Source organism: Arachis ipaensis, chromosome B1, assembly GCF_059453495.1.
Source record: "Arachis ipaensis isolate K30076 ecotype BB chromosome B1, ASM5945349v1, whole genome shotgun sequence".
NCBI lineage: Eukaryota > Viridiplantae > Streptophyta > Magnoliopsida > Fabales > Fabaceae > Arachis > Arachis ipaensis.
This window is the reverse complement of record NC_142436.1, coordinates 139,380,312-139,452,400: the sequence shown is the minus strand read 5'-3', so window position 1 is coordinate 139,452,400 and position 72,089 is coordinate 139,380,312. Positions and strand designations below refer to the sequence as shown.

Sequence of the window (72,089 nt, the reverse complement as noted above, 5' to 3'; positions counted from 1 at the left end):
ACAAAAAGCTTTAACACTCTCAAGCAAGGTAATCTGAATACTTGTGAAGTTAAATGAGAATTGAATTGATGTGTAAGTAAATTCATGAAATAAAGTAAAACATTGAACTTGCACACCAATTAACAAACAATTTTAAATTTAGTAACATCGTCTATTTAATACAAAATGTAGAAACATGGGTGCTATATAATTTAGCAAGAAAAAGACATGAGTTGAAATCAAATACATATCAAGCATAGTTCCGTATAATTTTAAAATGGAAATGAAAAAGTCTAGGGGCCAGCAATTTTATTAAATTTTGGCCAGCATGTAACCAATGTAACCAACAGAAAAAAGTGAGTCATTAGATGAAATCTCACACCAATCTTACACCATTAAATCATCATTGATAGCTATTTGATAGCTACCAATCACAAAAGTTGATGGCCCCTAACATTACTCATTTTAAAATTTTCAAAAAGAATGTTAAATAGACAAAAGTAAAATTCAACTTCACAATTTCAATACAAAATGTCAAATAAATTACTTAAATTATGTAAAATTCAAACATTCAATCATTTAGATTCTAGTATGTCAACAAATCATAGTGTATCACTTGGTAATCAAAATAAAAAACAACATGAATAAACTTCACCAAACAACAATATATATCATTTTTAATCAATTGCATAAACAAAGATAATTATTTACGCACATGATAACTACAACATGTAATTTATAAAATCAAAAAACACTTATAAAACAATTTCACAAACAGTTGGCATTCACAAATATCATACTTCCAAAATCAAATCAACCAAGTAATAATTAACAACTCAAATTTAAGTTAAGGCTACTCAAAACAAACGACATAATCCAACAATTTCAGTGCAATTTTTTTCAATAAAATCAACGTTAACTGAATAGTCTCAGCATTCATCAGAATAAAAAATTCCAAACATTTTCAGTCACTCGGATTTTAATACTAATTATCTTAACAATCCTCATTTAACAACTTAAAAGTTAAAGTTAACTAAGTTAGACTATCTAACTAAAATCAACATAAAATTAATACCAACTGAATACAAAAAAAAATGTGATTAATAACTTAAAATAATGAATACTGACAGAATATAAGAGGGAAAGGATTGGAGTGGCACTATTTTGTTGCCAAAGCCAAAATCGGCAAAGAGTAGTAGTTGGAGTGGCGAAGCTCGTCGAAATTGAAAACAATAAAGGCTGCTTCGCTATTCAGTTCGCAAGAAATGAAGTTGGAGGAAAGAGCTGAGTTAGGGCCACAGAAAAACAAAAAAAAAAAAAGAAGAGAAGAAGGAGAAGAAGACAGCCGCGGCGGCTGAAGGTGGCGGGCGGCAAAGATGGAAGTGGGAGAGAGGGAGAGAGATAGGGCTTCGGAGCTCTATTCGGTGAGGGTGTGGTTCGAAGGAGATGGTTGTGCGACTAGGGTGAGGCCGAACGGAGAAGAAGAGGAAGAAGAAAAGGTTGGTGGCCGCGGCTTGGACGGCGGCGGTGGGAGGCTCAACGGAGAGGTGGCGCTCGATTGAGAGAGAGGGACAACGAGAAAGGGGAAAGGGAAGGTAGGCTCGAAGGGAGGAGTGGAAAGAAAAAAAAGGAGAAGAAGGGGTTGGTCGGTGGTGGTTCTTTGAAGGCCGGAGGTTGGGTTGATAGTGATGGAGGGACGACGAGCTTGCTGGTTGAGAGAAAAGGCGGGCTGCGCAAAGAAGAAGAGAGAAAAAAGAGGCTGCGCTTTAGGTTAGGGTTTACTTCAGATTTTGGGCCGGAGCTCGAGCACGCGAGAGGCGGTGTCTATGTGTATTTATGTTTTAGTATCTGTATTTCAATTGCATTATAATTACAAAAGATTTGGATCTTCTAAAGTTTAAATTTCACTTTAGAGAGTAAAGTATGATCTTTTATCTTTGAATAGTTTCTCTTTCATATTTATTATTGGTCCTACCTATAAAATTAATGGTGAGAGATTACACTTTACTCTCTAAAGTAAAATTCAAACTTTAGAGGATCCAAATCCAATTACAAAACATATATAAGAGCTTCTCATAATTAACTATTCCTTCTTGAGTCTGCCAGTTGATAAATTTGAGGATAGATTTGGAGTTACAGAGGATCATCTCAAACAGACTGTATAGTCTGATCTTGTTATTTTATGGAATTTGAAATCAATGTTTAGTATATCTAAATGCATATTTTTAAATTTAGAATTAATCTTCACATACAAGCTTTTTTATTATTAAGTTATACAAGTAATGAAAATTCTTAATCTCTAAAATGCGTCTCTTATATCACGTATGTTTCACGCGCCTCCTTAACAGATTTTTCAATCAATCAACGCGCGAATATATGACTTCCTTTTTCGAAAGGATTTTATTTTCTTTTTTGAATTCCTTCTGCATTTTCTTCCTTCTCTCTTCGATTTTTTTCGTGCGTTTTTCTCTCCCTTCTTCTTCGCTGTTTACGTAAGTTTCTTTCTCTGTTCTCTTTCTTCGTTTTTCTCGTTTTTCCACCGTTTCTGAAAATCAAGCTCTGAAATCGTTTTGAAGATAATGGATGATTCAACTTTAGATTATCAGCTGAACCAGAGCAAAGTGGATTTTGAATTTGAATTCAATGAAGTTCCTGAGGTGTGGGTTAATTCCAGTTAATAATTAAATCCGAATTTGAATCCAGTTAGTAGTTTATGATTGTGTAGCTGAATAATGCGTAAACCTTGTCTGTGAAATTTGCTATTCATTGTTCCTTGTTTGAATTGAATCTAATGTACTAGTTCTGATGAATTTTCTGCATTTTATATCAGGAGTGTAAATCAAGAATATTTTGGTGTATTTCAGAAAAATTTGAGTGTATTTACTGTTTGACTTTTCATCTCACTAAGGGTGAATTGTCTTATTATTTTAGTTGAATTGTTTTAGTTTCTGTTTATTGATAATTCATGAATCTAATTTTTGTTTTTTTTATGATGGTTTTATAGTTGTATTTGCATTCTATAGTTTATGCTTGTTTTAATATGGTGTATTTTGGGTGTATTTTGCAGCAAATCTATGGTGTTGATGAGCAGTTTGTATCCAAGATTGGGATGACCTTTAACACCCTTGAAAATGCTGCAAAATTCTACAAGGATTATGCAAAGGCTGCAGGTTTTCTACAAGAGTTCAGAGTACAAATAAAAAAGGAAACGAAATTAAGAATCAATTGATTACATGTAGCATAGAGGAAAAATAGAAATTGAAAATATCTTCGATCGAGAAGACATATCCCTCAGCTGGATTGGAAGTAGGAAAATCGAAAAAAAATTTATTGTTTTGAATCCAATCAAGTGGTTGAGGTGTGGTTCAATTCAAAAAAAAAGTAGCATTAGAGGAAATATTTTTCTGTATTTGTAGCAAATTTGGGAGTAACACGAAGATATTTAAGTGTAAGACGAAGATATTTGGGTGTATTTGTAAGAATTTTGGGTGTATTTTTATTCTGATAAGTTCTGCATAACTTAAAACTCTTCCTCTTCTTCTTCCTCAACTTCTGTTTCTTCTTTTTTTCATCATCATCACTATCTTCTTCTTTTTTCTTTTATTCATCTTTTCCTTTTTGTTTTCCCTTCTCAAGTTTCTTCTTGTTTTACTCTCTTAACAAGAATAAAAATAAAAAAATCAAACAAAGAAAAAGAAGAAATACATAATGCTGTAAAATTACTTGGAAGAGGATGAACTTACATTCATTTAACTAAAAGAAAGAAAAAAAATATAAAAAAAAAGAAGACAAAAAATGCAGCATTAGAGAAAATATTTTTCTGTACAAAAATGCTATTTGTACAATAAAATCAGCAACCAATGTATTTGTGTATAAATACATGTGTGCTTTAATTTATTTTCAATGTATATTTGTATTCCAGTATGTATTTTATACTGGTAGCTGACTTTGGTGGATGATTTTAGTGTGCACGTAGCATAACTCATTTCTATATTTGCAATAAATTTGGGTGTAAAACGAAAATATTTGGGTATAATACGAAGATATTTGGGTGTAAAACGAATATATTTGGGTGTATTTTTACTCTGATAAGTTCTGCATAATTCAGAACTCTTCCTCTTCATCCTCCTCATCTTCTGCAGCTGCTTTTTTTTTTCATCATCATCACCATCTTCTTCTTCTTTTCTTATTCATCTTTTTCTTTTTATTTTACTTTCTCAAGTTTCTTCTTGTTTTACTATCTTAATAAGAATAAAAACAAAAAAAAAAACAAACAAAGAAGAAGAAGAAACACATAATGCTGCAAAATTACTTGGAAGAATATGAACTTACATTCATTTAACTAAAAAAAAGAAAGAAATAAGGAAAAAAAGAAGAAGAAAAAAAATGCAACATTAGAGGAAATATTTTTCTGTACAAAAATACTATTTGTACACTAAAATCAGCCACTAATGTATTTGTGTATAAATACATGTGTGCTTTAATTTATTTTCAATGTATATTTGTATTCCAGTATACGTTGGTGGCTGATTTTAGTGTACACATAGCATAACTCATTTCTGTATTTGCAGCAAATTTAGGTGTAAAACGAAGATATTTGGGTGTATTTTTATTTTGATAAGTTCTGCATAATTCAGAACTCTTCACCTTTCTCCTCCTCATGTTCTGCTGTTTCTTCTTTTTCATCTTCTTATTTCATATTTTCATAATTCTTTTTGGGAGGAAAAAAATTAAACAAAGAAGAAAAAAATATATAATGTTGCAAAACTAAAAAAAAAGGAGGAGAAACACGATGATAAAAATGAAACACGCGAAGGAAAAGGAAGAGAAACACAAAGAAGAAGGAGAAGAAGAAGTAAGAAGAGGAGGAGGAGAAGAAACGCAAAGAAAAATGACAGTTGTGGTTTTCATCGAAAAAGAAGAAGAAGAGTCATTCATAATGGTGAATGAGCGCTTTGGAAACGTGATGCGCGTGTTAACACACTTTGTAGATGAGCGTATCTTCTATTGGATTTGGCCCAATTTGTAAGACTTATAAATAAAAAAGACTTGTATGAACATAACTGTTAAATCTATTGCCCTACATAATCTAAAAATAAAAAAACTGACAGATGAAAAGAAATGTGCATTGGCTGCACAATATGCGGCAGAAACAACTCTTACAAAGATATATGCAAATCAAAAGGATGATGATTCTCTTCCAATTGATAGTATCATTGCTTCATTTGATGCCGAGATTAAAATATACAAGAATGAGGTATAAATAATGTAACTTCCATTTGTAAAATAATTAATTTAAGACAAAGTCTATGGTGTAAATATCATAAATTATCTACATGATTACATGTATAGAAGTAACGTGTTATAATTTTCTTAGTAACACCTAGTTCTATTTTTTCTTTTTTTTCTTTTTTATGGCAGCAGTCATATCAATGACACATTACAATTTTAGAATTTTATCCCCTTAAAAATATATAATTAGCAGTATTATTAAATTAGTAATCAAAGAGTTTTTGACCAAATATACTAGGCCAACTTTTCAATTATATCTCATACAATTAAGCCTTGTTATGATCTATTTTTTTTTATTTTTTTAAATAATGCAACATATTTTTATAAGTTACGCAGCATTTTTTTTTGTGCACCGTTTATTTTTTTTTTCTTTTAGAAATTAGAACATTGTTTCTTTCTTCTTTAACATGATAAATAAATTACAAAAAATTCTTAGGTGATAGATCTTAACATAATTAATATTCGTGATTTAAATCATATAAGTAATTTCATCAAAATAATATTTTAAACATACACATTTAGTATTTATTCATAGCCAATGAATAATAACTCAAATGACATAGTCTCCCCATATTTAATTAAGAGGTTGCGGGTTCGAGTCTCATATCTTTGGTAAAAAAAAATTTAGTATTTATTCATAAATATATATATATATTTTTTTATATTATATCTTAATAATAGTATATTCAAATAATATTTTAGTATTTATTCACAATTATATATTTTTTCTCTTTTGTTTATACTATGTGTATAATAATATATTCAAATAATATTTAATAATATAAATAATTTGCAATTTGAGAAGAATCAATTTTTTTTCAAGCCTTATATACTTAGGTGTTTTTAGATCTAAATAAATATAAAAAAAATCAAATTTTATTATTTAATTTACTATTATAAAATTCTTATTTTGATTTAAAATGATTCATTCAATTAATATAACTAAAATTAACTATAAATTATTTTATATAACACATGCAGATTCAATAATTTACATAACACATATAGCAATATTTAATTAAATTTGTATGTGTTATATAAAATAATTTATAATTAATTTTAATTATATTAATTTAATGAATCATTTTAAATCAAAATAAGAATTCTATAATAGTAAATTAAATAATAAAGTTTGATTTCTTTTATATTTATTTGGATCTAAAAACACGTGAATATATAAGATTTGAAAAAAAATTGATTTTTCTCCTATAAAATTGTAAATTGTTTATATTATTAAATATTATTTGAACACATTATTATACACATCGTATAAGCAAAAGAAAAAAAAAGAAAAACATATAATTGTGAATAAATATTAATATTATTTAAACATACTATTATTAAGATATAATATAAATGAAAAAATATATATTTATGAATAAATACTAAATGTGTATGTTTAAAATATTATTTTGGTGAAATTATTTATATGATTTAGATTACGAATATTAATTATTTTTTTATAAAAGTTTAATTTATAAATAAATTATTTAAAAATATCTGTAGACTATACCCAATAAAAAATTTGAAGATAAAAAAGTTACGAATATTAATTATATTAAGATCTACAACATAAGAACCTTTTGAAATTTATTCACCATAATTAAAAGTGTTAAAGAAGAAAGAAATAATGTTCTAAAAGAAAAAAAAAAATAAACGGTGCAAAAAAAAATCATGTTGTGTAACTTATAAAAATATATTGCATTATTTATAAAAAAGAAATTAGATCATAACAACGGGTTTGACTATATGAGATTTAATTGAAAAGTTGGTCCAGTATATTTGGTCAAAAATTCTTTGATTGCTAATTTAATAGTACTGCTAATTATATATTTTTAAGGAGATAAAAATCTAAAATTGCAGTATATCATTGATATGGCTGCTATCATAAAAAAGAAAAAAAAAAAAAAAAAACTAGGTGTCACTAAAAAAATTATAGCACGTTGCTTTATATATGTAAATAATGTATGATATTTATTAGAATTTGGTTGAATTAGTCTCACATTACTCAGGATAGCAAATGGAGTGGGTGGTCTAGACTATAAATATGAGGCTAAGTTCTCCATTTGTTTTTGCACCAGTCAGAAACACTTTAAGCTTGTATCTGATTTTTCTTTTTCTCTGTACTCTTTATTAGAGAGTGTTGTGAGGTGTAGTTAGATATTTGCTTTGAGAGAGTGTGGATGTATTGGGGTGTCGGTGATAGAAAGAAGTCTATGTGTTGTAACAATTTTCACATAGTGATATTCTCTGGTTGTCAAGACAACGGCCGTGATTTTTTCTCCGGTAATTGGAGTTTCCACGTTAAATTCTTGTGTTGTGATTGTGTCTATTTTATTTCTCTGTCAAAGGTGTTTTCTCAAGGGGGAATGGTGTATTATTCCCAACAAGTGGTATCAAGAGCTTCGGTTCGATAGGATTTATTCTTAGTATGCTCTGTGGTTGCAGCTTAGTCTGACCTTCCACATCAGAAAAGAATTTTGTCCTGTGGCTTGAGGTTGATCTTTGGTTGCTGTTGTTGTTGCTGGAAGGCAGTGTGACACTGTGAGAGTGTTGTTTGGAAAGGTTCTGGCTAAGGAAAGACTTGGTATTTAAGTGTGTCCATTGTGACCCACCTCTCTTTCCTGGGGACCCTTCCTAGTGCACGGTTGAGTTATACTATTCCAGTATACGGTTGCAACAATGTCAGGATATTCAAGTGCTGTGAAGCTTGAAATAGAGAAATTTGATGGAAGAATCAATTTTGGCTTGTGGCAAATACAAGTCAAGGATGTGTTGATACAATCAGGTTTGCACAAGGCGTTGAAGGAGAAGATCTCTGGTTGCTCTCTCTATGAGAGAAGATGATGTTCTCTAGAAGACAAGAAGTATCCTCATGGTATTACCGCACTGCCATGGATAAGGATAAGTTGTGGCAATCGGGTCCACAATTGCACACGGGCATTGGTTGGCGTTGAAATGCAAGATGTGTGGCGGAGTTAGGTCGATGGCTGAAGAACTTCCAGGAAAAGCCAATTTGGAAGTTGCACCATGAATTTTCAGCAAGGTTTCGATCTGTACCAAGGTGAAATGCTTGGAGTGGTCTAATTCCAAGTGAGTATACTTTCATGGTGGAGTATGATAGTTCTCTGAACTATGATTGTCGGTATAGACAATGGCAGCAAAGAATTGTCGGTGTTGACAATGGAAGCTGAAGATGTGTGACTATTTCAATCAAGGTGGAGATTGTTAGGATTTGGTTGAATTAGTCCCACATTGCTCAGGATAGCAAATGGAGTGGGTGGCATAGGCTATAAATATGAGGCTAAGTTCTCCATTTATTTTTGCACCAGTCAGAAACACTTTAAGCTTGTATCTGATTTTTCTTTTTCTCTGTACTCTTTATTAGAGAGTGTTGTGAGGTGTAGTTAGATATTTGCTTTGAGAGAGTGTGGGTGTACTGGGGTGCCGGTGAGAGAAAGAAGTCTATGTGTTGTAACAATTTTCACATAGTGATATTCTCTGGTTGTCATTTGACAACGGCCGTGGTTTTTTCTCCGGTAATTGGAGTTTCCACGTTAAATTCTTGTGTTGTGATTGTGTCTATTTTATTTCTCTGTCAAAGGTGTTTTCTCAAGGGGGAATGGTGTATTATTCCCAACAATATCTACACCATAGACTTTGTCTTAATTTAATGTATGAACTTTACTTACTCATAATAATAATAATAATAGTAGTAATAATGTAACATGCTTTTGATTTCATAGATTACAGCACTACAAGAAGATAAGAAAGCTTTGGAACGACTCACAAAGTCGAAAGAGTCAGCACTGCTAAAAGTAGAGAGAATTTTACGAAGTGCACTAGAGAGGGCTCTAATTGTTGAGGAAGTTCAAAATCAGAACATGGATTTAAAGAGACAGATTGAGATTTGTCAAGCAAGAATCTCTATCCTTTCTCACATTTTTTCTTTTTGATGTGAACTGTAATGCAGCTAACTAACAGCTGCCATAAACAGGAGGAAAACAAAATCCTAGAGAAAACACACTGCCAAAAGATTTTGGAAGTTGAAAAGCTTAGCCAAACCATTCAAGAACTCGAGGAAACCATCTTAGCAAGCTGAGACGCTGCTAATGCCATTCATGATTAACAACGACTGATTTCTGAGCTGCTAGTAGGCATATTTTGAACTCTGATAGAGAGAAGACCAAGTCAATAATCAAGATTGACCAAGATTCCAATTTAGCCGCTAAATCAACTAGCAAAAGAGCAGGCAGTTACATAAGCTAGCCTAGTAGTATAGTTTTTCCACTTGTATAAATACTGATTGAGCTTATTTTGCAAAGGAATTTTTCCATGATCATTCATTCAATACAAACACATACACAGATTTATGATTCATCAGGAATAGAACTTCAAATCTTCCTTTACTTTTTCTCATGGTATCTAGAGCTCATTAAGATCTATAGGAGAAATAGTTCCAATTTCCACCACTTTACCCAATGCGAAAAATTTTCTTTCTCAACCAATCCTTGATAAACTTGATAAATCTACCTTCAAAACATGGGAGCAACTTGCTCTTCACACGATTGGTTCCAACAGTCTCGAGGATCATCTAATAAAAAAAAAAGATTCCTCCAAAATTCTCTATTGATGCAGAAAAAACAACAGGAACAGAATCTGAACAGAATCTTCACAGTACAAAGAATGGAAGGCTCATGACCACTACCTCATGACTTGGCTTCTCACGTCTATGGATCTTTCTTTTAAAAATAAAATGCTAGATTGTGTCTTTGCATATCAGGTATGGGAAAAGATTCATGGTCATTTTGCAAAAACCTCACAGATTCAAATCACTCAGGTTCGAGCACAATTGCTATCAATCAAGAAAGGAGGAATGACAGCTTCAGAATATCTAAAAAGAATACATCAAACTGTAGATTCTCTTGCTTCTCTTGGATTTAGTGTTTCTTCTGATGATCACATTGCTGCAATTACACAAGGACTAAATGAAGATTATACCTTGTTTTTATCTTCTGTTATAACTAAGGCTGATTCCATTACTCTTCCAGAAGTGGAATCTTTACTTTTGGGACATGAGGATATGATTGAAAGGTTTAGAAAGAACGAAAATACTCTTATCCAATCTAATTTCACTCAAACTAGTTTTGGTTATTCTAGAGGCAATGGTAGAGGTTTTTTTGGCAAAAGAGGCCGTGGACAAGGACGTGGATTTGGTAGAGGTGGCAGATTTCAATCTTCATACTCTTCAAGAGTTCAATGTCAAGTCTGTGGTAGAATGGGACATTCTGCCTTGACCTGTTTCCATCGTTACAATCAAAATTATCAAGCATCTTCACCTTCTTCGAGTTCAACCTCAGGCCCAACAATTCCTCCACCCGCATCATACCACAATCCAAGAGCTTATCTTTCTACTGCTGCAAATTTTTCAAACAATTCCTGGTTTTCAGATACTGGTGCATCTCACTATATCACCCCCGATCAATCAAATCTCTTAACAACATCTGAATTTAATGGTTCTGACCAAATTTTGTTAGGTAATGGAATAGGTACTCACATTGCACACACTGGCCACACTTATCTCATTTCTTTAGATACAAATCGACAATTTTTTTCTAAGAAATATCATTCATGCCCCTAATATGTCGCAGAACTTAATTATTGTTCAGAAATTTTCAGAAGATAACCAGTGTTTCTTTGAATTTCATCTCACTTTTTGTTGTGTTAAATCACAAGAAACTTGGGAGATACTCCTCCGGGGCATACCTAAGCATGGCATATATGAATTTCAAAGAATTGCTATTACTTCATCTATTTCTAATGAATCTGTCTCAAACCAGCAAGTTCATTTTCCTAGAGATAATCAATGTAGTTCTCAATTTGTTCCTAGAAGTTTCAGTGCTAATTGTCCCTCATTTTCTCTTTGGTATGATAGATTAGGTCATGCTTCATCTAATGTAATCAAGAATGTCATTTCTAAATGTAATCTTCCTGTTTCTAATAATACAACGAACAATAAGGTTTGTGAATACTGTTGCATGGCAAAGATGCATGCTCTTCCATTTCAATTTGATTCTTTTCAATTTCATGAACCTTTAGAGATGATTTATACTGATGTTTGGGGTCCAGCACCCATATTATCTTATCATGGTTTTCGATATTATGTTTCTTTTGTGGATGCATTTACTAGATTTACTTCAATCTTTCTACTTCAAACAAAATTCCAAGTTTTACAGGCATTCATGCAATTTAAAAATCAAATGGAGAACCACACAGGTTTTAAGATTAAGTCCCTGCAATCTGATCATGGCAGAGAGTATTTGTCATCTTTATTTTCTTCTTTTTTAACTATGCATGATATTGTTCCTAGATTCTCATGCCCTCACACCCATCAATAAAATGGGAGGATTGAGAGAAAACATAGGCACATTATAGAGATTGGTGGCTATGTTAGCAAGAGCTTCTATCCCTCTTCTTCGTTAGGATGATGCTTTTTTGTCATCTGTTTATCTAATAAATAAGTGTAACACCCTCACTATCAGTAGTCACGCTTCCGGCTGCGCCACTCTGATAGCAAGAAATATTACGACTACTTTACATACTAAATACTAAAATAGGAGCCTGTGACTCGACACTGTATCGCTGATTTCTTTGAAAACTAGAAATAAATATTTTATCTTAAGAACAATACAAGCAGGCATAGATTCATATACAAAACTCCTTACATAATAACTCAATATATTACATATTTAAAACATACAATTCCTATCCCTCTTACAAACTTGTAATAACAAAGACGAGGGGAGAAAATAATCTAATGAATACAACAACATATAAGCCAAACGCAGTGTAACTCTTCATAACGCTTCTTCCGGTTCCTGAAAAGGTAAAGTTGTAGGGGGGGTGAGAACCTAACCACACGGTCTCACCACGCAGTTTCAAAGTTGTCATAAGAAGATATTTAATAAGAAAACTGTTTTCAAACTCAGTGATTATCATCGCCTTATGAATCTTTTAAAAACCAGTAGGTAATCGTTCAAGACTTTTTCAAAGAAACAATGTTTAATCTAATTGAAATCCGAAACCTTTCTTTTCTTATAAGAAAATCTCAATCAGAAACCAACCACGCAATCAAACAACACAATCATTAATGCAACACCAAAGTTCATTCTCAAATGTAGCATGCCAGGACAAACACAGGCAAGACAGACAAGGAAAGCACAAGTAGGTAGCAATTACAGCAAATAGTTCAAGTAGCAGTTAAGAACAGTTTAGCAATTAGGCAAACCAAAACAAGTTCAAACCCAAGCAAAGCATACAAATGCATATGATGCATGCCTGTCCTATGGCTGATGAGGCTCATCTGTCGGTTATCCAGCCAACCCGACAAGTCTGAATTGTCCTTAGACTGTCCCCCGACGTGCATCCCCAAGAGTCTATGCATAACTTTTTCTCAAATAATCAATATTGCTCAATGGGGGTAACATTCCCGGGAATTTATATAGTGCCCGGTCACACTTACGTCGTAGGGTCAACAGAGTATCGAGTTCTCAACCTGGTACACGTGGTGGCAAGCCACGGCACTTAATCCAGGGAACCTCGTATCTCAGATATTTCAAATTCATAAGCCAAATGAACAATTCAAAGATCGTATCTCAACATTCTCAACTTCATAATCATTCATAATCCAAATCTCATTTCCAAATTCATTCAAAAGCCATATTTCAAAGAAATCCTCATCATCTTTCTTTTCATTCCGTTCACTAACAATTCTCAATCCAAAACATGACTTTTCCTTTGATAAATGAAGTAATCTTAAATTATATAATGCTTAAAATTAAACCTTTTAAAATAACTACTTCAAATGAAACTTCTAATTTTATAAAATTTTGGCAGCATCTCCTCTAAAACTCGGATTCTGCCACCCTTTTCGGGTCCCATCTAAACATTTCTCAAACCTTTTCTCATCCATTTCCAAATCTCTTTCATTTTTCCAGAGTTGAACCAGCTCCAATATCAATTTATTTTCAAATCAAACCAATTCCAACAATAAAACTCTTTTTAAAATCAAATCAGCTCAAATATTAAATCATTTATAAAATCAGACCAATCCAAAATCAAACCTCTCCCAAAATCAATTTATTTTCATATATCAAATTATTTCCTAAAATCGATTCATTTATAAGTAAACTTTAAAACCAAGAAGATCCACCTCTCATAATAATCGAGTAAATAACATTTCAAACCGGTTTTTACCAACAACCATAAGCCACTTACGCAATCAAGCACCAAATAATCCAATCCAACAGATCATCACATTCACAAGACAAATGTAACCACAGAAGTTTATCCTTTTGCGTCAATATCTATTTATCACAACTCTGTAATGTAAAATAGATTTTAAGAAAAACCCCTACCTCGTTCGCGATTCAACTACGCGACAAACCGCATTTCTATTCTTATCCCACAGCAACAACATTAATACTGACCGTCTCCGCAGCAGCCACAGCCTCTAAACACAATCTTAGCCCAATCCTAAAATATTAATGTCGCGTAAAACTCAATAATCTATAACATAACAGCAACTAAAAAAGTTTGGAACAAGGAACGACTTACTGGACTTACAAATAATCAAGAAAACGGAGCAACAGCAGCTCCAGTGATGACGCAGCACCTTGATGCTGTATGCAGCAGCCATAGAACTCAGCAATCAAGACCCATAACTCGATCCTATGACACCAAAACCTCAGATCCTCAAACAACTTAAAACAGAAATACCAATTTAAAGGTTTTGGAACGCATGGCTTACCTAAACAAGGATGAACGGCTGAACTGAAATAACGATAACTCCGATGGTGGTTCCGGTGATCACCCACGCCACACCCGGTGACCAGAACGGCGGCAACGACGGTGCAGCAGTTCAGAACAACAAGCAGCGGGGGTGGGTGACTGAAATAAGCATGCAGTGACGATAAAGGTTCCCGGAATCCAAAAGAACATAAACCAAACTTTAAAACCCTTACCGACAGTGGGTTCTCCGGCGGCGGCAGCAGGATTTCGAGCGGCAGAAGCGGCGATGGCTGGCGCGGGTCTCTCTTTTCTCTCCTCTGCTCCCGAGCTCGCTCTCTCTGGCTCCTCCATAAGTGGCGGCAACCGACTCCGGGACGAGGACGACGACGACGCGGGTACAGTAGCGGCGGCGACGGCTTCACGGTGTGGGCGACGCTGGCGACGCGAAAAGGGTTCTGACACGGTGGTTGGACCTCAGCTTGGCTTGAGATCCCGCTCTCTCTCCCTCGCGCGTCTCTCCTCCCCGCGTGGTCTCCTCAGCGCTTGCGCCAACGGCGACGCGACGGCGATCCTGAGCTGCGCGGCGGCTTCCTCGCGGTACTCTTCTTCTCTCTTAGATCTCCTCTCTCTTCTGTCAGCAGCGGCGGCGACGGTGGCAGTGACACCCACCGCGCCGCCTCCCTCTTCTTCCTCCCCTTTCCTTCTTTCTTTTCTTCGTTCTTCTGCTTTTGCTTTTCTTTCTTTCTTTCTTTCTTTCTTTTGATATGTTTACTCAAGGAAAGAAAACAGGTGTGGCGGCTAGGGTTAATTTAGGGGGGTTAGGGTTAATTTGGTTAAAGTTAGGGTTTGGATTTAATTTAGCAAAATTTGTCTTTAATAATTTTTAATCAAATTAGGATTTGTTTTATTAATTTCAAATCTAATTTAATTGTCAAAACTTGATTTAATTACTTCTAACAAAATAATTTCTAAAATAAAATCTTTAATGAATAAATAAATTGAAATTAACTCATAATAATATTTTTTTAGAAAATTATGGGTCTTACACCCTACCAACCTTATAAAAATTTTCGTCCTCGAAAATTGATACAAAATAAAAGAGATTTTCATATTACTTCACTCTTGAACTTATTTAAAGAAAAGGCAAAAAGTTCTTAGTATATATATATTCATATAGTTTCAAATACCAGAATTTTCATATGGTATAAAAATATAAAGGGTATAAGTATGATGTGAAACAAAGTTACAAGATAGACTTGATGCACAAAATAATATGTTTCAAACGTGTGATAGTAAAGCAAGGCGACAAAAAAGGTATAAAACAAGCTGGGGTCAAAATGATGTGCTCAACGTCCGGATACTAATCTCATACCAACTGCAAAGTCTCAACTATTCGAACTTCAATATAACTTATCTCCACCATTCTTAACTGTACTTCATTGAGCTCTCATCCGAAGGTTTTCAACCTCGTCATCACTTCGTAAATCTTAATGGTCACAAACCCAACATCAACAAAATTCTTTCACATGAAATAAGGTTCCACAACTCCCTGCAACATCGTATATTTACAAATTTTCACCTTTTGAATTCACCAAACGTGTCCTAAAGAACTAATGTGTTGTTTACTAAGCGTACGGTCGCACAAGACATCAAAACTAATCTCGAGTATACTCAGAAGGATCATAAACCATAGAAAAGAAAGAACAGTGACAAAGACCGTGTTCGCGAGAATTTGAAAGAATTGTGGAAATCACAAGTAGACAAGGATGAACAAGTAATAAAAAGTGCTGGAAAGAGAATCAACTGATAACTTTAAAGGTAACTCTTGAATCGAAGAAATTTAATAAGACCAATAAGATGAAAAACAATGTAGTATTTTGAAACGAATTCAAGCTGAGTCAAATAAATATGAGGTTTACAAAGAAGAATATCTAAAACCAAAGACAAAATTCATAGAACCCAAGAGTATGATTTAAAGATACTCTCGAATGCATTGCTCATAGGGAATGAAAAACTTAAAGAAAAATCATTTTATGTTCTAAAAGAGAAAATGAGTAACAAACATCCTTCAAAAGATTAATAAAAATGTAAATGTGGCATTATTTCAATATAAATTCAAGAGGAAATAGATTACACAATTTGTAAATGGAAAGATTAATTTGGCTAAGAGCAAAATTGTATTTTCTCTTCTTTTTTAAGCATGTATAAAAACTATAATCTTGTTGGAAGAAAATCTGAGATAAAGTTTTACTCATAAAAGAAAAGATGATGCATTACAATCAAACAGGTTTAAATCACATAGAAATTTTCAGAGTATAAGGTAAAGGAGTGTAAGCTAAATTGAAAGCGATTTTATTAAAATTTCAATAGATGTATCGCCCCAAAACAAGTTCAAATCACACCAAAGAGAGGCATTGCTCAAGTAAAACAATTCTAGTCAGGGACAATTTTGCATAAAAATAAATCGAAACTTGTTTAAAAAGGTTTAAATTAAAACAAAACTTCAATAATATACTTGAAGTCACAACTTTATAAGGATGTTCAATAATATTATTATGTGCTAAAAAGGAAACTAACTCAGTTTAAGAAAGAAACTTAAATTAAAGGATTTCAATTAGGATTCATAAAGCATGTCACTCATAGAAACAAAAAGCTTAAAAAGGAACTTAACAACTTAAAAAAAATTGATTCAAAACTTAAATTCCTTCAAAAGAATTCAAAACCTTTTCAAAAATGGTTCAAAACAAAATTCTGAAAGTATATTTGAAATAACCACCTCGCAAGTATCATTTAAGAAGATTACGATGTGCTTAAAATGAAATCAACCCATGGAAGATAGGACCTTTAAATTAAGGGAATTCAAACAAGAACTCATTGGGTATGGATTATCAAATGAGTTTCCAATTGGTCTAAAGGAATACAAAACGCGCCAGCAAGACAACTCAATCAATAGAAAATTCTCAAGAAAGAACCTTTGACTAAAGAAAGACAAATAAAAGGACAAATGGTGCATTAGATGGAAACGAATTAAAGTTGACTCGGATGAGAATGAGATTCACAAGAAATGAAAAACTAAGACTAATAGTGACGTTAAAAAAAATAAAAGAGTAGTTAAAAACAGAATTAAATATGACATCCATAGAAATAAAAGTTTAAGAAAGAAATTGATCCATTCATGATAATAAAGACATGAGTCCAACATTTTTTTTGTAAGAACAACAATTGCATAAATAATATAGTATGCTAAACCAAATTCGAATAAAAATAAATTAGGTGAAGCTTACCAAACAAAACCAACTAGAAAGAGACAAAAACCTTTTTTTGAAAAATATCTAAATATATAGTCAAATCAGGATATTCGTAAAAATTGTAATAAAATTGTTAAAAAATCAAATTGTATTTAAAGTATATATACATTTCCATAAATCAGTGAAGAAACAGGCGAGGTATTAGAAACAACTAGTTTTAAACTGTATAAGAAACTTTCAACGTTTATATAAAGAAGTACATATCAAATTAAAAGCGGTTGTATATTTCCAATCAAAAACGGTTTTGTTAAGATTTAAAGAATGGCTGTAATTGTTATCAAATAAGAGGAAAACTAAATTACAATTTATTTACAAAAGACTCGAAAAATGAACTTAAAAAGGTGTCCTGCATCAAAACAGATTCGAATGTATATATAAAAAAAATACATGATTCAAAAAGAAGTGCCTAAATAAAGAAGGTAAATACACCAAGGGTTTTAAACAGGCATATGCAGTTAGGATCAAACAAAAGCGTACGTAAACAAGAGAGTAGGATTGAAAGATAATCTGTTCACTTTCCAAGAAAAGTATCGCAGACAAGAACCTTAGAGCATACCAAGCAGGAATAAGATACGTGATATTTGCAGAGTTCAAGACACCTAACCGAGTAACCTCAAGAATTAACTCCTAACGTTTCCAAAACCCGCGATTCGCATTACCTATGACTCACAAATTGTCTATGATAATCCATTAGTGCTTACATAAACATAATTCACTAGTGTTAAGCTGGCCAAACTTAATACCAGGGATTATGCAATGCAAGACTAATGGCATTAATCAATAGACCGTCATGTGCATAAGCTCTAATTCTCGTTATTCAAATAAGACTTACTACATGACAGACTCTTAGAGTATGCAATTGAAGCATAACCGGTCCATTCCTCAGGCTCTACAGGAAAGACTGCTCTGATACCATAATGTAACACCCTCACTATCAGTAGTCACGCTTCCGGCTGCGCCACTCTGATAGCAAGAAATATTACGACTACTTTACATACTAAATACTAAAATAGGAGCCTGTGACTCGACACTGTATCGCTGATTTCTTTGAAAACTAGAAATAAATATTTTATCTTAAGAACAATACAAGCAGGCATATATTCATATACAAAACTCCTTACATAATAACTCAATATATTACATATTTAAAACATACAATTCCTATCCCTCTTACAAACTTGTAATAACAAAGACGAGGGGAGAAAATAATCTAATGAATACAACAACATATAAGCCAAACGCAGTGTAACTCTTCATAACGCTTCTTCCGGTTCCTGAAAAGGTAAAGTTGTAGGGGGGTGAGAACCTAACCACACGGTCTCACCACGCAGTTTCAAAGTTGTCATAAGAAGATATTTAATAAGAAAACTGTTTTCAAACTCAGTGATTATCATCGCCTTATGAATCTTTTAAAAACCAGTAGGTAACCGTTCAAGACTTTTTCAAAGAAACAATGTTTAATCTAATTGAAATCCGAAACCTTTCTTTTCTTATAAGAAAATCTCAATCAGAAACCAACCACGCAATCAAACAACACAATCATTAATGCAACACCAAAGTTCATTCTCAAATGTAGCATGCCAGGACAAACACAGGCAAGACAGACAAGGAAAGCACAAGTAGGTAGCAATTACAGCAAATAGTTCAAGTAGCAGTTAAGAACAGTTTAGCAATTAGGCAAACCAAAACAAGTTCAAACCCAAGCAAAGCATACAAATGCATATGATGCATGCCTGTCCTATGGCTGATGAGGCTCATCTGTCGGTTATCCAGCCAACCCGACAAGTCTGAATTGTCCTTAGACTGTCCCCCAACGTGCATCCCCAAGAGTCTATGCATAGCTTTTTCTCAAATAATCAATATTGCTCAATGGGGGTAACATTCCCGGGAATTTATATAGTGCCCGGTCACACTTACGTCGTAGGGTCAACAGAGTATCGAGTTCTCAACCTGGTACACGTGGTGGCAAGCCACGACACTTAATCCAGGGAACCTCGTATCTCAGATATTTCAAATTCATAAGCCAAATGAACAATTCAAAGATCGTATCTCAACATTCTCAACTTCATAATCATTCATTAATCCAAATCTCATTTCCAAATTCATTCAAAAGCCATATTTCAAAGAAATCCTCATCATCTTTCTTTTCATTCCGTTCACTAACAATTCTCAATCCAAAACATGACTTTTCCTTTGATAAATGAAGTAATCTTAAATTATATAATGCTTAAAATTAAACCTTTTAAAATAACTACTTCAAATGAAACTTCTAATTTTATAAAATTTCGGCAGCATCTCCTCTAAAACTCGGATTCTGCCACCCTTTTCGGGTCCCATCTAAACATTTCTCAAACCTTTTCTCATCCATTTCCAAATCTCATTCATTTTTCCAGAGTTGAACCAGCTCCAATATCAATTTATTTTCAAATCAAACCAATTCCAACAATAAAACTCTTTTTAAAATCAAATCAGCTCAAATATTAAATCATTTATAAAATCAGACCAATCCAAAATCAAACCGCTCCCAAAATCAATTTATTTTCATATATCAAATTATTTCCTAAAATCGATTCATTTATATTACCAAGTAAACTTTAAAACCAAGAAGATCCACCTCTCATAATAATCGAGTAAATAACATTTCAAACCGGTTTTTACCAACAACCATAAGCCACTTACGCAATCAAGCACCAAATAATCCAATCCAACAGATCATCACATTCACAAGACAAATGTAACCACAGAAGTTTATCCTTTTGCGTCAATATCTATTTATCACAACTCTGTAATGTAAAATAGATTTTAAGAAAAACCCCTACCTCGTTCGCGATTCAACTACGCGACAAACCGCATTTCTATTCTTATCCCACAGCAACAACATTAATACTGACCGTCCCCGCAGCAGCCACAGCCTCTAAACACAATCTTAGCCCAATCCTAAAATATTAATGTCGCGTAAAACTCAATAATCTATAACATAACAGCAACTAAAAGAGTTTGGAACAAGGAACGACTTACTGGACTTACAAATAATCAAGAAAACGGAGCAACAACAGCTCCGGTGACGACGCAGCACCTTGATGCTGTATGCAGCAGCCATAGAACTCAGCAATCAAGACCCATAACTCGATCCTATGACACCAAAACCTCAGATCCTCAAACAACTTAAAACAGAAATACCAATTTAAAGGTTTTGGAACGCATAGCTTACCTAAACAAGGATGAACGGCTGAACTGAAATAACGATAACTCCGATGGTGGTTCCGGTGATCACCCACGCCACACCCGGTGACCAGAACAGCGGCAACGATGGTGCAGCAGTTCAGAACAACAAGCAGCGGGGGCGGGTGACTGAAATAAGCATGCAGTGACGATAAAGGTTCCCGGAATCCAAAAGAACATAAACCAAACTTTAAAACCCTTACCGACAGTGGGTTCTCCGGCGGCGGCAGCAGGATTTCGAGTGGCAGAAGCGGCGATGGCTGGCGCGGGTCTCTCTTTTCTCTCCTCTGCTCCCGAGCTCGCTCTCTCTGGCTCCTCCATAAGTGGCGGCAACCGACTCCGGGATGAGGACGACGACGACGCGGGTACAGTAGCGGCGGCGACGGCTTCACGGTGTGGGCGACGCTGGCGACGCGAAAAGGTTTCTGACACGGTGGTTGGACCTCAGCTTGGCTTGAGATCCCGCTCTCTCTCCCTCGCGCGTCTCTCCTCCCCGCGTGGTCTCCTCGGCGCTTGCGCCAACGGCGACGCGACAGCGTTCCTGAGCTGCGCGGCGGCTTCCTCGCGATACTCTTCTTCTCTCTCAGATCTCCTCTCTCTTCTGTCAGCAGCGGCGGCGACGGTGACAGTGACACCCACCGCGCCGCCTCCCTCTTTTTCCTCCCCTTTCCTTCTTTCTTTTCTTCGTTCTTCTGCTTTTGCTTTTCTTTCTTTCTTTCTTTCTTTCTTTTGATATGTTTACTCAAGGAAAGAAAACAGGTGTGGCGGCTAGGGTTAATTTAGGGGGGTTAGGGTTAATTTGGTTAAAGTTAGGGTTTGGATTTAATTTAGCAAAATTTGTCTTTAATAATTTTTAATCAAATTAGGATTTGCTTTATTAATTTCAAATCTAATTTAATTGTCAAAACTTGATTTAATTACTTCTAACAAAATAATTTCTAAAATAAAATCTTTAATGAATAAATAAATTGAAATTAACTCATAATAATATTTTTTTAGAAAATTATGGGTCTTACAATAAGCTCCCTTCACCTAATACTTCTAATGTCTTACCTTTTGAATTACTACATAATCAAGCCCCTGATTACTCTATTCTAAAATTTTTTTGTTGTGCATGTTATCCATTTTTAAGACCTTACAATGATAAAAAATTCTCTTACAAATCACAATTATCTATCTTTTTGGGGTATGCACCCAATCACAAAGGATATAAATGTTTAATGAAAACTGGCAAAATAATTATCACTCGACATGTTTTTTATGAAACTTCTTTTTCTTATCCTCAATTATTTCCTATTACCTCTGCTCCTTACATTAACAATAAATTCTTTCAAATTTCCTTAAGTATCCCTCTTTTACCTGTACCTGCTTCAATTTCTATGGCCACTAATCATGATGCAGATCCATTAAACTCTAATGATGATCAACATTCCAATCAATAATCCTCACTTTCAAATTCTAATACTGATCCTACCCCTCAACCTGGTAATAATCATGATGTTCAACCCTCTAATACCAGTGAAACTCAACCCTCTATTCTTATTTCAGGTAAAGAAATCTTGTTATCTTCTACTACACGTACCCAAAGTACTCATAATCAACACCCTATGGTCACTAGATATAAGTCTGAAATTTATAAACCAAGAGCATTAAGTGCACTCACTTCTTCCTCAAGTACTGACCCTCAATGTCTACAAACACCTCCTACTTTAGTAAAACAAGCATTACAGCTTCCACACTGGAAGAATGCAATGCTATCTGAACTTCAAGCTTTAGAACAGACACAAACTTGGTCTCTAGTTCATCCAAGTCCCAATTCTACTGTGATTGGTTGCAAATGGGTTTATGCCATTAAAAAAAACCCAAATGGCTCAGAAATGCGCTATAAAGCTCATCTTGTAGCTTTAGGGAATCATCAAATTGAAGGGCTGGATTTTACTGAGGTATACAGTCCTGTGGTTAAACATGCCACTATTAGAGTGGTTCTCACTCTTGCTCTTTCTATGAACTGGCTTATCAATCAATATGATTTTAACAATGCCTTTTTAAATGACAAATTACAAGAAGTGGTATACATGATGCAACCACCAGACTTTGATAATGGTGACTCTAACGCTGTTTGCAAACTTCATAAAGCTATATATGGATTAAAACAAGTACCTCGTACTTAGTACATTACATTATCTGCAGCTTTAGGCAAGTTTGGCTTCACTACAACAAGGTCAGACCCTTCTTTATTCACTAAAAGAACTTCTTCTTCTATGATTTTTATTTTAGTTTATGTTAATGATATACTGGTGACTAGTAATAATCAAAATGAAATACTGCATCGATGCAGAAATTACATGGCATGTTTGCTTTGAAATCTCTTGGCACTTTCAATTATTTTTTAGGAATTGAGGCCACTAAACTAAAATCTGGTGCATATCATTTATCTCAAACTAAATACATAAAAGATGTGTTATACAAGTCAGGCATCATTGATGCTAAGTCAGTCCCAACACCTATGATTACCTCAGAAAAAAGCTCTCTAAACATGATTTTGAACATTATTCTGATCCTACTCACTATCTTTCTATAGTAGGGGCTCTGCAATACTGCACCCTCACTAGATCTGAGATAGCATTCTCAGTAAATAAGGTAAGCCAATTTATGCAAAGACCTTTGCTCAGTCACTGGAGATCAGTAAAAAGGATCCTTCGATGTCTAGCTGGTACAACTGAGCAAGGTCTTCTTTTTCATCCATCTACTAATCTTCGAATTTTTGGTTTTGCAGATGCTGATTGGGCCTCTGATGTTGATGATAGGAGATCCACTTCAGGCTATTGTATTTTCTTAGGCACTAATTTGGTTGCTTGGTCAAGTAGAAAACATGTAGTCAGCCATACCAGTGCAGAATCTGAATACAAGAGTGTGGCAGCAGCTACAACTGAGATAAAAGGTTCCTCATATCTGAATACATAGATGTTAACTGAAATAAAAAAGAGACATGATAAATTGCAATGCTACCTTATCTCGAAATCAAATCATGACAACCAATCAAAAAGCATGGTGCAAAAGTAAAATCAATAATTTATCCAAAATTCCAGGAAAAACAATGACTTGTTAATTCAAGTAGGGTCATCACTTATTTATGTTAACAACATAGAATGAAACCCATGATATCTCAAAAAGCATAAGCAAGATGTCATCACTTATTCTAAATTCACTCAGACGAACAGCAATAGTGCAAATATCTCAAAAAAACACAGGTAATTTTGAGCTAAAAAGAATATAGACATAATTCAAGCAAGATCATAATACTCAAAGACATTATTATTTAATTCATTGTTCATTCATAATCCTATTAAAAAGGACAAAGGAGGATAAAAAGCCACAGTAAATAACAAGAAATGTTACTATCATATATCTGTCGTATAGTGAAATCTTCCCCCCTTAATAGGTGGCCAAACAAAGGTGTGGCGCATATCATTAGCAAGCCTCGAGTTCTCCATGGTGTAGACACACTTCTTATGGACAGTTACTTGCAAGAAATCTCGCTCCATGGGAGGAGCCCCGCTGTCAAGTTGCAATGCTGCAAAGTCCTTCGACAACGACAGTGTGAAAAATGAGAAGAACAGCAACAATTTGTCTCCGGAATCCTCTAGTTCCGCAAAGAGTATTGCACACACCTTCCCGTTGCCAAGGTCAACAAGATTGACTCTGGCCCCATCTTCCATCTTGGGTTGACTACCCTCAAAAAACACATCAAGGTATTGATATAAGGCGACACGGCCATTCTGGTAGTTAACCAAAATGGCAAACACCTTCTCCGAGATAACAAGTGGTTCATCAAACTCCTCCCCATACTCATCATGCGTAAGGCAAACCGTGTAGTTGTTGCTGCTGCCGAGACCCAGAAGGGGCACAGAAATTTTTGGGGGATAAGTATCACGAAAGGGGCCAAGTTCAGTACTACTGCAAATGTACCTACCATTCATGAATTTCGAAAGATTGTTATCAGCGTCGGGCTCAACTATCCAAGTCTCTGTTATGGGGTCGAAGTGGGCCAAATAGGAGTCTGTCTCGTTCCCCGTGTCCGATGAAACAAAGACGGTGTTGTGGAGGACGAACACGACAAGATCGGCACCTACCCGTTCGTAGTCCGGAGGAGGGTTTAACTGTTTCCAAACTCTAGAATCATGATAAAGAACAAAAAGTCCAAGATATATGGCCAGTGGATCTATACAGAAGTAAACATCGCTTGAGTCTGGCGTGTTTGCGATGGATGACCCATAAAGAGGGGCGGGTACACCATCCGCAGGCCAAAATCTGCGCTCATCAAATTTGAATTCGTAGGTGTTCCAGGAGTTGGAATCCGCACCGAGAGGTCTAGGGCAGGACACCGCCATATAGATCTTGGAGTCCAACTCGAAAGGACATAAATCAGGGTCTGGAAGTTTCAAATCGAAATCGAACGGTGGTGGAGGCAAACAAGTCCAATCTTTGACATCATCTTCTTGTTTCTTTAAATTGCTTAGTTTGATCACGAACAACTTGTTAGAAGTAAAAAGGCAAAGGCACGCTTCCTCCGCCATTTCAACATGCTCCGTTTTTTGCCTTTTTGTCTCAGCAGCATCCAATTCCGTCATCACTCTCTCTGATCGAACAATGAGATCACCACTGTGCGGTGGTGCTGCGGCAGCAAAAAGCTAGAATTAGGGTAAAGTACTGCAGAGTTAAAGCAGAAAAAAAAAGAAGGGGCTGTTGGCCAGTTTGGGTAAAGTACTGGAGAGTTAGGGTAAGCTAGTTCGAGGCAATACAAAACTGAGAGAAAAGAAAAGAAAACAATGGTGATGCAGTTTCATGAAATACATTTTCATTGACGGAAGCTCAATGTGGAATTTGATTATATGATATGGTCTGTGATTGTGAGTTAGCTAACCAAGTTTGTCTATAACTAGTGTAAAACCCGCGCGTCGACTAAATGTTGAATTTGTTAGTGTTTGTTCCTTAATATTAATAAGAGTAAATGTCCTTTCCGGTCCCTAACAATTTGCTCTAAGGACTTCCCACCCCCTAAAAAATCTAAATACCCAAATCGATCCCTATCTATTATGATTTCAGTACGTTCCAGTCCCTGCAACCGGATCCGAGCAGGTCACTGGCTGATGTGTCAGTAACTTGTCCACGTGGGTTTCTCTCCTTCATAATTGGGACAAATCGCCCCCTGTACCTTTGTTGAAACGCTGCGTTTCATTATGAGCGTTATCTCCTGGGTGTTCATAGTTATTTAGGGTTTTTTCTTTATTCTTCGTTGTCTTCATTGTGTGTAGAGTGAAGATAAAGGGTTTTCTCCTGAAGAACAATATGGCTATGAAAGTCAGAGATTCTTCTTCACGAACAGTGGAGGAAAGCAATGAAGCTGGGAAGAATTTGTGCTGGAGTCCGACTCTGGATTCCACTGGGAGTATAGGAGAAAAGGCAAACCAAGGCAAAAAAAGATTTGTAGCACCCAGATGTCATTGTGGCACATATGCAATATTGTTTCAATCTAGCACTGCAGAAAATTCGAACAGACTTTTTTTTGGTTGCTCTTATTTTAAGGTAATCATTTTTCAATTTTAGTTTTGTTTCAAAATTCCTTGCCATTACCATGGAGTGTTATTTGTTGCAGACCGCAGCTCCACATTGCAAATACTTTGCTTGGCTTGATGAATATGTTGAGTCATATTCACATAAAGCTTATGTCAATCAGAATGGTGTGGTTGAAAGTTTGAAGACGATGGAAGAAAGATTGGAGGCACTGGAAGTAATGATGGCAAAGCAGAAAATTGAAAAAACATTTGGAGGCAACACTAAATGCAGAACATTAACCACTTTTTTAGTTGGAATTGCAGTTACACTTATAATTTCATCAATTTGTAGTGGGTTAATTGAGAAAAATGTGAATTTGATTTAGTGTGCAAAGTTATGTAAATAGAAGACAACTACTTAATGTATTTTTGTTGAAATTCATAGCTTGTATGAAGACAACAACTGATGTTATGATTATTTACTCTAATACAGTGATACTTAATTTATTTTATTTCATGTAGTTATTAGAATTTAAAATAGTGTATTGAGATATTATCATATTGTATTATTATGAGTTTGTGAAACACATGTCTATGAAGATAACAATGTAAATAAATATTCAAATCTGTGAGAAATTTGGAATTGCACTCCAATTCCTGAGAGTTTCATAATAGTTGAAACCAACATATAAAGTGATTAAGTGATTCACAAACCAAAGCATGAGTATTTTACAAAAAGTTCACTCCAAAATATGACCTGCTCCAGAAGTTTCACTCAGAAGACCATGTGTGTTTTTTCAACTTGATACTAAAACAAAAACCAAAAAAATTGACTGTTATAAGTCATAAACTAATTATAAGTCAATTATATTGTGCAGAATTGCATTTATAAAACTGAAAATGGCATGCCAATTATAACTGTTACAAACATCTAATTATAATCCAACATGTGCAACAGAAGTCTATATCTAATAAGACAATTATCTTGTGCAGACTTGTATTTATAAAACAATATCTAATAATCTAAACAATATCTACACTATAATCCAACTAAACTCTGCAGAATTATAATCAATATCAGAATAGGTTGGCAAATGATGTTACCTTCTGTTGGTCGGACATGAGATTCCATCCACGCACTTGATGGTCTCCCAAATCATCCTGAAGTCGAGTTAAGAACCACATCCAGTTCTCTGTATTTTCTGCTCTTGTAACAGCATATGCAATAACGAATACATGGTTGTTAGCATCAAGTGACATTGCAGTTAGGAGTTGGCCTCCATAATACCCCTTTAAAAAGCATCCATCTAGGCCTATTAGTGGTCTACAACCCTTAACAAAACCATTTCTGCACGCATCTAAGCATATGTAAATTTTGTCAAACAGCGGTAGAGATTGCAGAATTGGGTCAACACACATGTCAGCCGTGCTGCCTGGGTTACTCCTGTGCAACTCTTGTAAATAATCCCACAACTTCCCATATTGTGCCTTGTCATTCCCAACAACAATTTCCCTGGCTGCTTTCAAAGCCTTTTGGATCATTTTTGGATGGACCTGAACATTGTAGTCCTGTTTCATATGCTCCGTTGCTTCCCTCGGTGTTAGCTTAGGCTGTGTTGCCAACCTTTTTTCCAGCTTATCTGTGACCCATGCCCTATCGGCCAAATTGCTTCCATAATCCCTTCCACATGTATGCTTGTTGTGAAATGTTTTTATCTCAAATGCCATTGTTTTTGAGTTCCTTGCCATATATATTAACCATGGACAGTTCTCCTCCGCACATCTAGCCCTGACCCTCTCCTTCTCATTCTTGATATACATGCAATCTCTTCCATCCCAAACAAATACATCCTTCAAGGCCTTCTTAAATTTCTCCATAGTCGAAAATTGCATTCCAAGCTCAAACCGAACCTCTCCATATTCATTTTCTTCATTGAAATCAAGTCCGTGCATTGTCCTCTGATCCTCAGAAGATACCGGGGTATGACACTCTTCAGAAGCATATTCATAGTTGTAGTCATCACTGTCACTCTTCTCATTAACCACTGCTGGACCTCCTAGTTCATCTTCTACTGGCCCTCCCATATCTGTTTCTACTGGCCCTTGGGCAGAACCCAACCCACTAGGAGGTGTCTCAATTCGATTTCCTTTACTAGATTCACCGTATAGCACATGTCTCTTCCTCCTCCTCCCAGTATACCTCTTTGATGATTTCTTACCATTTTTCTTAGGTGACACTTTCTTCTTGTTTGATGGAGACACAGATGCTTTTTCCTTTATTTTTTTTTATGTCTTTTTGGTGACTCAATATCACTACTATCAGTCTCAAAACTAGGAGGAGAAGGCTTGTAGGCCTCATCCTCGGCACTCTCGTATCCATCATCCGATGAGGATTCCTCTGTGACCACAACAGGCTCTTCCTCTGGTTCTGCCTTTGGTTCGACTGCCATTGGTTGACTTACCGGGTGCTCAAAGTAGATGTAGAACTCATTTCTATCTGGACAACTTAGAGTGGCTTCACACATGTCATTAATATCCTGGTCACCCTTAAGGATATGAAGCCCAAACTCCAGGTTTCTTGCTGCTGGATCAAGCCAGTAAATTTCTTTGTATTCTATATAACCTAATCCCCTGAAGAGTTCTTCCAAGTCCTTCTTGTTGACAAAATCAACATCCATGGGTGGAAATTTTTCAATCTTTCCATCTACGTATCGTAGCACTCCATTTGGATCTTTCTTGAGTATCCCACCATGATGAAAAACAGGGATAACAAACACAGACATCTGTAAAAATCCAAACTATAACTCAGTAACAGAGCTATACTTCAAACTTAATCAACAGCAAATAGACTAAAATATCTATCAGTTAAGAATTCTTAACTCATCAATAAGTAGAAAGGTAGAAACTTTCAAAGTTAACATCACTATTATAGTTTCGCAACAACCCTAACTCATCAAACAAAGCTAGTGCTTCACCCCATCCACCCATAATCAACATGCAGAGGAGAACTGAGTTATCAAAGCTAATTTCACTCCCACTATCTGACACACTCCTCAATTTGACTACAATAAAACATAAAGTAAGTAGAAGAGAACGAAAGATTGCTTACCGTTTCAAAGAAACTTGCCAAATGCTTCCAATGTCTTCCCACACAGTGGTGCAGCACGATCGCACGTCCTCAACGTAACGCTCTTTTGGAGGGAAGGAGAAAGGTTTCAGAGTTAGGGCCAAATGTAAATGAAGAGGGAGAGGAAGGTGTTTTATGGAATAACGCTCATAATGAAACGCAGCGTTTCAACAAAGGTACAGGGGGCGATTTGTCCCAATTATGAAGGAGAGAAACCCACGTGGACAAGTTACTGACACATCAGCCAGTGACCTGCTCGGATCCGGTTGCAGGGACTGGAACGTACTGAAATCATAATAGATAGGGATCGATTTGGGTATTTAGATTTCTTAGGGGGTGGGAAGTCCATCGGGCAAATTGTTAGGGACCGGAAAGGGCATTTACTCTATTAATAATTGTTATTTTTAATTTGAAAAAGTCCTCATATATAAAAATCTATGGTATATTGTGTAAGACTATTTCATTTTCTATTTATAGAGGCCAAAATAATTTTATTGTTTTTCTAGCTGGTATTAGCAAATTTTACTTAAATATAAAAGTTATTATATTTATATATTTAAATAAATGTTGTTACATTCTATTATTTTTATTTATAGAATTCAAAAAAATTAAAATTTTAATAAAAATAGTTTATATTATAATTACACAAACAACGAATACTAATTAAGTGACATTTAGTTATATTATTAGATCCTAGTGTATAGTCTATAATAGTGTAAGTCATATACTTAATCTAGGGAAATTTACATATTTAAATAAAATCAGAGAAACCTTTACCCAAATACACAAATCAAAAAGTTGTTACGTGCTTGTGCAAAATGCATTATTATGTAAACCGTGGAAGCCAACTACGGTTTCTGATTTATATATAAACCGTGGCTGGCAGGGAGGTTTTATGAAAGGAAAAGTTTGGCTGTAAACCGTGGCCACCAACCACGGATTAGGAAGGAAAAGTGTTAGGCATAAACCGTGGTTGGTTACCACCGTTTATGAGAAATTTTGCGTTAAAAGTAAAACCTCCTAGGCTCCCACGATTTACGTTTATATGTATATATATACATAATCCGTTTATGCTCAACACAGATCATTTGGAAGCAATAAAAATTTTTGAAACCTTCGTAGTTGAGAGAGTTTGAGAGAGAGGGTGGGAGGATTTGCTCAGGTTTGAGTGGTGGAATCATGGAGGATTTTACATATATTTTTAAAATATAATATAGATACATTTTTAATTATATTAATAAGATGATTAATTTACGTCTGAATTCACAATATAAGAGTAACTTTTGTGAAACACGTTGAAAAGGATAAAAGTGTGTTTCAGTACTTTAAACGATGTTATTTGATGTTTGACAACTTTTTTTTGAACGCCAATTTGATTCTGCATCCCAAAAGCTCGTTCATTAGAAGCAAAAAATTATAGCTTCTGCATTTACTCAACCCACGTTTAGGTTGTTGCTTGTTATTATTGGTTTTTCCATAATTTTTTCTAAATAAATGCTAAGAATATTAAAATAATTAAAATAATTATAACTTCTGCATTTACTCAACCCACGTTTAGCTTCTGCATTTACTCAACCCACGTTTGTATTAAAAATATTTTCAAAATGCATTAAAATTTGTTTCTGACTTACTCCGAATCAATTTACTTTCATCAAAAATATTTTTCATAAAAAACGTGGGTTGAGTAAATGCAGAAGCTATAATTTTTTTGCTTCTAATGAACAGCTTTTGGGATGCAGAATCAAGTTGGCGTTCAAAAAAATAAAAGTTGTCAAACATCAAAGAACATCGTTCAAAAGTACTGAAACACACTTTTATCATCTTCAACGTGTTTCACAAAAGTTACTCTTATATTGTGAATTCAGACGTAAATTAATCGTCTTATTAATATAATTAAAATGTATCTATATTATATTTTAAAAATATATGTAAAAATGTATCTCTCAGCAGGTTGAATCTCACCCACATATATATATAAATATTCCCTCCTCATAAACCGTTGTAGGCTACAAGGGTTTATGCCAATTACCATTCCTTCATAAACCGGTGCTAGCAGCAAGGTTTTATGAAGATTTTCTTGTATTCATAAACCATGGTAGCCTACCACGGTTTATGGTCATTTTGTTTCAACACGTAATCCGTCCCTACCAGCCACGGTTTATGTATAAATCAAAAACCGTGGTTGGCTTCCACGGTTTACATAATAATACATTTTGCACAAACACATAACAACTTTTTGATTTGTGTATTTGGGTAAAGATTTCTCTGATTTTATTTAACTATGTAAATTGTCCCTTAATCTACTTTATTGTATTTATATATAGTTTATCTATAAAAAGATTAGTATATATTTATTGAAAGAATTAATTTATTCACTATACAAAAAAATTAAGTGATTAATCTCTTTTGTTATGTTGATGTTTAATTCGATTAAAAATGATAATATTTTAAAAAATATTTTAACTAAATTGAAAAAATTAGATTAATTAACTATTATGTAAATGTGAAATTAACTATTTAAAATGTTTTTTTAGTATATTTTTCATCCTTCGTGTCATTTGTTTCATAAATTTATTTTATTTTTTGTTTTTTTAATTTATGTACAAAATAACTTATATATAATTGGGTTATATAATTTTATTTATTTAATCATATAAATAAATACTAATTCTTTTTTTATTGATTGTTTTAATGATTCTAAAATTCTAAAAGCTTATTATGGAAGCAAATATTTTTTTAAACAGTAAAAAATGTCAAGATTTATTATTACTATAGTTGACAAAAATTTATATTTAAAAATATTATTAATATAAATATACAAATTCACTTTTAAATATGAAAAACCACCCAATTAATTTTTTGTATCATTACTATGAGTCAATGCAAAATTCAGTAGATTTATTTATGGCAGAGTACTCATTTATTTTTACTGTAATTAAAATAGTAAAATATAATCAATTAAAATTGTTTTCCCTCACTTCCTTTATTAATATAGTTAAGAATAGTAAATAAAATAAAAAAAAATTATGGTTAGATGCATCTTTATCATTTTATTTTTATTTTTGTATTAAATTACTAATCATTATTTACATCATTGCATTATTTTTTATCCAAGCATCCACATATTTATATTTTAATTATATTAAGCATAAATAAATAATTGGAAGAAGTGGTCTACTATTTGAATCAATCATCCAATAACTTAATTTTCTGACTAAATCATTGATCGCATTACTATATAAGTATCTAACTATAATCAACCCAAATTTTTATATGCAAGAACAAATATAAAATATATATCGCAAGATATTTTTCGTGAATTTTTTCTTAGCATAAAGATTTCGAAGAGTCTTCTCTCCTTTGAAAGGAATTTTTTGTAAAAAATAAAATTAGGTGAAGAAATTTTTTATTAATTTCAGACTAAAAATATGCATTACACATTATATATATTTTGTCAAGTTTTTTGGTCAAAAAATAAATTTCACTTTTCATAAGAATTTTTCTCTTCTTTCTAGTATTATTCTCTTATCAAATTGTTTAAGAAAGATCCTCTGCCTCCCATTTATTTAAAAAAGAAGAAAGAAAAAAACACTAAATTCAAAAGAAACTTTGATCTTTTCAATTTCTAACTCAATATATTTTTGAGTGAACCTATCCCACTCATTTCTTTGAACATTTTTTTCAAGTTTGAACTTAAACTCTTTTACTATGATTCTCAAAATAAGCCTGACCCACTCATGCTACTTATTTTTTAGGGTAAAGTATCGTTTTTGTCCCACGTTTGGGGTAAGTCTGATAGTTATCCATAATGTTTGAATCGTCCTATTTAAGTCCTTAACGTTTCAAAATTGACTCAATGTTGTTCTGCCATTAGAAATCTGTTAACGGAACTGACGATGGGACAAAATTGAGACGATTTTGAAACGTTAGAGACTTAATTAGGACGAAAATGTTAGGGGACTAAAATGATACATAGAAATAAATTTTAATTTTATCCTTCAATAATATCATTTTTTATGGTACATAGTTATTCAATTATTTTTTAATCACATCTAAGTAAATTATACTTAATCACATTAATTTTATTCTAAATAAATTTATTTTTTTTATAATTTTACTCCTAAAAATTTTTACTCATCATAAAATATTTGTAGAATTATTAATACATAAACTTGTGGGAAAAAAATGTTACATATATAATAAAGTAATGTGATTCTAGTCATTTTACAGACATTTCATGATGAGTAAAAATCTTTAAGAGTAAAATTAAAAAAATAAATTTATTTAGAATCAAAGTAATGTGATTAAAAAATAATTGAATAACTATGTACAGTAAAAGATTGATATTAGTGAAGGATAAAATAAAAATTTATTTCTATGAATTATTTTTGTCCCCAACGTTTTCGTCTTATTTAAGTCCCTAACGTTTCAAAATCGTCTCAATTTTGTCCCGTCATCAATTCCATTAACAGATTCCTAACGACAGGACAATATTGAGTCAATTTTGAAACGTTGGGGACTTAAATAGGACGATTTAAACATTAAGGACAATTTTGAGACTTACCCCAAATATTAGGGACAAAAACGATACTTTACTCTATTTTTTATTTATCTCTCTCTTTTGTAACAAACTCCTAAAGTCAAAGTGCTCTCATCACTCATGTAGTTATTTTGATTCCCTCTTCTCTTATATGTGTATTTTAAAAGGGTATTTTCTCCATGTCCTCAATTTTTTAGCTGACGGGGTGTTAGCTTGAAGATTGTGGCATTATCTTAGAAGATAAAAGTAAAGGTGAAGGTGAAGATATAATACCAGAAACAGACAAACATCACAATTAACAACATTGTTAATGCAAGCAAAGAGATGCAACAGAAACTCCACTGGTTTTGAACAATAATCCAAGAATTTCCAAACTAAAGTACATATTTTACATGCCTTTGCCAAATTTCATTTAAAAAAAAAACAAAAGTTTAAGCACCTAATCATGTCCTCGATTTCCGCTGCACAAATGCATCCCTCACTGTTAAATAAAAAAGATATATTAATCATCACATATGTATACATGTTTTGCTGGTTCAACTCGCCTTTTTCTGGCAAGTTAATGAATTATCTCGTGAGTTTTAACTCGTTTTAATGACTCTAATTATAAGCAAAAGCATACATATAAACAACTTAAAATGGCTGATCATAATAGGTACTATTTTACTGGTCAAAATAAAAAATCTAATGCAACCTAAAGAGTGATAACATCTTAAAAAATAGTTAGAAATTAAAAAATTTGAGTATATCATATCATGACATAACTGATGTTGTCCCTGTGTCAATTGTTTAACATGATATTATTTATCTCAACGGTATTACTTAAGTGTTGAATGAGACAATAAGGTTGTGCAGTCAAGTTAAGCCATTTCTTATTGATGTTTGAAGTTGTAAAATTCATTCATTATATCTCTAAACCAATCAAAGCAAGTTTGCTCTCTTCTAATCAAATATATGCTTCAAGTGAATCCTTTGTTAAGCTATTGTATCATCTAAAACTGCTTTATTACAAATATAAAATATCAAAATTTTGGTGTTTACTTAATGAAAAAGATGGTCTTCAAATTGAATTTTAGTACTATGCAGTATAACATAAAAAAAAAAAAATAGAAAGCAGACTACATATATAAAAGCTCCAACATGATCAATGTGTAGTAGCTACATATTTTCGAATGCTAATGGAAGTGGTGGGTGCAACACCAAAGCCAATCAGTAGACAGTGCCACAATGTCATACTTTACAGGGTCTTGAGAAGCGGAACCCAAAAGGACCATTTATACATAATTTTGGACAATGAGCTGATCTCTTTATGGTATAATGGAGATATATCACATTCTTGAGGTCCATCCTCAGTTTGAAAATAATCTTGACTTTATATTTTTTTACAATTGAATAAAAAAATTGAGGACACATCAGAATATAAAAAAAAGTACAAAAACAAAAGATCAATGCTCATCAACACCACCTTGAGAATAAATCGACATAAGGTAGATATCTAACCAAAAGAAAAATGAGAAAAAAAAACAATTTTTTTTTCAGGAAAAGCCCAATGTTTCTTTAAACCATTGGAGCTTGTGGCATATTTAGTCGAGAAGTTGCACCAAATTTTCTTCAAAATCCTAATAATAACTATTGTTCAAATACAGATTTTCTTGTTTTAGGAGGCAAAACAAATTTTCATTGAAAATTACTTGATAGATACTTCTTAGGAACACCAAAATATATTTCTAGTGAAGGAAATGGAATGTATGCATTTAAATTTTACCTCGCGTATGTATAAAGGTTGGAAGTATTCCAAAGTAACTTTCGATTAACCAGTCTAAAGATTTCACCACATTTTCTACCCACTCCCATTCTATCTTCTTCAGCAAACACAACATGGATGTCATCTACTTTTAGAATTTATAAGGGAAAATTTTAGAAAATTAAAATGCAATAATAAACCCAGAGATGAAATTATTTTGACAGACACATACATCCCCAAAGTGGTGATATGTCAGAGATAGAAGCATTGCATTGATCATAGTGAACATCTCATATCCTAGTTCGATAAGTACTTATCTAGATGAGCAAAATGGAAATTGAGATCCAAAAGCATTGCTTTGAGAGTCCTGGCAAACAAAAACTAATTTTCTAAAATCACAATGAAACCATCTCATCAAAAGAGAATCTGAAGTGTGTGATTGCCGAAAACAAAAAATTGGCTGAAATGCTCTTTATGCTTTGTGAGAACTAAAACTGTTATGCTGTGCTCAAAATTCAGATTATTAATCACTTGTGTTACCATTGAGATGTTATTCATAAGGAACCTTATTTGAATGATTTTCACTCATTACAATATTGTGCAGTTAGTTGGAGATGATCTCTTGATGTCTAATGCAAAACGCATTGAGAAAGCAGTACTAGGGTATGTGTGTAATGCTCTTCTTCTTAAGGTAAGTGATTAAAATTCAAATGGACTTTAAAGGGGTTTCTTTGTTCTCGCGTTTTCTTCATAAAATTAACTGTATTTCATTAATAGAGGTGCTTATATCCAAAGTTTGCAAAAAGTTGCTTTTGTGTGCAAATACATTAGAAAATATTGTTCACAAATTTTTTAGCCATATTAAATAACTGTCGCGTGAACTATTTTGATAAATTTATTTTTCTTAATTGCTATCTTGCTATTTTTTTTTCTTGTTGCTATCTACGCTTTTTAATTTACATATGGAGCCATGGATGGTGTAGAACTCTGATATGGAGGTGGGAAGTGCTTTACAAAATTGTGGTGTCAGGGGTGAACAACTCGGACCCTCCGAGTTCCACACACAAAACGCACGGTCCGAGTAGCGTGCATTTGGCTCAGTGAAGATTGCAACTCGGACCCTCCGAGAACGCACCAGCACACGGACCGTCCGATTTCCCTTCAACCTATCGCATGGTCCGAGTTGAAGCAAAAGTTGACACGCGTCGCGCTCATGCTTAACCCCGAACGGTGCCCCTGAAACCAACAAAGACCCCTCAACCCTCTCTCTCCATCCGAATACAGTTCACTCTCTCACATTTCGCTCTCAGCTTGGGTCACCTTCTTCTCCCTTTCTCTGGCTGCTTTGCATGGTGGAGGAGAAACAATGCCAAAAAAATTTAAAGTTAAAGATGTTGATCGATCTGAGCTTCACATTATTCATTATCTCAGTGATCTTGATTATGTAAGTTTTTTTAAAATTTTTTAAAATTTTATTAATTTATTATGTTTAAATTTATTAATATTAAAAATTTAATTATTATGGTTGTTGTGAAAAATGCAATTAAAGAATATAAATAGAATGATTATTACTAATTTTTCAATATTTGTTAGATTTTTCAAAAAAATTTTTACAGATTTTTAATTATAAATATTATTATAGAGAAATTCGATATTATTATTGTTAGGTGGTCTTCTTCCGAATGTAATAAAAAAAGAGAAGTAAACAAAGAATGGTTATTTATTAATTAAGTGTAGAATGTAATTTTTTTAAATTTTTAATTAATTTTTAGTATAATTAGGTGGGAGGAACGAACGTTAATATTTAAATATTTTTTTAAACAATTAACTATAACTGTTACTGATGAAGAAGTTGATGTTAATGTTATTGTTATTGTGAGATAGTGTTAATGTTGAATGATTAGTATGATTATTCTAATTAAGGCATGTTAGATTTTTTATTATGAGAATATATAAATTTTTTTAATTGTCGTAATTATTATTAGCAAGTTAATTATTACCGTTGTTAGAATATGAATGAGGGCATGTACTGGTTGTTAATATTTTTTATTGTTGAGGAAAAAATGTTTAACAAATGAGTCATTAATATTAGAATTAATTCTAGATGTTGTAATATGGTTGAGAATTTTGATTAGGAATATATGTATTAGTAATGATTTTTATTTGCAGTTGTGAATAATTTTAAAGATTAATTAAATAATTTTAGAAGTTAGAATAATTAGTTATATAACGATTCAGTAAAATGATTGATGATGGTAAGTTAGTAATTGTTGTTGTTTATCTGACTAGTAATTTGTTATTTTTTTTTTTGTAGAAATTAAGAATGTTGACATGTAATCACCTAGTTTCTCCGGATCGGTACAACGATAGGGTAGAGGAGCATCTACGAATTACCGGTTTCTATCATGTATCTCAGATTGGGATAGTGCAGTATCAGAAAGCATTGGTAAATGCTCTAATCGAACGTTGGCACCCAGACACACATACGTTCCACTAGGGATGGCAGCAGTACCCGTACCCGCGAGTACCCGCCCCGCCCCTACCCGGTCGGGGCGGGTTTGAACCCGACCCGGAGCGGGGCGGGTCTAAATCGTGGCGGGTTGATGAGCGGGGCGGGGCGGGGTCGGGTTCAGGCTAAACCCGCCCCGAAGTGCATATATATATATATATATATATATATATATATATATATATATATATATATATATATATATATATATATATATATTTTTAGCAAATATTAGGGTTAGTTACTTCTCATAACCTCAGTGGCTTAGTTCTCGCCGTCACTCTCACTCACTCAATTAGGGTTAGCAACCCCTTTGGCCCTTTCTCAGTTCTCACTTCCTCTGTTCCTCGGCTCTTCTCCTCTCCAAGACCATAGCCTCGCCGCCTCGGTTCAGTTCAACCCAGTGCCTGCCGTCGAATCTGCTCTAGTTCCGCGTCTCCTTCAAGCCGCCTGTGCCTGTCGCTCCTCCTCCGCGCAACTCGTCTTTGCCATCGCAAGTTTGCAACTCGTCGAATCGTCTGATTCGTCTCGTTGCCACTCCTCTGCAGCGCGTCTCTTCTGCGTGACCGCGACTCCTTCAAGCCGCCTGTGCCGGTCGCTCCTCCTCCGCGCCGCCTCTCAGTCCGAAATCCTCTGCGCTCCCTCCGCCCTCCGGCCTCCAAATCGCGCACTAGACGAGCCACCCCGGTGCTTTCTCTGCATCGGAATCGACCCTCGTCCAGTCGTCCGCGCCTCTCCTGGTCCCGAAACGCGCCTCTCCTGATTCTCCTCGGTACAGTTCTTGCCCCTATCCCAGCCTTTCTTTTCTGTTTGAATGATTTCATATGTTTAATCTCTTGCTAATTTTGGATGTATCATGCGAATAGACAAAGAAGAAGTTCTTTTGTTTTTGGGTAGTTTCCTGAGTTTGTAACTAAGTTTGTAACTGAGTTTCCTGAGTTTCCCGGCCTATCTTTTCTTTTTGAATGATTTGAAATGTTGAAACAGCTTGTTTGGGTTGAATCACAAACTGTTCTGTTTTCTTTGTTAACAAAATATGCAGTTAGTTGGAATAAAGCTTGAAAAATTGAAGTTGTTTTGGCTTCTTTGTTGATTGGTTATAGGCAGAAGTTGTTTTGGCTTCTTTATCATTCTTATGCATTCTGGAGTTTGATTTTATTCTGATTTTACAATTGTCATGGTGTTCTAATTGTGGAGAGAATCACAAACTACATACTGTTCTGTTTCCTTGGTTAACAAAATATGCACTTAGTTTTATGTTGATGTTAACTTTGATGTCATTGAGTTCCTTCAGCCTCATCAAATTTTTCCAAACGAACTGGTTAGCATAATTCAAAAAGAGTTCTAAATCAGTCTTTGGTTTTATATTCTCGTTTTCTTCATTCATCTCCAGAAGGATAAAATCTTTACAAAAAGGTCCTGAAATATTATTACAGTCAACATTAACCTTCTTGTTTAAAATAAAAATTCTGAGTGCAGGGTATATGTTACAATGTAAAAAACGTGGAGGCAACTAGCCTCACCACATGATAATGAGTCTTGCATAGTTGCACCAAATCAATTGACATGATCAATGGTTACTTATTTTTCAAATTTTTGAGATGCATCATTTTGGAACCTTTGCCCTTTTTGCTACGGAAGTTTTTAAATTGGTTCAAAAGCCATTAACTGAAAATTTGAATTCTTTTTGTTTTTGATTTGATGGACAAGCATGGATGGATTCTTTACATTTAGAAGTTTAATCCAATAAATTTTGTTAGAACTTAGCAGGTTAGGAGTCTAAACAAGTAGCATAGAGTGTTATCAAATATTCAAATCAAAATAAATTAAATGTCAAGGGTTGTGAATACCGAAAGGTGAACTTGTTAGGTGCAAGCTTATGATTTTGTGCATTTATGATTTGGTTTATTCTAATTTTGTAATTATACATTTATGATATGATTTATGTTAATTTTATACCCTCATGTATCCTCTAATTTTGTGGGCACCTTTGGGAAGTAAAGGTGATATATTGATTAATCTTCATTTATGTTAATTTGTTTCATAGTACTGATTAATTTGTTAATTGTTATCTCTTTTAATTTTCAGGTTTAAATCTTGATTTGCAAACTTTTAATGATGATGAAGATGTTGAAAATGATAAAGAATAAGGATTGAAGATCATTGTTATTTTAGTTAATGACATTGTATAAATTTTATGTTTGTATTTTAATTTATCTATGAATTTTAAATTTTTGTCTTATTTTATATATGAATAGGTAAAAATTAAAATAGGTAAAAATTAAAATATTTAATTTTTACAGGGGCGGGTCGGGGTGGGGCGGGTACCCGCAGGGGCGGGTTCGGGTTCTGTTATTTACTACCCGCGGGTAGTGATGGGGGCGGGTAGTATATGCATAACAGGACGGCGGGGCGGGGTCGGGTAGGGCAAAAACCCGCCCCTACCCGCCCCACTGCCACCCCTACGTTCCACCTTCCCATTGGTGAATGTTCCGTGACTCTTGAAGATGTGGCTCTAATTCTTGGTCTTCCCACAGATGGTCTTCCAGTTACAGGAATGACAATGAGTAGTTTTGAAGCCATGGAGAGTGTTTGCTTCAATTTGGCGTTGCACCGCGTAAGGAGGACTGTAGATCTAGCTGCATAAAACTGACCTGGCTGCGGAATCTAAAAGAGAATTTAGAATTGACCGATGAAATCAGTATACAAAGGTATGTGAGGTGCCACATTATGTTGCTGATTGGGACGATCTTTTTTGGGGATAAGTCTGGGGCAGGCGTGCACTGGAAGTTTCTACCCTTGCTTCGTGATTTTGTCAATATTGGACAGTATAGCTGGGGATCGGCATGCCTAGCACACATTTACAGGGCGTTATGTAGGGCATCTCGCTATAACTGTAAGGAAATAGATGGACCACTAACACTTCTGCTCGGTTGGGCTTGGATCCGACTGCCATATCTATCACCGCTTCCTATAGAACCCCGCAGCTTTTCACTAGCAAATAGGTAATATTATGTTACAATGTACCCGTTTCTTGATATTTAAGATTCAGTTGAACTAATTGAAAATATCATATTAGGTGGCGTAACTGGGAGCGTGGTGACCGACGATATAGATATCTGAAGCTAGCTCACTTTAGGAAGGCCTTTGATAAACTTCAGGAAGGCCAGGTGCGTTTTGATTAAAGAAGTATTAGTTTCGGGTTTAGGGTCTTCGACAAAACTATGATGCATTGTTATTGTTATTTGAATTGTGGGTTGTAATTATGAGTTTCCTTTATTTTTCCAGTTTGTCTGGGTTGCTTATGATGTGAATTGTGTGGATCCGAACATAATTCCTCCTGAAATCTACATGCAATCGGTTGTATGGAGCGCTACAGTTCCGTTGGTGTTCTTTGAATGTATCGAGTGGCATGCCACCGATAGGGTCAGGTGCCAGTTTGGTTTCGTTCAGGGAGTACCTACTCAGGAGCAGAATTTGGATAAGGTGCATGGGGAGGTTCTGACTGGTCCGAAGAATCTTAACTGGGCCACGGCACCGAGTCATTCAATTTGGGTGATGCATTGGACAAACAGGTATCACTACGTTCTTTCTGAGCTTCCTATCCCTTCACAGCATCCATTGGATAGTTACATGAACTGGTACCGATCAAAATTTGGGGACCGCTTAGCCTTGTCGAATCTTGTGGGTGAAGATGATGCGGGTAATGAGGATATGGATGCGGGTAATGATGAAATGGATGAGGGTAATCAGGATACAGATGAAGGTAGTCAGGATATGGATGAGGACAATGAAGAACAGGAGCCACATATTTCACCTCCAAATCCGCTTCCACAAGAACAACCTCAGTCCTCAAACCCGTTTGTACCTTATACACAGTTCACCCGATCATTTCCAATGCAGCAACAATATTGGGGTATGTCACAATTTGAAACAGGCGAAGGAGGTTCTTTTAGCCAGTTGCTTGGGTTCATGGCTGCAGATGCCGCACAATCACAATATGGCCATCAGCTTGAGTTCATGCCAGGCAGGTATTCGTTGGATGCGAGGTATCCAGGCCATACCTCATCCGTTGCTTCCGGGGGGTTTTTATCTGTTGATGACTCTAGTAGGAGTGAGGGTGGACGCGGTATTCTCAATAGTCAGAATCCTAACCGTCTTAACATGGGACTCATTGAGGAAGACACTAACACACTCGAACAAGAAACCAATGCTTATCTAGTAGACGACCTGGATGACGAGGGCGATGGTGAGGATGATGAAATTGAAGAGTTCGATGAGGATGAAGAATCTCGTAACGATGGTATTATGTTAACTATTTTGCTTTACATATTCGATAAGTTATTTTTTTTGTTTTCATACATGGCATCTTTGACTGGGTTATCCTTCTTGATTTGTGGTATCTATGTTGGTAATGAATATGTAATGTGCTGCATATACTTGTTTATTCAAAATTGTATACAGGTCAGGCAGACACTCCGGAGGACAACGTCAAAGGTTACAATCTGAGGATTGATCCGCCACGTCGGAGTGCTAATCGCTTCACTCCTTCTGTCTTCAAAAAAGCGGCCAAGAATATCACCCAAAATACACGATGCAGTACCCGAATATCACCCACCAAGTCATCACCTTGATATGCAGGCATAGTCTCAAAATGGACGACAGCAGATGGCTTCTTGCGACACATGGCCTCCATCCATATAGGCAACGCTTCATAAGAGGCTTCCCAACCTCCAAATATTTTTTCTACTACCCTTTGCTTAGCCAACCATGCTTTCCGGTAACTCACGGTGTAGTTGAACTTCAATTGCACTTCTGCTATAACTGATTTTACCTTTATGGAGGGGTCAGCCTCAACCAGTGGCTTTATTGCTTCTGCAATTGTGATAGAATCCAGCTTCGAATGGTCCTGTGAAATGGTGGCTTTGGTACAGGTGTGGCTACCATTATACCTCCTTATAACCCAACAGTACTTCCTGCTAATCAAGCTAACCCTGATAACCCAATCACACCCTGACCCATACTGTGTACACTTGGCATAAAATGTCAACAGCTCAGACTCATACACCCGGTAGTCAACGCTTCATCGTATCATATACTCTTTTACCGCCTTAATAACAGCTTCTCTGGAACTGAACTCCATACCAATGGCAAATTCACCATCTGCGACAATAGGAACTTCTGCTGCAACAACCACCATTGGAAAGAATTTCATTAATACACAGGTATTTCAAAACCGATTCTAAAGGTAAATCAAATTTCACTGTAACCAGTATGCTATAACTCCAGATTTTGCAACATGTTATTATGTCACTCTAAACAAAATAAGAACATCAGCAGCAAATGTAAAAACTAGACTGGACCTCCCGGTTCGACCGGTAAACCAAACAAACCGGACCGGTCCGGTCCGATTCACAGACTTTGAACCGTAGAACGTTGCGAACCTATTTAAATAATATTGTCCACAAACTCACGCATTTTGTAATAACCATATTATAGAGAATTTAATTATTATTTAAATTATTCATAACTTAATCAACGCATGATTAATTAATGGTAAATAAAAAGTAAATTATTCATAACTCAATCCATGACTAACTAAAAAAACACTAATACCACGATTATGTAACCTGCAGTCATATATTCCGAAAATTCCGGAACATGCATGGCTTCTAAGTCCAACGCTCGCATGAATGATGGCTCCTCAAACGGCACTTCGTTTGCGAGTGCATTTGCCACTTCTGTCACATCTGGGGCCATGGTTCCGTCGCCTTGATCTTCATCTCCATCTGGACCAACAAATTCGTAGTTGCTTTCGAACTCTTCTTCACTGTCACTATTATAATCTTCCCGTAGAATATTCCGGTCAGCCTCAGATTGTTCAAACTCAACATACAACTCGATGAACGAGATCTGAGACAGGTTTTCAATATACATTGAAAACATCTCCTGCATGCTCGCTTCGTCCGTCACATATTTGGTTTGATACTGGATGAATCCACCAAACACCGGTACGGGATATCTGTATAGGATACAGGATATCTTTCTTGCCCTCTCAGAGTTAATCTTTTCACAGATTACACCTTTGAGTTCTTCAAATGAGATAATAAAAGGAATAACAACATCTAGTGGGTTTTCACAAATAAATTTTACTCCTTCACTCGTTTGTAACAAAATCTGACCAAAATAGTGTATTTTTAGTAATACTCTGTCACTCATTTTTTTCACTCAACAAAAAATAAGCATAAACTTAGCCTTAGCAACTAGATTTTCAAAAGCAAAAGTGAAAAACCCAGATAGAAGAAGAGTAGGAGTAGCCGTTCAAGAAGGAGGAAGACGGAACTAAGCTCCCACCAGTTCACTTCACTCTTTTATATCAGCATCCTTAACGAACTCGCACCCTTCGACTAGGTTAAACTGAACGAAAATTAAAAAAAAAAAGGAAACGAACTCGGACCATCCGAGTTCCTAATACCCCTTCCACACAACGAAGGGTCCGAGTACATTGTGCCTCCATTCAACTCCTCAACTTCGAACTCGGACCATGCGATATGCAATGAAATTACCTACTAAGGAAATCGTAGGGTCCGATTTCAACTATCCAAAATTTTTCCCCTTACAACACAAATCGAACCGTGCGATTTGTTACTCAAAAATTAAATCCAAAGAACACGCACGGTCCGAGTTCCTCTATATCACACTGACAAAAAAATTATCCCACATATTTGTCTAGTTCCCCACAAATCCATATCGAGGCATAGCACACACATGGCCTCCATTTCCATAAAATTGAGCCTATTTTCTAATGTATTTGCACACAAAAACAACTTTTTGCAAACTTTGGATATAAGCACCTCTATTAATGAAATACAGTTAATTTTATGAAGAAAACGCGAGAACAAAGAAACCCCTTTAAAGTCCATTTGAATTTTAATCACCTACCTTAAGAAGAAGAGCATTACACACATACCCTAGTACTGCTTTCTCAATGCGTTTTGCATTAGACATCAAGAGATCATCTCCAACTAACCGCACAACATTGTAATGAGTGGAAATCATTCAAATAAGGTTCCTTATGAATAACATCTCAATGGTAACAAAAGTGATTAATAATCTGAATTTTGAGCACAGCATACCAGTTTTAGTTCTCACAAAGCATAAAGAGCATTTCAGCCAATTTTTTGTTTTCGGCAATCACACACTTCAGATTCTCTTCAAATTGGAACATAAACAGCAACACAAATTGGATCATTCATTAGTTCTGATTAAGAAACCTATACAAACAGCCACAACTTGGCACTACAATGATGTAGTGGATACCGAAAGGGTATCAAATTCTAAAGTTTAAATGTTTACTCACTGAATCGAATTTGAGTTGAATTTCACTATTTATATTTACCTAAGTTTATCTTAACATTGTTAGCATTAGCTTGTCATTTGTCTTCATATAAGCATTTAGAATTTCACCCAGTTTGAAAATCATATTCATTATTGAAGAGTTTCAATTTTTCAAAGAGCACGCTAATGCTGTAATCCAGGAAACATAGGATGATAATAAAAATGCTCAACATACTGTTTCAGATAAAAGAAAAGAAAATCATCCTCCCAACCCATATCTTATTGGTACAATTATGATAGAGTAACATATACTGAAACTTTTTTAAGAAAGGTTTGTATTTCTCTTCTTTCAGCATTTTTTCTAAGTGCCTAAACCAAGTGCATCCATCTGTGCAGTAAATATTTTTTCTTCTCTTCTCTTCTTTCAGCATAAATTTATAAGGGGCCATTTTTTTTTTCTACACAATAGTCGGAGAACATCCTAAACTAACTGTATCTGCATTAGTCATCACTAAGACCCAAACATAGCATAATGAACAATTTAGCTCAGCTAACCAAAATTGTAAAAGACCACAATGCTACCTACCTAATACATATATGACACCAAGAAGTAAGTCAATGATGGCTTAAACTCAAAAAATTAAATTGCCGCTGAAAATAACAGATTGTCAAAAGATAATCCTACCGATATATCTGCTACCCAGACTCAAACAGAGTTTCAGTAGTATGCGTATCCCAAAAGTTTCCCATTAATACAGAACAGGCTCCCATTAATACACCTCCAATGTTATTAAGTGAAACTGGAAGGGTATGCGCGATCTGCAGAACAAATTTTGACCAAATGAAGAACAAATTTAATAGATGAAAAATTGATCAACTACACACTAATTTTAAATTAGTTGTACAACACAAACACAACCGTGAAAAAATTATCTTACAGAATTTTTTTTTGCATTACTTGATGATCTTCATTGCTCTAAAATTATCTGTTATAGAATGTCCAAAACCAAATTATTCTTTTTTCTCTATATGTTATAGAATAAGGGCTGTAATCAACAAACCCAAATAAATAGAATAATCAAGAGTACTAAAGAGGATAGCAAAAAGCATAACAAAATTGAATGAAAACCCAAGAATGAAATGATAGAATAATACCTCTGTCTGGGTACAGTCCTATGTGGAGCTTTTTATATGATTCATATTCAATTGCATCTGACTGGACAGAATAAGCTGAGTTTCCATCAGTTTCCATTGTCGCCACCCTCTTCTCCTTCTTCCATCATACTTCCTTTTTTCGCCCGCGTGATTTCTTCTTCTTCACAACCAAACCAAAATACTCACTTTCATTAGTATCATTATAATACACTTATAATCAGAGCTAATTTTGTTTTTTCAAATTCTTCCTTGTAAAGCTTGACACTGTCTTGATATGTAGCAGTCTTCTTTATCATCGTATCCCAAACAGCTTTCCCAGTCTTCCAGCAGGTATTTGAGCATGTTACTTTGCCATCAGTTCCATCACAGCAGACTATACATTACAACAATGGAGTAAAAACAACTTCCTTCAGAAACTGAGGCAATGATGTATAGAAAAAAAATAATTAATAGCTTTAACTTTATTATGAAGCAAACAACCCTTATAAACTAATGTTCACAACAAAAGTTTGCTGTGATTAATATAAATATTTTTTAATGGCGAAGATCAAATTATGACTGATGAACAACAAAACACAGAAACCAATAGTAAGTCATCCAATTTAATTAAAAAATATCATGGTTCAAAGTTGACTCATAATGTCTCAGTTTAACCCCCCAAAAAAAAAGTGAGAACGATAATGAAAAAAAACGAAACTCCATTGAAAAAAGTGAGACAATCATAATCACTCTTATAATTGCTCAATTGAAACTCTAGTTAATTTGTTCCATAGTTTTCTTAGATTAGGATTGTCTTGTTCAGTTGTTCCAATAGTTTTACAACAACTACAGCACCCTTGGCTCCAGCATTTGATGCAATTGAGTGGACAGGTGCCTGGATAATTTCTCAAAACAATTAATGATAAAATGATCAAATAAAAGAACATACTTCTCCTTATCAACCATCTCCGAATCATAACAACTGATTATAGTGTTCTTATAACATTTTACTTTAGGTTCATTATCAGTTCATTATTAAAAGCTTCTTCATACAACTTCACATAAATATTAGCACAAAAAACAAAAAACGAAAGTAACTACTATGAGTAAATTTATCAAAACTAAAAATGCGCAGTGTTTAACTTGTTAATAAAAGAGATTTATACCAAAGAAACTGCAATTAAGGATCCAGCAAAGATTAAAGATAACACAACTACACAGCTTAGGATTTTAAGACAACACTGCATAATACTAACTATTGAACCAAATTAGAGATGATAAAAAGAACTGAGAGGCAAATAAGAGAGATCCTGAACTCAGGCTTCAACCCCACAGAAACCGTTCATACCACACAAATTCATTCTTTCCCCTGTTGTTCCTTTTTGGTAGAGAGACCAAAAAGTACACAAAAATTCATTACACACTTATAATCTAAATTTCAATTGGAGAAGTCGCAAACTTTTTGCAGCACAAACAAAAATTCCAGGAAACCAAAAAGAAAAAGATAGTAAAGAAACATGAAGGATTTTAAGTACCTCATTTCTAGTTGAACCAAAACCACTCTCGTCAACCTCAAGGTCCAAATCTGTACAACAACGTCGTAATGATGACATTCGCAGCACCTGCTGCCTGGCTGCAAAGGAGCAGTTGCAACGCGGTTCTACAGTGGACGCGGGTTCGTCGGCACCCTCTTCTCCTTCTCCCTCCGTCGTGTTTTCTCCTCTCCTCTGCTTCGTTTTGTCTTTCTCTCGTCTTTCTCTCTCACCCTTAACCCTTCTTCGTCGCCGGAGGAAGTCTTTATTCTGCCAACGCCATCTATTCCATGCCAAATACTGCATTTCTGTCTCTGACCATCTCTTCTCATTGAAGAAACAAACATATATATGAGGATGAGAAAGAAACAATGATTTTTAAAGTGATAGACAGCTGGAAGTGGAACAAAATGGCTTTGAATTTGAACTTTATTGAACTCCCGCCCAATACTCTTTTATATTACAGAACTTTTAATTTAATTTTTATTATTTTATTAATTTTGTTGTTTTAACACTTGTCAAACATTTAGCTTATACACTTGTCATTGTATGAGACTCAACACTTGTCAAGTAAAGACCACAACTACATTCTTATTATATATTAATAAATTTCAAGAGCATTAAAATGCTATTATCTTGGAGTAACTTTTCCAAAAGCTTAACATTGCAATTATCTTATATTTTATTTCAATATTTGGCAAGACTGCAAGACTCGCACACAGAAAATATGACAAAATTAATGTGACTTCCCTGAAAGAAATCATCCGACCATTACAACAGATAATTGACATCCGGATAGTGTCTTCATTACTCTATAAGGCATCCAATATAAACCAATTGTTATTTCCGAATCTAGTACAAAAATTTCGTCAAGAGACAAATGAAAACGCATATAAATTACATGGTTCATCATTCCCTGGAAAAACATTATAATATAAAAACGGAGAACATAAATTTCATGAATCATTCAGCAACTAATTCAGGCGAACCCTTAGATTTCAGCCATGATTTAGCTGCTTCCAGTGTAGTCAAAAACCAGCCAGCCTTATCGGGAGCTTCGTGGAATGGAGCATTCAGTTCCTTCAAATGTGATTCGAATACATTCGCCAAACCTTTATCTGAATACTTGTGCTTTCCATGCCCAGTGTTAATTCCAAGCAGAGGTGGAAGTTCCTCTCCAGATTCCAAAACATCAGACAAATCTTTTATCCAGACATGAAATGCGGTCAGCGCGGCTCCAAGTGAGAGACTCTTTACATGCAACGACCACTGAGTTTGAGTTTTGGACTGTATTTCTGTATATATCTCGAGTGTCAAGCCCAGGTCAAGAAGCTCGCAAGCTCGGTCCAACAAATCCAGGTTGACACAGAGATCAATAAGAGAATTGCAAATGGCCTTCTTTACCGCATCAATAACTGAATTGAACAGTTCTGATGCTTCACTTCTAAAATCTCCCTCCTTCTGTTCCACCAAATATCTTACCACAGACCCGATCTTTGGATTAGCTTTCTCCAGACAATTTGCTAGCTTCCCAAGTTCTTCTTTTGGTGTTTGGGTCATAACATTCAGAAGACAACCACAGAAGCGATCATCTGGAGTGAGTCCCAAATCTAATAGTTGATTGAATGTCTTCACAACGTCATCCGTACGCTTGGCTTTTCCATAGCACTGGACAAGTGATGTCAGCACAAAAATAGTAGGCTCAAATCCAGATTCAACCATTTCGTTGTACGTATTTTCAGCCTGTGAAACCATCCCACTGCAAGAATATATGGTAATCAAGGATGAGAAGGTCCAACTATCGGGATTGCAAGTCCCAGAACTTTTCATATCTTCGTAAACTTCAAATGCTTCATCTATGTAGCCAACATCAGCACACATAGCTAGAAGGGTATTATAAAGAAGTGTATTCATCTCCAGCCCACTTTCCCTCATTTCCTTATAGACAATGAGTGCATCTTCGCAGAATCGTGCTCTGCCATAGGCTCGTATGAGAGATGCATAGGTCGCCCAAGTTGGTGAAAATCCATTGCTAGTCATCTCTTTATATATACTCTTGGCCTGCCATGGCCTCTTAGCTCTCCCCATGGCATCCAACAGAGTGTTATAGATAACCATGTTAGGCTTAACGCCAAGAACCTTCATTTCTTCATAGACATTTAAACACCCATCGTAATTTTTGGCCACACCATACATTCTAATCAATGTTGCAAAAGTCACGGTATCAATTCGCCACTTCTCTGTTCTGGCACGGTCATAGAGGCTCAAAGCCATGTCAATATTACCAGCTCGTCCATAAGCATCAATCATGGCCGAGTATGTAACTTCGTCGGGCTCACACCCAAAGGTGGGCATCTTTTCAAACCACTCAACAGCCTTATCAGGCAGAGAACACATCCTAGCACAGCTAATTATAGTTGAGAATGTAACATTATCAGGTTTGACCCCTCTCTGAAGCATTTCATCAAACAGCTTCTCCGCTCCATCCAAATCCTTACACTTCCTAAACACTTTGAGGGTCACATTGTAAAGAATCACCTCCCTAGACGGTCTAATCTTATTCTGAAAGTATTTGAGAACAAGAGGTGCGGTTTGGGAACTCACCATGTTATTGAGAACAATTACACCGTCCTGCTCCAAAACCTTATCCCCCAAGCTCTTGAGAATTTCAGAGACATCATGCTCAGTGGGGTTGCACGAGTCCAAAGAGTTTGCAATTTTAACAAGATTAGTGTACCTTGTATTATAAGACTTCTTCCGAAGCTGTTTGGCTCGGGGGCTTTTGGGGTTGACCCACACGTAATTCTTGGAGGAAGACGAGGATTTTTCAATTGGGTCCTCAAATTTGGAAACTTTTTCAATGTCAGCGTCTTCGGCTAGCTTCAGAACCGATTCCTGCAGCGAGACGCAGTTGGCGTGGAGAAAAGTTCTTGATTGAGAAGGCGTTAGCGGAGTGGAGGGTGGTTGAAAGGAGGAAGCAAAGTTTCGGACTTTGTGGTTGAATTTGAATGAAGAAGACGAAGAACCGATCGACGGTGAGAGAGAGTGGAGGGAAGGGGAGGAGCAAACATGGTAAGCCATTTTCGCCACTCTGAGTTGCTCAATCCACACACCTTCACACTTCACAGAGCCTTATCGCGCAATGGCGAAAACGATACAGCGTAATTTACCATCTTATCCTTTCCGATATCATGTATCTCTTGTGAATGTGCGGGATGGAAATGTCAATTCGTCTTGCTGAAATAATATCTTTCTTTTTCCTTTCTATTTTTCTAATCCCCTTCAATTCTGCCTGCTTAAAAAATACAAAAATAAAGAGGAAGAAAAGAAAAAGGAACTAACGCAATACTAAATTCTAAACATTATTTTATTTTACTTTAATTTTTTTTATATTTGATACCCGGATTCATGTAGTTCAATTCATGCACAATGGTTTGTTGGTTATGATTTCATCTTTCAGCAACTAAAAACCATTGAATTTAAGAGAAAATGTACCGATACTTTAATCAATGTTGTGTGTTAGTTTTTTAAATAAAGTTTAATAAGTATAAAAAATTTCAATAAAAAAATTATATAAAACTGTAATTAATAATTTAAATATTTTTTATTGATATGTTTGTCACTAGCACAGGATTTTTTTTGTTTATAAAATAAAATAATTAATTATTTTTTCAGAAAAAATTTTTTAGCTTTAACTACGCGTATACGATTTTTTTTTTTTTTTTGTATTTAAGAACAAGTTTGCCGTACCCCGGCGAACTCTATAATTTATATAGAGTTCACCGCACCCCGTCATACTATATAAGTTGATGAGACCATTTTTTATTGTCATTTTCTTCATCTATTCTCTCTTTCAAATTTTTTCTGTTATTCTTTTCTGCCTTTTCGACATCCATAAAATTTAGTGTGGGCGATTTTCTCAATTCCAAGTTAGTAAATAAATAATGTATTTTGTTATCTTAAGTAGAATTCTTTGTTTTAGTGTTTACATGATAAAATTGTTAGGTGTAGATTCTTTATTGGTTAGAATAACAGATTTATTGTTTACATGTTAGTTAGTTAGATGTACTTTTAAGTGTTGTTATGTTGGGTAGATTATTTTACGTTACTGTTTTTTAGTATAGTTACTGTTTACTGTCTATAAACATATTAAAGAATATATAGGAAATCATGTTATTAGATAATTCAGTCAGAGCTATCAGATTGCGTTGTGAATTAGAAGGTATTTAGTGAAATAATCAATTAGGTTAAGTTAGACAAGAAAAAAACGTGAGCAATAAAATTTAAGGTTGAGTTAGTTATAAATTAATTAGTTACATGATGACGTCAGTTAAATAGAGTAAGCCTAAAATTAGTAGGTTTATAAGCTATTTTTCATTTAGTTTATTTTTTAATAATCTAGTGATTTTATTTTACTAGATTGTGTTTCGATGGAGCAGCAGTTATTGGGTTATGAGCATGAGATGTATAGATTGGATCATGTTGAGCACATCGCTGGGAGGTTTGATCGAGTGGTATGATTTGTTAACTTGTTTTTTTATTTTATTGTATTGAATAAAAAGTGAACTTGCTATTATATTTCTTCATGGTAACCTTTTTTGATTAAATTTATTTTTCATATGGTAGGCGTCTCAGATCTTGCGCATCAGTCGAAATTTGATGACACGGCCGCCGGAGCAGATTAGGCCATATATGAGACGAGCCGGGTTTGAGTACGTCGCCTATATGGTTGAGTTTGAACATAATTGGTCGCTTGCCTCGGTGTTGATAGAGAGGTAGATGCTTGAGTCCCATACATTTCATTTACCGTGCGGGGAGATGACGATCACCCTCTAAGACGTGGCCTATCAGTTGGGACTCAGGATTGACAGTGATCTTGTGAGTGGATACATAGGTGGGTGGGAGCAGCACCATCAGGGATGGACCATTGAGAAGCTATGCGAGCAGATTTTGGGTGTTGTTCCCGGTCCAGAGGACCATCGGAGAATACAGTGAACTTGCTGTTAATACTAAAAAAAAATCATATACACGTAATTAAAGCTGAAAAATCTTTTTTAAAAAATAATTAATTATTTTATTTTATAAACGAAAAAAATTCCACTAGCACAACATGCATCTCAATCTCTTTTTAATTTTTATTGGACACATTATACACTAAAATTATTGTTTCTCATACTTTATCATTTAATATAATATAGGGTAAATACCCTTTCCGGCCCCTGAACATTTTAAAGTGGGACATATCGTACCTTTATCATCCAGAAACCTCAACCGGATCCTCAACCAACGACATAAGTGAACGAATCGACCCCTATGACCGGTTGCTAACAGGTTGCCTGGATGACGTGTTAGGTGGAAGCTGAGTTGTCAACTGCATGTGCCACGTGTAAGTAGAATTTGTTGCAGGGACTCAAAACCCCCTCCCTGCAACTCAAACGGCGTCGTTGCATTGGGTTAATATTCCCCCTCACTTTCGAAGTACATTTACTGTAATCTCCCTCTTCTTTTCATTCATTCACTAAAAAGCCCTAACATTTCAACTTCCACCATTGTTTCCCTCCAGAACCTTTGCACGACGCTAGAACGAAAGTCTGGTATAATCGAATCTACGACGAACGTGTGCAGGGCATAGACGTTGACTGTGTGAGACGGCAGTGAAAGGTTAGTTCAGTTTTTCAATTTTCAGATTGTGTTAGTTGAGAATGTAGTTGTTTTCCATGCATGTCTATGCGGGGTGTGATGTGAGGAACTTTACGTTCGAGATGATTAGTATGATTAATGGATAAAGTGGTTAAGAATAAACACTGTTTTTAATTAGGGTTTGATAATGCTAGGGGTTGATAAACGTAGTGAGTAATTCGGGTAATGAAATTTGTATGTAGTGGTATTAGTGATGATAATATTGGTGGCATTGTTGTACATTACAGTAAAATTATTTTTAAATGTTACAGATGTCTGTGTTTGTGATCTCTGTATTTAACTATGGCGGAAAGCTTGTTAGAGCTAATGGTAAGCTACATTACTTAGACGGGAAGGTAGAGAAGTTTTCTCCAATGGATATTGATTTCGTAAACAAGAAGGACTTGGAGGAACTTTTCAAGAGTTTGGGGTACTTGACATACAAACAAATCTACTGGCACGACCCAACTGTTATTGAGTTCGAGGATGGTCTGCATGTGCTCTATGGTGATAAGGAGATCAACAACATGTGCGACTTCACTGTGAGGCATAATCTGAAGGAGTTCCACCTTTACTTTGAGCATGGAGTGGATATCCCTGATGTAACTGACGATGAGTCTGTGGAGGAGGAAATGGTATCTGAAGATGAGGATGTCTTGGCGGTGACAGATTCTTCAAAATCTTCTTCCTCCTCCTATGATTCATACGAGAGTGCTGAAGATGAAGCTTACAAGCCCCCTCCTCCTGAGTATGAAACTGAGAGTTCTGAGGAGTCTGTTGATGTACAAAATAAAAAGAAAAAAAATGGGAAGTCTTGTTCACCTAACACCATGGCAAAGAGAAGGGCCTCCATGAGATATACTGGTAAGAGGAGGATGAAACATGTTCTGAATAGAGAAATGAAAAGTGGGCCTAGCAGTGGAGATTCATGGTTGGGCCAAGGCCCAGGTAGTGGAGGCTGTGTTGGGCCAGATCTGGGTAATATGGAAGGCCCAGCTAGTGAGGAAAATGTGGGGCAGAAGGGGGTTGCAACTCAGGCTGGTGAGAAATTCGTTGATGGTGATGATATTGTTTATGAGTATGAGTCTGAGAGTTTTGTGACTCCAGTTTCATCTGATGATGAGAGGGTCCCTTCTGGTCCAGATTTTAATGAGGGCAAAACATTTGGAAAAGTGCAGTTTAGGCTAGGGATGCAGTTTGCAACTATAAAGCAATTTAAAAGAGCACTTAAGGATGTCTTTGTGCAAGATGGAAGGGATTGCATGTACCTAAAAAATGAGCCGGGGAGAGTTAGAGCAGCCTGTGCTGAGGAAGATTATCCTTGGCTAATTTTTGTGTCAAAGAACTCGGTTACCAAGTCTTTTGAGGTCAAGACATTTCACAGTGAGCATACATGTGGCCGGGATTATGGAAGCAACCTTGCTGATAAAAAATGGGTGGCTGAGAAATTGGGGCTGCGACTAAAAACGCAACCAAAGTTGACACCTAGGGAGGCAATGCAACATATGAAAGAAGACTATAATGTTCAACTGAATCGGAAGATGATTACACGAGCAATAAAGCAAGCTAGGGAGACTGTGTTGGGCAGTGAAGGGGCTCAATTTGGGAAGGTAAGGGACTATCTGAATGAGATACACAAGAGCAATCCTGGGAGCACAGCACATATGAACACCTTACCCCAACCACAAGGGCCAAACTTGTTTCAGAGATTGTATATCAGTTTTGATGCTTGCAAAAGAGGCTTTAAGAATGGGTGTAGGCCACTCATCGGGTTGGATGGATGTTTTCTGAAGGGTTACTATGGAGGCCAACTGCTTTCTGCAGTGACCCAAGATGCAAATAATCATCTCTTTGTGATCGCATTTGGTGTTACCAGGGTTGAGGATACTGATAATTGGAAATGGATTCTGACCTGCCTTCAGGAGGACTTCGGGGCAAGCATGCTCTTTGGATGGCATTTGATGTCTGATCAACAGAAAGTAAGTTTCATAATTACTAGCTAGCATTATGTATTGTTGAGTTTTCTGCTAGATTAAATGTGTGATATCATATTCTGCAGGGTCTTATAAGGGCAGTCCAAGAGGTGATGCTAAATGCATTTCATAGGAACTGTGTGCTGCATATGTGGAAAAACTGTGAAAAGAGGTTTAGGGACAAACAGGTTAAGGGTTGTGTTTGGGAAGAATCTAGGAGCACAACTCCAGTTTAGTTCAAGACTGCTATGGATAGATTGAAAACTGTGAGTAATGGAGCTTGGGAATACATGAGTAAGTTTGACCCTAAGGTATGGTGTAGGGCATTTTTCAGTCACTATCCTAAGAACGCTGCTGTGACAAACAACATGTGTGAGTCTTGGAATGCAGTCATTGTGGAGGCTAGGGAGAAACCAATCCTGAAACTGTGTGAGGAGCTACGGGTTCATGTTATGAACAAAATGGCTAGACACAAGAGGATCCTAGGGGCATATAAAGGAAAGCTGGCTCCAGTACAACAAATAAAATTAGACAAATAGATTAAGCCACAAAGTCACAAGTGGAATGCTCAATGGTGTGGTGACAATGACAGGGTTGTGTTTGAGGTATCCAAGAATACACACAAGCTGGGGGTTAACCTGAAAAATCAAACCTGCACATGTAACTTATGGCAACTCACAGGTTAGGTGTATGCATGTCAAATCAGTTTCAATTTTTTTGGCAATGTTGTTGAGCTATGGCAGATGTTATATTTGCTAAATTCTATTCTGTAGGTGTACCTTGTGTTCATGCTGTTGTAGCCATATCCAGAGTGAGGGTAAAATTAGCTGAAGACTTCGTGTCTTCATTTCTCACTATGGAGGCAATAAGGAATACATATGACATCTGTATCAACCATGTACCCAATGAAGAGTTTTGGAAACTAACTGACCAACTGAAGGCAGATCCACCAAAAATTGTGAGACCTGTTGGTAGACCAATTAAGAGGAGAAATGAATCAGCTACACCTCCAGCTCCAACTGATGGCAGCAAGGTTAGAAGGACCTTTCAGGTTACTTGTAGCAAATGCGGAGAGGCTGGCCACTACTTCAAAACATGTAAGGGAGCACCTAAAAACCCTAACTGGCAACCAAAAAGCAGGAGAAATAACAAAGTATGGAAGAATTTTCTCCATAATTTGGTTTTCTTTCTGCAGCCATGGAATACTACCAAAGTTAATTGAAATTTTAACTCATTGTTCAGGGTGGAACTTCTGGCCACACTCAGAACAAACCCATGCATCAGAGGCCGAACCCTACTTTAGAGGAAATTAGAGTTAGATATCTGAATTTTACTTTGCTATGCTTTTTGTTCTTTAAGTTTACTGGTGTCATTGGCTGTGTGTCTATTTAGAACTGAATGGTTTGCCATATTATTGTTTTACTCCTAGAATAGGCTAAGCTAAAGAAGCATAAGAAAAAGATGCCCAAGAGGCCACATGCTCCACAAGAGGAAATGCCAATTTCTCAATATGCCCCTTCAGTGGTAAATGTTATAGTATACTATGCAGTCTAACTTGTTTACTCTTTTTTTTTCTTACTAACTGGCTTATTTTGGGTGTTGTTGCATAGCAATCTCAAGGTGAACCAGCCCAGCCAAGTCCTGCACCACCAGCCCAGCCAAGTTCCAGACTCAGGCCCAAGCTGAAGACCTTTAGGCCACCAGGTCCTCTGTCTCCACAAACAGGCCACCAACCAGCATCTACACCAGAAAATCTTGAGGCCATCACCAAGAAAATAGTTGCTACATCAAGTGGAGGAACCTCTTCAGACTTATTGAAGTTCATTCCAACACCAAATTTCAGGCCACCAAAACAGACTTAGTTAACTAGGAATTTTAGACTATAAGGTAGCGTTTGGTGGAGAGACAGAGACGGAAAGACTGAGACTGAGAGACAGAGACTAAGAGACAGAAATTGAAATAAATCTCAGTATTCTGTTTGGTGCAAAATGTGAGACAGGAATTGAAACAAGAATGAAACTCTAATTTAATTTGCACAAAGGATAAAATTGGAATTAATTAATTGAAATGAAAGTATTTTAGGTATAAAATGTTATTAAAGTTTCAGTCTCCATCTCTAAAAATTTCAGTCCCCTGTGTCCCTACTTTTTGGAGGTACTGAAATACTGAAATTTTAAAGACAGAGACAGAAATTTTAGTACCAGTCTCTGAACTAACAAACATGATACTGAGTCTCAGTCTCTCAGTCTCTGTCTTAGTACCTCAAAACAAACGCTACCTAAGACTTATCTGTTTGTCTTGTTGTTTATGTTTTTTGGCTGCTGCACCAGAATTCTGAAAACTGCATATGTTTAAGGATATATTTTTTGGAAAACTACTTGGACTCACATAGTGTGTGATGTAAGACCCAGAACTTTTGAAAAGTCTTATTATGATCAAGTCTCAAATCATATAGTTATTTATAGCCTTAATTCCAGAGATTATTTTATTAAAGATAATTAAGGCAAGTTTTGATTTATTGAACTTGAGATAAGTTATGATTATTATCCAATTTTATAATTATTGGATTATTTTCTATATTTAAGGTATAAGACTGGTAGTTATGAAATAATAAGGATTTTATATGATTTGGACTAGATAAGTAATATTTTAAATATTAATACTGCTACTTTGGAAAAATAAAGGGGTTTAATTATATTATTTCTAATTATTTTGATTTGGGCATTTTATGGAAAATAATTTGTGAAATTGATGAGTAAATAGTATTTTCTATATATAATTAGTGTTGGATTTAATTTGGTTTTCAATTATTATATTATTCCCAATTTCATGTGAAATTACCCAATCACCCCTAACCCTAAGTTTCAAAATAAAACCCTAGCTCCCTCAAACCCACGCAGCCGCAGCTGCTGCCCCTCTCTGCCCTAAACACACACACCCAGACATATGAAGAAGGAAGGAAACAGAATTTGAGAAAGAAGAGGGAGGCGGCGCGGTGGGTGCCACTGCCACTGTCGCCGCCGTCTCTAACAGAGGGAGAGAAAGGAATGCCGTCGCACATCCAAGGGTGGAGATTGAGAGAGAGTTCACCGCGCCGCCATCGCCCTCACCGCATCGCGCCGCTACGGCGGTCCACGCGTCCTTGTCATCGCCAGGGGAAAGCTAGCGCTGCTGGGCCTCCTCATCGATCTGCCTGTCACGTTGGAGGCGCGAACCATGGACGCCGCTGAGGGAGAAGACGCGAGGTTGGTGGAGCCGCACCCAGTTCCAGTCGCGCCGCCGTCTCTGCGCCGTCGCAGAGCAGATCTAAGACGAGGGAGAGGACCGCGATGGGGGGAAAGAGTCGCGCCACCCAGTCGTCGGTCACTGCCGCCGAAAGGCCATCGCTGCTGCCTCTGTCTTCCCACCGCAGATGCCTTCGGTGCTGCCACTAGAAGGTCGCCGGAGTTAGTTAGAACTGCCGATCTGATTCTATTTTGTTTCGGTGGATGCCGGGATCACCATTCTAGGGTTGCTGTCGTTGTTAGGGTTGTCGGGAAGAGGAACCCGTCTGGGAGAGAGAAAATGGGGAGGTTGTCGCCGCGAGTGTCGCTGTCAGAAAAGGAGGGAATCGCGCCGCCGTGCCTGACCGCCGGAAAAATGCCACTGCCGCCATCAGAAAACTTTGTTGGTAAGGGTTTTAAGTTGGTTCTCCTTTCCATTGAGTTTCTGGGAACCTCATTGTCACTGCATGTTATTCAGGTCACCGCTGTCGCTTGAGGTGGCTGCCGGGCTGCCGCCAAACCGGTTCAGAGACCATTGCTGTTTCGGTTCAGCCGCTCTTTCTTTAGTTCGGTAAGCGTTTCGATTTGAAAGTCCTTTGGTTACCGTTCTGTTATCATACACTGAGGTTTGTGGCGTTAATTGCTATAAGATTGAGCTTCGGTTGTTATATGTTGCGATTAGTGTTGCTACGGTTATATGCGAAAGTGGCTGGGAGCTGAGGTTTTGGTTGCCGTCAGTTCGGGTTGAGGCGGAAAGGACTTGATGAGGAGTTTGGGTTATGGAATTGCGTTTCGAGGTAGGGGCGCTTTCTAAAAACTATGTTTTAAGTATTGGAATTATTACATATGGATACTGTTGTGAGATATTGTGTATTTGGTGATTGTATCTGCCTTATGTGTTATTTGATTGACTCGACTGATTATGGATGTTGGTTTGGTTGAATTGTTGTGCGGCTTTGTGAAATGTAATATTTTGAAGTGATTCTTTAAAGATTTGAAATCTGAGTTTAATCCGTTGAGGATTGATTTGATTTGAGTCAATTATTTGATGATGTGAAAAGTCGAATGCACTTTTGAATTCAGCCTGGTTTACTTTAATTGACTTGATCTTGGACAAATGATTTGTTACTGAACCATTTCTTTAAAGCTTTGGAAATGAGTTAATTCGGTTGATAATGAGTTGATTTTGAAATGGTTTTCTTGAGATATGCCACTGAGGCGACTGTTGGATTTAGCTTGGTTTGAATTGATTTCTGGTTTTGAGCTGTTGAAAAGGAATGAGAAACGGTTTAGCTGGGACCCGAACTGGGTGGCAAAAGTCCAAGTTTTAGGGGAGGTGCTGCCGAAATTTCTACAAAATCCAAGTCTTGTTTGAAATGTTATTTAAAAAGGATTGGATTTGAGAAGTTGTATTATTTGATTTATTAAAGAATATTTATATTTTCAAGTTTAATTTATTTAGTGAACCTTATGCCTTGAGTTTGACTTATTTAGAAATGAACTATTTTTACCGTTTGAATCATTGAAGGAAAGAATGATGCTCTAATACTGATTTCAATATAAAAATGAGCTTTTAGTGATTTCAAAGGAATCTAGACTTTTGATTGAGCAATTAAGTTTGAGGCATTTTGGAAGAGTTAGAAAAATGGGTTCCAAAAAGAAACCTGAAAGTAGTTTGATTTAAATGAACCAGTTCCTTTTCAAATGAGTTGATTTTTGGACCGGGTTGGAACTTGTTATTTTGTATGGTCGGTTTCATAATAAATTCAGTTTTATTTACTTAAACCGAGAATCCATGATTTGAGTTTCAATGAATTTTAAGGAATTGATATAGGTTGACCTTCCCTAAAGACTTGGGACTCTGCCGAGAAGCTTTTATTATAAAATCCCATTGTTGGACGGGTGGTTTTGAATACTTTGAAATAAATCCTTAACTTGTCATGGTTCTGGAAGTTTTGGAAAGAGAATGCCGAAAGTGGCTTTGTTTTAAACAGGGAACTCACTTTGAGTAAATTTGGCTTATGAGCCTGAGATGATTTGAGAAATGAGATCTTTAAAGCCAAGGCTGAAAAGAGTTGAAATTTGATTTCAAAGTGAAATAATTTGGGAAAAAGTGATTTATGGCTTAAATGCCGATTTTATGAATTGATGATGTTGAATGTGGAAGTGCTGTTTTGTTGTGAGCCAGAATGGCTGTGTATGATTATATATGGTTGGTTCTGGATTGAACCGTGAGCCGGAATGGCTGTGTATGATATGAATATTGGCTGGTTCTGGACTGAACCGTGAGCCGGATGGCTGAGATGGATGTTGATCCATGGATAAGATTGAATGCATGTTTATGCTGAATCATTGATAAATGTGAATGTTGCACTTCCACTATCGGAGATAAGAGTTTCCCTGGGAGAAAGCAGTGGCTAGCCACCACGTGCTCCAGGTTGAGATCCGAAGCTCTTTTGACCCTATGTCGTAAGTGTGGCCGGGCACTGTGAAAGTCTCGGATGAGCTCGCCCCCGTAAATATTCGCCAGTGAAGGTGATGGATATGGATCATGATTATGATCAAGTTTATGATGAGTATAACTCGAGTTGGGGATGCGCGACAGAGGGACAGTCCAATGGTTAGCTACCAGGACTTGTCGGGTTGGCTCTATAACCGACAGATGATATCATCAGCCACTATGGACAGGCATGCATCATACGCATCTATGTGACATTGTTTGGGTGTGCATATTATACTTGGTTTGCCTATGTGATTAATTGCTAATTGTTCTACTTGTAATAACTGTTTGTTTGTGCTTGCATCTTCTTAATTGTGTTTGCTACTGGGACTCAGTTGGACTGTGGTGATTGGTTGATGGTTGGATTGTTTGGGCCTAGGGCCGTGGTTGGAATGAGATGAACCGATGGTTGATTTCAGTTTTGTGTTTCTGGTTTGGAATAAAATATGAAGGCTATTTTGTTTCAGCATAGATAAACTGTTTTGAAAGGCTTTTGAGTCTTTGAGAATTGAATGGTTCCTCTTTTAGAAAAGATTTCCGACTTTACTTTCATTGTAAATCGTTGTTTTTGAAAAGAGGCATGAGACGGTTATCAATCACTGGTGCGGTTATCTTCATGTATCCTATTACAATAATTCCTAAAAACCCTCTATTGAGAACCCTTTCGAGGATGATGTTCTTACCCCCCCTACATTTTTCCCTTTCAGGATATGGGCGCAGAAGTTACGAAGAGTTTATTTAGTTATTGTTGAGATGCTCTGTATTGCTTTAGATTATTATTTGTACCCTCGCCTTTATCTTGAGATAATCTGTAAGAGGGATAGGAATTGTATTGTCTAATGCTTGTAATATTATTTATATATATATGTGTGTATATATATGGATGTACTTTTATGAGCTTTTGTAAGTTGTATGGTATTCTGTGAATGTACGTTATCGAATGAAACTATTCTTTTTGGGAACGGTATTGCGATTTAAAGTTTTAAACAGGCTCATATTTTAGTATTAAATAATATAAGTGTCGTCGTAATGTCCGAACTATCAGAGTCGCACAGCCGGAAGCGTGAGCTTTGGTAGTTAGGGTGTTACATGTGAGTTTTATTTTGTAAACTTTGTCTGGTGTACCTTCTGTGTTACCTTATGAAAACTTTGCCTCACATGGCTTGTGAACTGCATATTCCAAATCTTGGATTTGTGATATAACAATGTATAATCCTTGTGTAAATGTGCATTTTTACTATGTTTTCAGTTTGGTTTAACCATGATTTTGTCAATCAATTACACACAAATCATGAAATGCAGAAAATACTCATAACTGACTAAACAAACTCTATTAATCCAGAAACATAGTTTATTACAATTTCATATTCTTTTCTTTCACTACATCCAGACATTGCCCCATTACAAAATACTGAATTTACAATGTCAAAGGCATATTAACATTATGCAGTTGTTACTATACTACATCCCTTTCCTATTACAATGCCCAGCAAAATCAACCCAAACACTTTCCATCTGCTAAGAGCACCACTGTTCTTCTCATCGCTTTTGACCTCATCCATCTTCTTCTCTATCTCTGCAATTCTTTCTTCCATCTTTTTTGTTTGGTCCGATACTCCATCTTGTACCACCTCATCAATACAAAAAGAGGCAACATACTCATCTAGCCAGGCAAAGTATTTGCAATGTCCTGTGTTGTTCTACATCAAACATGCCTACTGTTCAACTCCAACAAGTTACCAAAATAACGCAGCAACCCAAACAAAAACGATTTTCAAAAAATTTACCTTAAAATAGGAACAACCAAAGATAAGCCTCCTAGGGTTTTTTGAAATTCCAGATTCAAACAAAATGGCGTATGATCCGCAATTGCAGACTGGAGGAACAAATTTCTTCTTCATCCTTCTCGACGCTCCTTCCAGAATGCTTCCATCGGCACTCATTCCACTGCCCCAACTCTCGCCACCCTACCGCATCTTTTCTCGCGACTGAATGAGGCACCAGAATTTGCAGTTGCCATGCCCACCGTTGCAGGTCCTCTCACATAGCCAGAAGATGCAAACCCTAAATCTTTTCAATCATTCAAGAATGGGGGAATATTAACCCAATGCAACGACGCCGTTTGAGTTGCAAGGAGGGGATTTTGAGTCCCTGCAACAAATTCTACTTACACATGGCACATACAGTTGACAACTCAGCCTCCACCTGACACGTCATCTAGGCAACCTGTTAGCAACCGGTCACAGGGGTCGATTCGTTCACTTATGTCATTGGTTGAAGATCCGGTTGAGATTTCTGGATGATAAAGGTGCGATATGTCCCACTTTAAAATGTTCAGGGGCCAGAAATGATATTTACCTTATAATATAATCCGATTTCTCATCTAATATAATATAATCTGATCGAAGAGAGTTGACATCCTGCTCTACAATTGGTAGAATATGGTTTGGGTGTCAAAACAATTCTATCTACTTATTTTACACTTTTAATATCTAATGAGTAAAATAAAGATTTAAACCTAATTTTTTATTTTTTTTGGCACAAATATTTAGTATCACTAAACTAGTAATTCAATTTGCTAATCATATATAAATAACTAGCAACAGGTCTGCGCATATGTGCGGGTGGGTGATTGAGTTTGTAAAATTAATAACAAAAATATAAAAAGAATACATAAAAATTGGATAAGGATATGTTTTTTGTATACATTTATTGAGTTTAGAAATATGATCACAATGATGTAACTAATAATTCTAAATCGTGTATTGATTAAACATGCTTAATTCAATAATTGTATGAATTGAGTCATCAAAATTTGTAATTGAGAGTTTAGGTAGTATAAGTACTATATTGTATTCATTTTTTAAATGTGCAAGCTTTCTATCTCCTAAATCAAGGATTCATTATACATATTTTTTTGTTTTATCACGCTTTCATCTTCTATTGAAGACCTTAATCTCATATTCTGAATTAAAGTTAATAACTTATATTCATACCATAGATAAAAGGAATCAATTGATGCATTAACAATCTCTTATCTAGATCCATTTGTTATCACGAAAAGAATTTGAACATATGATAATGTAACGTAATACTTAGGGGTGTTCATGGATCGGATTCGATTCGCATATCTGCGGCATTTATCCGAATCCGATCTGAAAATTGCGGATATGGATCCGATCGGCAAGGCTATCGGATCAGATCCGCACACTAATAGAATCGGATTGCAGATTTTATGTAGGTATTCGCATATCCGCTTATCTACAAAAATAAATAAATAAATAAGTAAATATTATTTTTATGTTTTATTTCAACTAAAAGTTATCATATATGTCACATTATTTTATTTTTATTATTTAAGAAAAATATGTTTAATATTATTTTAAAAGTAAACATGTTTAAAAGAGTAAAAAAAGAGATTTTATTGATTTTTTAAAATAAAATAAGATTTTAAAAAGTATTTTTATGTTTTACGGATATATCCGATATCTGATCCGATCTGCAAATGTGCAAATCGGTCGGATCTAAGCTAAAAAATTGCGGATATTGGATCTGATCTGATCCGATGATTTTAATGCGGATCGAATCGAGATTTTGGCTATATCCGATCCAATTCGATCCGCGTTCACCACTAGTAACACTTATTTAAATAATTTGATTTTGTATTTGTGAAATTTTTGAAGATATCATTTTGATCAGACTTAGGCTTAGTTTGGTAAAACTTTTTGAAGAGATACTTCTACTTTTCAAAAGTATAAGCACCTCGTTTTGCGTTTGACAAAAGATCATGTGTTTATACTTGTGATTTTTAGAAGTTAGAGATACTTTTAAAAGATAACTTTTTTAAAATTTGTAACATCTATAAATTTTTTTAATATAGTAATTATTGAATATATAAGCATTAGTTTTGTATAAATTTTAAAGACAATACAATAATATAACTATCATCAATATAAAATTTTAGATCTTCAAATGTATCAACTAAACTTTTTAAATAATTAACATTCTCTTCAACTTAGCTTTAAGGATAATATTATACTTTATAAAGTAAACAAACTATTAAAATGGATATTATTTGTAAAAAGTGATCATAATTTATACTAAGAGTCTAAGATCACAAATAAATACTCCAAAGTTTAAATGGTAAAAACATTGATAAATAAAATTCTAAAATTAAAATAATAGAATGTATAGTATAATGGTCTAAAAATTTGATGAAATATCTTTATATTTGATTGTGCTTTTATATTATTTTTTATTTTCATAGAAAATACTCAAAATAATAATAAAGACCTTCTTAATTTTTAATTTTACCACTCCAATCTACTACTACACCTAACTTTCAGTACTAAACTAAATTGTCTTTAAAAATAAAAATATATATATATATATTCAATAATTACAAAATTAAAAAAAAAATTTAATTTCAATTTTTGAATATGATTCGTATCATAAATAAATACTAAATAAAAAATTTTATAATCACTAATATATCTACATAAAGAATAATATATTTGAAAATATAAAAGTAATTAAATTCCTTTTTTGCTATACTTTTATTTTTAATTAAAACAGACAATAAAAGTTCATAAATCCAAATTGAAGGTTAGCAATAGAAGCATAATAAAATTTAAATTCGTATTTAAAACATTACATCATACTCAAAAAATAAATTATCTCTTACAATTCAATACTCTATACAACTTAAATAAATTATTTCTTGGATGATCCTTTCACGTTAAAAGCAAAATTTCTTGGTACTTAGCAGCAGACAATCATTTTTATATTATAATCCCTCTTTTAGTACTTAACTCCCATCCCATCCGAAGAAATTTTCATGCCCTAAACTGTTTAAGCTGTGATGTTGATGGTTTGATGAACCAGAAGGAATTAAGAGAGGGAGAAAAATAAGTTCTTCTCATTGTTGGAGAGAATGAAAAATCCCCTTAAAAAATATTTGTTGAGTTATTTCACCTTATATACTATGTACTTTTTATGTACTCTCACTAAAAAATAATCACAATGATAAACCTATTATTGATAAAGAAATAATCTAAGTAATACCACCCACATCATATGTTGAAAAACTAGTATATCACACATTATCTTAACATACTTCTTAAATGAAATCTACTAAAATTTATTTTTGCAAAAATAAAAAATAAAAAATAAAATCTTTGTAAAAAGTAAAAGTCAATAAATTATAAAAAATAAAATTATTTCAAGATATAAAATTTGGATTTAATTACGAAATAAAAGAACTACTCATTCTATACTATGTCCATCACCTTGCACAATATGAAAAAAATAAAAAAATTATTGTTTATCTAAACAATTATTAAAAACTAAGTACATTTATTGATTATAAAAAGTTGTAACTATTATAAGGATTTAAAGTAAAAGATATATGTGTAAAATTGAAATTATTTTAAGTAATTTTAGAAAGATATAAGTTAAAATTTAAATATATTTGACTATATAATGGAATTTTTATTTAATTTTGATGTTCTCTAATAAGATACCATTCTATTAAATCAATTACTTCGCATATTAATTTTCAATAAGAAATATAATGATTTTCTTAAATGAAAAACCTACCGACACAATATATGTCTTTGTTCGAAAAAAATTTTTCTAATCCAAAATAATACATAACTACTAAAAAAATGGCATACTAAATATTATCTACTTGAAATTGGTGATGATAATAATGGGCTATAGAAAAAGTTCACTTCCACTCTTTTTTTTCTCAAAATTCCATCTGATAATAAGCGATATTGTATTAATTTTTTGGGTTAAGTATTGTTTTCGTCCCTAACGTCTTGGGTCAAAATTAAAATCGTCTTCGACTTTTTTTCATTATTAAAATTATCCTCAACGTTCAAAAACGTTTTAAAATCATCCTTTTTACCAATTTTATTTTTTTTATTACCAAACTATCCCTCATTAAAAAATTATAAAATAAAATAAATATAAAATAAATAAATAAAAAAGAAAGGGATATAGAGAGAAACGGGAGGAGAGAAAGAAGGGGGTTGGGGCGCGAGAAGGGGGGTGGGGGGAGGGAGGGAAGGGAAGCCGCACCACCGCCCCGCTGCCGCACCGCCGCCCCGCCGCCTGTGATCCGCCACTATTCCTCCTCCTCGCCCTCATTGTCCGCTTCTTCTTCTTCTTCTTCTGTGAACTGAATTTTTGTTGTAGAATTTTTGAATTTTTTGTAAAATTTGTTATGGAATATCTATAATTTAATTTTTTGTGATTTGGCTTAAATTTAGAATATTGTTGTTGCTGAATTTGTTGATTATTGTTTAAAGTTCATGTTGCTTGAATTTCTTTAAAAGAAGATGAAGAAGCAGAGCAAGAATAAAAGAGGAAGAATTTTAGTTTTGAAGTTTGTTGATGGTTCTGAGTTTTGATTATTCTGATTTTTTTAGTTCTGATTTTCTGAGTTATGATTTTCTGAGGTGGGGGTGGTAATGGGTTCTGGTGTTGATGATGATAGTGGGGGTGGTGGTGGGTTCTGTTTTGAGTTTTGTTGTTCTTTTTCTGATGATGATGATGATAATGACCATGATGATAATGGTGGTGGTGGTGGTGGGTTCTTGTTCTATCTTGGACTTCTGGTTGATTTTGGTTGATTTTGGAGAAAGTTCTGATGATGGTGATGATGACCATGATGATACTGCTGGTGGTGGTGGTGGTTCGCGTTAGATGTAGGCTTCTGTTCTGGCAGTGGAGGTGGTGGGGTGAGGAAGGTGAAGAGGAGAATGATGATGATGATGAGGGTATTTTGGTCCAAGAATTTGGGAAAGGATTATTGTAAAGCGTTTTTGAACGTTGGGGATGATTTTAATAACGAAAAAAGGTCGGGGACGAATTTGATTTTCGCCCCTTACCTTAGGGACGATTTTAGTACTTAACCCTAATTTTTTCAATCCACTAACCTTGTGCTTGTATTCGACTTGAAGACAGAACAAATTAAATAATAAGAATAAAGTATTATTTTTATTTCTAACGTTTTGAATAAATCTTTTTTTTTTCTGTTCTAATATTAATTAGTAATTTATCACTTGAATTATAATCATGCAATAGTTATTTTTAAATGAAAAAGGCTAAATCTTTCTTCTGTTTTTGTAATTGAAGAAATAAAAATAAAAATTATCAAATAAATTAATAGAATTAAGAATTCTATAATACTTATGGAAGCTATTTCTCTTAGGGTAAGAACCATTTAATTACAAATTCTTCTAAGTTTGCCTTCAAATTGTGAATTAATTAGGATAAAGAATGTCACTTTTATCAATATAAGGATGTTGAACCTTTTACAAATAACAGATTAGATTCTACTCTTTTAAACTCAATTTCACCTCACTTATTTTATGTACAGAGTAAGATATAAACTTTCTTTTATGCATCAAACAAATATTATATAACAACATAACTTATCATGTTCATCCACTTTATATACTAAAGAAAAATAAAAATAAAACACTAAGCAAAAAGAAAGAAAAAAAACACTAAGCTATTGCAAGAAAAAATAATAAAAATTTTGGATGCAATTAATTTAATTACTCTCACAAAGAAAAAGTGTTACAACAAAAATATTAAAGAATGTTTAAAAGAAAGTGTCAAAACAAAAAAATGAGTGAAATATTTTTCATGAATATTAAATATCTTATCTCTTTAAAATAGCCAAATACTCCTTAGAGTATCTTATCTCTTTAAAAAATAAAAATTTAACGGATACACACATATATATCCTAAATGATAAAAAAATTAGAGTCATTACAATACAATAAAATGATTTCAAATCAAATATATATATAAATGATGGATGAAAATGGCTAAACTTAGCCATAAAGTATCATGTGTTGTAAGTAAATGTTACTCAAACAAACACACTTACATTTCTTTTATAAGAGAAAAAAAAAAGAGATAAAACACATGCAAATACATATATATATATATATACAAAATCTATGCGATAGATATCATTACACTTATATCTAATCACTCAATATAGTAACTTATTTTACCCAAGATGAAACCAAACTAATCCCATTCTTTTCTATTATTCTATCCACCAAACATGAAAAATCTACAAAACACTAAGTAAAATATAAGGGACAGTCATATTTATTTTAAATTATAGATATCAAACATTTATTACAGTTATAAGAAAAAGAAAAAATTATTACTCAATAAAACAAAAAAAAATTAATTGGTCATCATTAAGTGTAATCAAACAATTCATTACCAATCTTCAACACAAAAATGTTGAGGCATAAAAGCGAGTAACAATCCTTATTATAAGATCACATGTAAATATAAGCAGCAATCTCGTTGTTACCAGCTGAGAAAAAAAAGATGCAGGAAGGCATGGAATTTTGATTTTCAAAGAAATAATTCCACAAAAGAAGAAACAACAGTATAATTAGTAGTCAAAATAATAAAAGTTCTATGAAAGAATTATCTACTTTGATCACTTGAACTATGCTATGTCATATAGAATTCGGCAAATTTATACACATTTTTTCTAAGATCAAGAAATCTTTAAATAAAGTGAATTAATTATAAAGACAAATATATCAAATTTTACGAAACTCAAGTAAGATAGATGCACAAAAAATAGGGAATTTTTAAGCCATTTTAAATTTTCTTTACACAACATAAATTAATTAAAAAATAAATTTCGCAAATGTTCAATCACCTCCGCTAGTAATTTCAAATCTAAAAATATTTTGTTTCTACTCCATCAAGCTTCATTTGGAACAAAAACATGGTACAACATATTTTAGCAACACAATAGAAAAACATTCAACAATAAATGATTGAAGAAAATCCTAACGATGGCAACTTTGATTTAATTGTTCTTGAGGTAAAACAAAAGTTTTTCATCACAAATATATTATCATTGAACCTTCAAGAGCTTTAGATTCTACAAAAACTTCTACAAGTGTAATAAACCATTAAAAATTTTGGAATCTTCACAAATGACAATGCTTACCATGCATGTAAATTGTTCTAGACAAAGATTTGCTAAGCATATAGTATGCATCAATCACCCTTGCAAATTGCTCAACAGTGAAATCCCTTTCTTTCAAAACAAATGATAGGATTAAACAAAAATATTAGCTTCTCCTATAACTCATTCAAATACACAAACTTTCAAACGATTTACCAAAGAGTAAAGAGGCAAAGCAAAAAAGTGCAAAGAAAAATATCAAAAAAAGTTATCCCAACAAACCGACCTAAGAATGTACTAAATCAGAATGAAATTTATTTTGCCAATCTTTATATTTGCCATCCAAATTCACACCATCTATATCATACTTCTCACCCTGTTTAAAAATTTGGGGGCAAAAAGAAAACACCTCTTAATTTTAATTATTAGCTGAGAAAAAATTATGATAGCATTATCATTAATTTAAAAGGTACCAATCCTATTAATTTTTGGACATAATCATCAATTTTACATAAATTTTGCTCCAAATATTAGTAGAACTCAATCCATATCAATCACAGAAAAATGACAAATTCAACTCAATCCATTTTGGCCTATGATTAACACCCAAAAGGGAAGGTGTTTTGAAAAAAGCGTTTTTTAAAAAATAAAATGTAGTTTTGTTTTGAGTATACCTTGTTTTGTTTAAATCTTTCATGTCTTCATTGCTGATGTTAGTCCTGCATATCCTCCATTAGGCCTCGACCACTTCCATCCATCAACCAAAGGTCCATTCTTGTCAACTGATCATAAAGCAAGCAAGTATCATTAAATTGCAGCTAAATGGTAAGCAAAGGTGACACAATGAAATATACAACACTACCACAATAAAAATACTTCTCCGACAAAATAACCTCTCAGGTTTTAGCAGCAACACAAACTTCATCTTCTTTAATGAATTTAGTGAAGGATGCATGATCACATACTCATAAGGGATTGCTTGTCACAGACAGAAATGCAAAAAGGTAAAAAAGTTGCCAACTTTGAGGGTACCCAACATCATAAAAAGTAAAATTGGAACCAAATTTATAGAAAATAGAGAGAAATGAAGGATGGGGTATCGATAAAATAGGAGTGTACCGATTACTTGAGTTGGAGAGATGAAGCTTGAGGTCTAGGGATGAGAGTTCGATACCACAGCTTATCCATTTTCTGAGTTAAGTCCTCTACTTCCTCTTTGTCCTTCAATTTTTCTACTCGCAATTCTTCCTTGTTAGCCCTCAACTCCTGCACAGCCAACGGGTTATGAAAGAATGCCGCCAGCGATGCAGCAACTTTAGCATCGCCACGACTTCTACCTTCATCTCCATCATATCTGAATCCACAAAAAAATATTAATAATGCTAATAATAAATCCCTCAAAATCTAAACTAAAACAAAAATTAAACGAAAATTGTGGGCGAAAAGACCTTGAGGGGGCATCTTCGGTGTGGTAGAGGCGCTTGAGGATGTCATTTTAAACTCTAATTTCAAATAAAAAAATTGCGCTCAAAATTTGGTGTTCAAATCCTTATTTGAAAGGAAAAGATCGCGCCCAAATTGCTGCAGAAGAGAGTTTTGCTTCATTACCTGAGGGACAATAAGTTCTCAATCCATTGTT

At 34.8% G+C, this 72,089-nt stretch overlaps 6 protein-coding genes across 7 annotated transcripts in view; all 6 read right to left on the bottom strand.

The window, feature by feature from the left end:
- Nucleotides 1–2,126, bottom strand: part of LOC107636779 (uncharacterized) — a 13,142-nt gene extending 11,016 nt beyond the window's left edge. The window contains exons 1-2 of the mRNA XM_088503114.1: nt 2,117–2,126; nt 1,108–1,226 (exon numbers count right to left, since the gene is read on the bottom strand). Of these exons, the coding sequence (XP_088359240.1) occupies nt 1,108–1,226; nt 2,117–2,126 (129 nt within the window). The remainder of the gene's footprint in view (nt 1–1,107; nt 1,227–2,116) is intronic.
- Nucleotides 2,127–23,878: 21,752 nt separating this feature from the next.
- On the bottom strand, nt 23,879–25,516 carry LOC110263083 (uncharacterized). Its single transcript, XM_088499616.1, has 2 exons — nt 25,394–25,516; nt 23,879–25,266 (listed from the first exon to the last, which is right to left on the bottom strand). The coding sequence occupies exon 2, from the start codon at nt 25,220–25,222 to the stop codon at nt 23,993–23,995; it is 1,230 nt and encodes a 409-aa protein (XP_088355742.1). The 5' UTR covers nt 25,223–25,266; nt 25,394–25,516; the 3' UTR covers nt 23,879–23,992.
- A 1,707-nt stretch (nt 25,517–27,223) lies between these two features.
- LOC107613286 (uncharacterized) lies at nt 27,224–28,231 on the bottom strand. Its single transcript, XM_016315222.1, has one exon. The coding sequence runs from the start codon at nt 28,229–28,231 to the stop codon at nt 27,224–27,226; it is 1,008 nt and encodes a 335-aa protein (XP_016170708.1).
- Nucleotides 28,232–43,149: 14,918 nt separating this feature from the next.
- LOC148578589 (uncharacterized) lies at nt 43,150–44,285 on the bottom strand. Its single transcript, XM_088503113.1, has 2 exons — nt 43,697–44,285; nt 43,150–43,247 (listed from the first exon to the last, which is right to left on the bottom strand). The coding sequence occupies exons 1-2, from the start codon at nt 44,283–44,285 to the stop codon at nt 43,150–43,152; spliced, it is 687 nt and encodes a 228-aa protein (XP_088359239.1).
- A 2,525-nt stretch (nt 44,286–46,810) lies between these two features.
- On the bottom strand, nt 46,811–48,408 carry LOC148578588 (uncharacterized). 2 transcript variants are annotated; one of them, XR_015902253.1, is made up of 2 exons: nt 48,074–48,193; nt 46,811–46,932 (listed from the first exon to the last, which is right to left on the bottom strand). XR_015902253.1 is itself a non-coding variant. In XM_088501158.1 (2 exons), exons 1-2 carry the CDS (start codon nt 48,374–48,376, stop codon nt 47,338–47,340), a joined length of 399 nt encoding a protein of 132 aa, XP_088357284.1. In that variant the 5' UTR covers nt 48,377–48,408. The 2 variants fall into 2 exon arrangements, 1 of the variants encoding a protein (XP_088357284.1); XM_088501158.1 differs by lacking the exon at nt 46,811–46,932 and adding an exon at nt 47,338–47,433 and having other exon boundaries at nt 48,074–48,408.
- A 446-nt stretch (nt 48,409–48,854) lies between these two features.
- SVR7 (pentatricopeptide (PPR) repeat-containing protein) lies at nt 48,855–51,282 on the bottom strand. The gene has a single exon (XM_016340288.3). The coding sequence runs from the start codon at nt 51,149–51,151 to the stop codon at nt 49,034–49,036; it is 2,118 nt and encodes a 705-aa protein (XP_016195774.1). The 5' UTR covers nt 51,152–51,282; the 3' UTR covers nt 48,855–49,033.
- Between the last annotated feature and the right edge of the window lie 20,807 nt (nt 51,283–72,089).

Excerpts from the sequence above, each read along its gene's own strand:
- LOC148578589 (XM_088503113.1), bottom strand. The coding sequence starts at position 44,285 with ATGAGTGACAGAGTATTACTAAAAATACACTATTTTGGTCAGATTTTG. Across the intron at positions 43,248-43,696 it reads TTCGGAATATATGACTGCAG|AAGTTCCTATTGTCGCAGAT; the intron begins GTTACATAATCG and ends TTGTTGCAGCAG.
- SVR7 (XM_016340288.3), bottom strand. The coding sequence starts at position 51,151 with ATGGCTTACCATGTTTGCTCCTCCCCTTCCCTCCACTCTCTCTCACCG.
- LOC107613286 (XM_016315222.1), bottom strand. The coding sequence starts at position 28,231 with ATGGGAGGGCCAGTAGAAGATGAACTAGGAGGTCCAGCAGTGGTTAAT.
- LOC110263083 (XM_088499616.1), bottom strand. The coding sequence starts at position 25,222 with ATGACGGAATTGGATGCTGCTGAGACAAAAAGGCAAAAAACGGAGCAT.
- LOC148578588 (XM_088501158.1), bottom strand. The coding sequence starts at position 48,376 with ATGCAGTATTTGGCATGGAATAGATGGCGTTGGCAGAATAAAGACTTC. Across the intron at positions 47,434-48,073 it reads TTGGTTCAACTAGAAATGAG|GCACCTGTCCACTCAATTGC; the intron begins GTACTTAAAATC and ends GAAATTATCCAG.